Raw genomic sequence first — 54,960 nt, 5'->3', positions numbered from 1 at the left:
CCACAAACGCACAGACGTGAATCTATTTATACAGCGAGCTGTACTTCTGCTTAACCCCTGCGAGGAACTGTAACTTTATCTGCATATTTGATTTTTTTCCCTCAGTAAAACATAGTTCACTTAATCTGTTTTTGCTACTTTCTAACAGTTTCACTGGTGGGCTTCTTCCCTACGCCTTACATTTACCTTTGGTATCCGAGTGCTCTTTTGTTAAATTAAGGCAATTAATAAATGGAGACGTTAAGCAATCAGTTTTGCCTGCATATCTCCACAGCCTTACGTATGACTGGCTGTAATCACAAGATAAATGCAATGTGCTGATGTATGGTAATGTTCAATAATACATTCTCCACCAGGCTCAATTCATCAGGGAGTTTCTGGAGGGGAGGCATTCGTTATTGGCTGTCTCCGGACCTCAAGGATAACATTTCTGTCCTTTCCATTGGCCGCCCCGCTGCTGCAAGCCTCTTCCCGTCTTATTTTGATGATGAATATGAAGGCATGCTAAGCCGTGCCGGAGCGTAGCTCTCGCCGACTGCTCTCCCTCCCCGGGCTCAAGGACTTCAGGGTCTCCCTCGCTGCTTCCCCTGCCCACCGCCAGCAGCAGCAACGCCAAAAGTTGTGATGCTTTTCTTCACCCAGTGCTTTGGGGCTGTTTTAGATCTTATTCACCTGCGGTTTCAGCATTACAAGGCAAAGAGGGTTTTCTCAGCTGCCGGGCAACTTGTCTGCGTCGTCAACCCAACGCACAGCCTAAAGGTGAGTTAAAAATATTTTTCCTCTTCTGACATATTCTCGTCCTCTCCCCTCCAGCTGCCGGCATTTCTCTGCAGGGAATGAAATGATGCTCTGGCAGCAAGGGGAGAGTGCTGTTAACACATTGCAGCCCTGGCAAGAGAGGATGTTTGCATTGTCTGGCTGCACAATTCCCTCCGGAGCGAAGGGGAAGCAACTCGCTGCCCTAAGCAGTCATCATGGGAAGTCGCTGCTCACCCTCCCCAAAGTTTCCCCATCCCTTTCACCCATGTAATAAGCATGCATGTTGCAAGTGCCTGGGAAAAAATGATTGGAAAAGTTAGCTGGATGAATTAACGTCCCTTTTTGGTGGAAGGATGCTGGGCGGTCTCCCAGGCTGACACCCAAGCACAGCCAGCTGCTGCTCAGCGGTGGGGAGCAGGGAGGTGGGGAGCAGCAGCACAGGGGTCTCCGCCTGCTGGTCTTGTTTGCTTTTGGAGGGAAAAAGATTGTTTCTGTCTCCTGAGGGGAGTCTGAAGGCATTCCTTTGGCGCTGAAAGTGTCCTTAAGCCTTTTGCAAGGTGAATCTATTTTAGGCAGGAGAATACATTTGCCTTAATGCAAAACTATTTATAGTCCCCATAAAACATTTCTCTTACTCGCACAGTTCTGGATTTTCACTAACAAAGTGTCAACAGCTCCATCTATGCCAGAGCTCTAACATTTTCACGCAGAGAAGGAGCAGCAGGGGAAGAAAGCAACTGGGAGGTTTTAATTACTTTATCAGAGTGGTGAATGACCAACTTTAACGAAGTGACTCCTGTTTTGCAGGAAGTCTTTGCAGACCTGACTTGTGATGCTGCTCTGCTAGCCCGACACAAGCTCGGAAATGAAATTAATTTGGCACAACTTATCTTTGGCTCTGCTGGGGTTCCTGTGAGGAACTCGGAGGGGTTGGGGGAGCATCTTTCCCCGCCGTGAGCCCCTGGGATGTCTGTTGATGGGGTAAATCTCTCTTCAGAGCAGCACACCCTCCAAAAAAAAAAAGGCAGATCTCCCGGAGTGATATTTCCAGTCTCGGACAGTGTTTAGGCAGGAAGAGGTTGTTTCTAGCAGGGCACCAGCTCCAGGAGGATTTCCCTGCAAGGCTGCGTTCAGCTCTCCCAGGGGACGGACTACTTGGGTGCGGGCTGGCCTTTCCCGGCATCGCACTCCTCTGCTGACACAGGCTATTTAAAAAACCTGCAGCCCTGTCTGTATCTGAAAGGATCTGGCTGTCCGAATGGATAAAAGAAATAGCCATGTTCCTAAGTGCATGGGGAGATTTTGTAAGTGAATTCTTCTGTGCTTGACCCCTTTTATGTGACTGCCTTCTGCTACTTTCATCTATAATTTTAATTATTAAAAAAAAAACTGAGCAGAAAAATGGTTATTGAAGGTCACAATACAATTTCAGTGCCAATGGTGCTGTCTGATGAGGTCCCATAAGCACACAGAGAGGTGTCTACCGACTGTTCCACTGGTATCTAGGACTAGACCTGAATTCATCAGTTCAGGTCCTCTTGAGCTGTAGATTTGCTGTTGTAGGAGCTGCACCATTTTACCTTTGAGTATACCAAAAAACGTTGATGCTTCTCTTGCTCTCTGTTAAACACATAGGGCATTTTAGTGTATTAAAATCCCCCACAGCCAAGTTCTTTACTGATCAGAACCCAAAGTCTATCGGAGAGACAAGCAATCTCAGTACTGTCGTGGCAGCTCTTGAAAGTAGGCACTGAATGCAAAACTCTCTTGGAAACAAATGGGAGCCTCTAGGAAAAGGTCCGATGTGTCAGTGAAGCCCCAGTGAGAGTCCTCTTGACCTGGGTGGGAATTGCTCCCGCGATAGGATTGCAGTGGGAACCCAGGGACACGTGTTTCCCACACAGGCCTGTGGTGACACCAGGTAAATGGGACAAGCTGACAAGAAACCTCCCTGCTCTGAAAAAACCCCTCTGACTGTAAAGTGAAATATGCTTTGAAGGTGCTCCCAAGTTACCCAGCTCACACCCAGCTGGGTAACTACAGAGGGCTTTAGCACTGATCCACTCTCAAGGTGTTCAGTTTGGTTTCCCACCAGCTCTGTAAGGAATGCACCACCGCTTTGTGCCGGCACCCAGAAGAGATGGGTGGGTCAGACCCCTTTGTGCCTGGCACGGCACTACTGGCACCCACCTGCTGGCATCAGCGAGCGGTAGGAGCCAGTGGGCCAACACCAGCTGTCTCTGAGCAAGACATCTCACCCCACCTGCTCTTACCTGGTGATGGAGAGGTGGTCACCTCCAGCCAGCAAGGCACCTTGTCCAAAAACTGGTATCAATGACAAGTCAGATGAACCTGCTTCTCAGGGTGCCTTTTGTCCACTGGGGATGCACAGGGAGGTTGTGGTTGCTCCCCCCAGCAACCTGGCACAGAGACTTCTGAAGCTGGGACAGGGAAATTCCCCCCAAACTGTCCCATGCACCAAATGACACCTGAGGGCCCATTAAAAATGAAAGGACTGAACATATTCCTCTGTGGTGGTTTACAGTATTATGACTACTTTGATGTTTCATAGTCTATTATTTCTAGCTGGGTCATTTCAACTGTAACATTTTGTTGACAGCCCCCAAATCTATCTTAACAATTGACAAGTGAAGTGAAAACTATATTAAGGTTCGTGGTCAATGAATACAAGCCTGCCAGGAAACAAGGGTTAGGAGCAATGTCATTTGTCTCCCTTCCCTTCAAGGCTTAAATGTTTGTGCTTACTTCAAAATTGTAAGCTCTTTGCGAAGGGATTATTTTATTTTGTATCTCCACAGCACCCAGGCAAGGGGGCTCCTGGCTGACTCGTGCAAATGGTAAATGTCAGGCATCATATTCCAGTGTGATTCCGCATGTTGACATCCCTCACATGGGTCAGGTCCTCAATCAGTGCCAATGCACATAACTCCATTAAAGTAAAATCGCAGCAGGACCTCCATTCTCACCCCTTCCATCCAGGGGAGCGCTCAGGGATGGTGGCGGGATCCAGCACACCCTGAGGACCCATGGTTGGTGATCACGTATGTGTGTCAGAGACTTGGCATCACGTAAAGCACTCAGCGGGTGGCAAAGGGCAGGGGAGCCCTGGTACCCTCCAGGGAAAGGTTGTACCAGCTTCTTCTGTCACAGACCCGTAGCTAGACCAACGGGAGCCTCCAGTAAAGTTATATCAGCACACTGTCACTGCAGTCATAGCCCAGACCTTTGACCGTGACCAGAGCCCACCGCTTACCTCCTCCTTTAGGAGAGGTCTGGAGCTGGCAAAGAAACACATGCTTAGAATGAAGTCCGCGTCTTTCTTTCCACTGAAGGGCTCATTAACTGGGAAGGCTGATGAGAGATTCAGTGTATCTTAAAGGAGAAGACAGTAAGAGTATCAGCGCAGGCACCTCTATTGATCTGCTGCTATTTTCCCTGGGCATGACAGGCTGACACAGGCGGCTCTAAACAGGGAAAGACAATTTTGCAGCTGTCACTCTCCGTTTCACCTATTTGGCAGGGGAATAAATGGGGTTGGGGGCATTGTTTTGGAGCCTCTTTGTCCTTCTTGCTGCTTTCTGCTCTTTGTCCTCCCATGAGCTTTCCCAGCCATGGCAGCAGCACCTTACAACGCGGTGTTATGCTGGGATCAAAATTCACTTGCCAAGCAGAGAAAACCATGTATTTACCGCACTTCTATAGGTCACCTTCATTCTCGATCATATTATATGCATTACCTTGTAACCTGTCTTCCTTCAAGCCTACAGTCGCCCTGACGTCTCCCCTTGGAGAGGCATGGCCAGGAAACGGAGTTCCCCAGCTAAGTGGCTGCCCCCTCCAAGGCCATATTAATTAGACGAGCACCGCTCACTCTGCTGGCTACAGGCCCCAGCATGCAGGGAAAGTTTTACAGTGCTCTGTGTGCATGGAAGAAATGAGCAGGGTTTGCTCGTCCCTGCAGAGATGAATTCCTCTGCATTTTCCCCCTGTTAATAGCAATTCTCCCCAGCGCTGCTAATTGCACCCTGGGGAGAATGTGAAGGTGGGTGGCTGTGTCCTCGTTCCTTAGCTGACATCAGTCCCTGCCCCAAAAACCAGCCGTACATGCAGGGGACTGCTGTGCAGTCACAGCCCAGCTGGGTGCCAATGCCTTGCAATGTGCTATGTACGGATGGATAAAACAGAACTTCTTCATTCGAGGAGTTACTAGCTCTTTACACACAACTTTAACTCTTTGGAGAGTGTGAAAAATAATCTTGTAAAGAGTAAAAAAGCATATTTACGATGTTCCTGTAAAATCCACCCATCTCCATCTCTGTAGAACTTGAAGGAACTCGTTGAATTACAAAAAGAAGCATATTTAAAGGAGGGCATAAATAGTTCAATCATATTCAAAAAGGGTTGTAGAATGGTTTATGGGGTCAATCTGTCTTCTAGCTATTTTTTAAAGCAACAAGCAAATCTGCTCTGAGTTAGGGAAGGGATTTGAATCCTGTTATAACAGTTTGGTTCTGCATGCAGTGGCCAGCCAAATAACATTGTAATCCACTTTATTCCCAGCAGGATTAAAGTGCTACGGTGCATTATACCCCCATTAGATTTATTTATTTATTTGGTGCAAGGGAGGAGAGGGACTCTGAAACCTGCTGCTAACAACCCTCAAACATCCTCTGCCACTGTGTCAGCCCAGACACCCTCAAATCTCCTGAGCAGGGCTGTGATTTGGGAACCCCAAGTGGCGTTTAGCCCCAATGTCCAGCAGGTTCATGACAGCCATGGCAAGAGGGGCTGCAAAACCCCCTGCTGCCTGAAAACCCAGGCTCCTGGCAAGGCACCTGGGTCCTATCCCAGCTGTGGGCCAGGGCTGCGTGAGTAGGCACCACAGACTTTCAAATCCTTTTCACAGAATCACAGAATCAATCAGGTTGGAAGAGACCTCTGGGATCATCCCTTTTGTAGGGATGTGGATGACAGCAAGCAGCGCTGCTTTGACACCCCTCCTTCAGCCCTGCCTCTGTTTGAAGGGGCTTCGAAGGGCAAAACTGGAAACCAAGTTGACCACAAGCTCCCCAGGAGCCTCCATCCATGCATCCATAGCTGCCTGCAGACGTGACTGTGACATGGTTATGTGCTCTGCTCCATGGAAAGGAGGCAGAGCACACTCCTGCAGCTCTCACTGGGGGCTGTCCATCCACTGATGCTGCTGCCTCGTCCCAGGAGCTCCCCTCTCCTGTAACCCATTAACCTTGAGCCCACAGACCCACGCACATACACACCCTGTGGGACCACAGTGCAGGTGAGCAGGGCGGCACGGGCTTCACTCCAAGTGCACTGCAAAGCAGGGCAGCTCTGAGCTTCAGCGTGGCCTCCCAGAATAACAATTACAGCGTCTGCTTGGAGAAGGGAGCGGGAGGGAAAAAGCCGCCGTCTCAGAAGTTTCTGTGTTAATATGCTCCAGCTTCCTTCTCCCTGAGCTCTCCACTTGGGTCTGGCTGAACACAGCAGCAATTTCCCAGCCCACCTCTGTATACATGTGCTGTATTTGGAAAGGAAAAGCACAGATGTTGAGACATTAAACACCTTATCAGACTGCATGATTTTCCTTTCTTTCCGTATCTTGTCTCCTTTCACTATACCTTTTCTTCTGCACTATTGTTCCTCCTCATCGTGCCCATTCCCTGTTATACTGAAGTCTTAAAGCAAAAGATTCTCCTCGTCTGCCATTCAACAACCTAAGTTTGGCCTTTTTTTTTTTATTGTTCCTCCTCATCGTGCCCATTCCCTGTTATACAGAAGTCTTAAAGCAAAAGATTCTCCTCGTCTGCCATTCAACAACCTAAGTTTGGCGTTTTTTTTTTTTTACTCCTGCTGAAAGGAAAGCATCACTGATTTCACTGCAACTTTGGATCTCTTATTTTCCTCTAAGCTCCTTCAAAAGAAATCACAATCATTCAAACCTCAGGTTGTTTGGTGCCATCAATTTACCCGTTGACAGGTGAAGTCCCGCTTTAAAATGATCGTCAGCAAGATGAGGAGAGCTACAAAATGCAGTGAAATGTTGCTGTCACCACTTGCTGATGCAGGTGGCAAGGAAGTTAAGTGCCTTATGTGCCTGAAAAACCTTATTGCCATTGGACACTGGATAAGGGCTTGAGAAAGCAGGTCTGGCTGGAGGTGCTGTGTCTGCCTGCTGTCCACCCAGCAGAGTGAGCCGCGATCGTGAACCATTCACCAGCACGATCATGAACCATTCACCAACACTGGTGTTGGTTTAAAGCTGGGCCATCTGTTAAACATGTGGCAGACGCTCTATTAACCCTCCTCCCCCCGCCAGAAGAGGAAGAGAAAGAGAAAAGGGAGAGAAACTTACGGATTGGAAAGTTAAAACAGTTTTAATGAACTGTAATAATGAAAAAGAGTATAATAATAATATTGGAATAATCAAATATATACAAAACCGAGATCGAGCTCCCCCGACGTTGACCACGTCACCACCGGCACTCCAGGGCAGGCTCCGGGAAGGCCCAGGCTGGGCCCAGCGACGGATGGGAACTGGATTCAGGGATGCACGGATCGGGATCGGGGGCAGCAGGAAAATGGACAGAGTCCTCTTGGGACACCAGCCATAGCAGAAAGAGAGCAAGACCCTCGTGATCCCCCCGCTTTATACCGAGAATGACGTGTATGGGATGGAATACCTTTGTTGGTCCATTTTGGGTCACCTGCCCTGTCCGCTCCTCCCTGCAGGTGCGACCCCCCCTTCGGCTCTTCACTCGTAAGCAGTGAGGAATTTAGCAGTGACCTTGGTTTCTCTAACACTAAGTACAGCAAGAGCCTTTCTGCATAACATCCCTACCGGTGCCTCAGCGATAACTACAAACTTCGAGCATTATCAGTCCTGGAAGCAGACACTGTCTGCAAAACATGCAGTTAGTTTCAGAAAGTGCAGTTACTTAGAAGAGACTTAGCTGAAAGGAAAAATCACTGAAAGGAAAATTGCTTCTATTTTAGTCCAAACCAGGACAACTGGCAAAAGAGAATATCTTCCCTCTGCTTCAGTGTGGCAGTGCAAATCCACTTTCATCGGGGATTTAAGCTGGTGTGTGCACTGCCAAAGTAGGCACACATCCCTTCTGCTTCCATGCTGCAGGAGCAAGCAGCTGGATGAGACAGTGGCTTCAGCTGGTTTTCACAACCTCCCACGATGCTCTTTTCCCATGGGATTATTGAGGGCTGTGCTTAACAGCAAAATTTCAGTGGTGCATAGAGATCTCCCGAAAATTGATCTGGGTGACCTGCTGCTAATAGCCACCTGCAAGACTCTTGCTCGGCTCTCCCACAGTGTTCTTCTCCAAAGAGGAAAGAGCATCCTGGTGTTGCTGACGAATTGCCTGACACATACGCAGTGTACAATTTGAAGCACTTTTATTTATTTATAGGCATTTCTGAGCATCTTATATAACATTAATGGATTTATCTTTAGCTCTCCCCTTTAGTCTCAGCAGCAACATGAAAGTGTCACTGGGGCAGAATGGCAGAGACCTCCAAACACTTCGCATGTTTATTTTGTGTACTTTTTTTAAAAGGAAGAAGTGTTTGAAAAAACTTTGGAAAGGAATTAACCAGTTATTTCCATACCAGATGTAGTGCTTTCAGTTCTAGTCTTTTCTTCTAGAACAATTTTGTTCTTTGCTGATCCAAACTGAAATCCCTTTTCCTTCCAGATTGGCCTCCTCAGTAAAAAATAAATCATCTGCATAGCTTTAGTGATGTTGCTGGTATTTTACACATGGAAATATTAAGCTCCAGAGTGGCTGGTGAATTGCCTATCAACCCCTGGGAAATGTGTGGTGGAGAAGAGACATAGGGCCTTGTGAATATCTTAAACACAAGATCACATGCTCTCTCACATCAAATGCCAGGTGAAATGGAAAGAGAAACAGAGAAATGGAGCATAAATGAGACAGAAAAAGATGAAATCAGTAATGTCCCCTTGTGCAGAAAACAAACGCTATGGATGAGCAAGGAGGCAGCTGCTATGGAGCAGAAAACAACATCAGCAGAGGATGAAAGTGTTCTTCCACTCTTAAGGACTGCCATGTGGAAAATAAGCAAAAAATAATAAGTGTGAAAATGGAGTAAATAATAACCACCACACAAGGATTATGTAGGGCAGCTGGAGTAAGGGGACAGTTAAGGTCACCTTCAGGCTTTGCGGAAATAAGAGGCTGAAGGATCAGCACAGTTAACTGACACCACTGAAAAAGTATGGAGCTATACCAGTTACACAAGTGTCTGGTAATTTAAACTCATCAAAAAAAATACAAATCCTTATGGTAGTCCAAAGCCCAGGGCTGTTACTAGCTAATGAAATCAGTCTGGATTGAAAAAGAGGTCACTGTGGCAGATGAGGGATGGCAAAAGAGAGAAAGACATACTTCAAAATATGCTTGGGGATAAGCATTCTTATTGGTAATTACAAACAATGCAAAATAAACTCTGAAGAGGAGAGGACGGACTGTTCAACATCTATCTGCGAAGACTTTGCACCATGGCACAAGGGTAAACACATTCCTAAAGAGCAGATTGGAGCAAACAATGTGGAGCGAAGCACGTGGAGCAAAAAATCCGCTTGGACAAATGTGCCTTTCATTCTCCTTATAGGGTGGCTGCCAGCAGAACAAACTTTCCCTGGGTTTATTCAATTAACTGCTTCCTGATTACTTTCCCTCTGCGGCAGGATCCCTAATGCTTCAGACCCGCTTTTTGGCATGCGAGCTGTGTCAATTAGCTGTGCAAAGGGGTATAAAGCAGGGAGGCTACTTAGGTAGCGTCATTTCTGTTCCCTGCCTGGGTTCTAGGTCTGATCCCAGACTGGATGAAATTTGTTTCTATTTATCTTTGATCAGTGAAAGCCAGAGGTGCTATACAGATTTTGGTGACTTAGGATGAGATAGCATCACTAGAGGTGAGTAAATGCTGATTTACCCGGCCTCTTTACGCCAGCTCATGGTTTGCAGTATGGAAGTCTGCAGGTGACCTGTATTTTGTTGGAGCAGCTTAAAATATTGCCATCCCACATGACTTTGCTGGTCCCCTAAAAGCTGTCGTTGCCCCTAGTGCAGGGGCAACAGAGGTAGACATAAGCCTGCTCCTCAGGCCACCCCCAACCCATTTCACGGGCTGCTGTGGGTTTAGTAAAGGAGTTTGCATTGGTATGTCAGACTGAAGAGGCAGCTGAAATGCAGACACATGTTCCCTTTTGCTGCCTCGGCTGTGGGAACGTGACTCCCCGCAGTGGCCCTGCAAGCACTGGGATCAGGAATGTCCTGTAGCAAGCTTCACAAGAGGGTATGTGACAGGAGCCTGAGGCAATGGTCCTTGCTGTTGTTTAAGGTTTGCTGGCTTGGGGGGGATGTTTGCATTTCATTTTCTCTCCTCGCATTCCTACAAAATAGTTGTGATGTGGTCAGGGGCTTGTCTGGCTCATTTAGTTTCCTCTCTACCATCATTCTGGCAAATGGTTTTTGGGGACCCTTTAGCCCTGTTGAGTCAAGCAGTACCTCATACAAATATTTGCCTCAAGACATATATGCAGGTTTAGACCTCTCATTATCTGTGCTTTTGGGAGTGGGTGAAAAGACATGTTTTCCACAACCACATGCCAACCTCAGCAGAATGCAAACTCGAAGAAGGCAGCAATGCAGCAGGAGCACGTTCCTTACAAATAGCGGTGTATTTACTTGCAGACAATTAATGGTTATGCCCAGGTCAAGATATAAAGTGTGGCAAGAAAACAGACACAAATGCTTGCAGTAATGCACCGTCGCTTCTTCTGGTTTCCCCCTTACAGCCAAACTGGAATCTTTCATCCAATTATAATTCCTGCCTGGAATCTCAAGGGTCTAAATCATATGGGAAATAATACAGCTTTAAAACTGAAAAAAAACTTTTACTGGGTTTCTTCTGCCATAGAAAATATTTCAAAAAAGAGACTCAATAATATTAAGGTCATGCAAGGCTGCACAAACATAACCACTGTTTTGTAAATAACTGATTATAAAGACTGAATTTTCTTTCAGGCTGTTGGTAAAAGATGAAGGCATTATCAGAAAACAGATCTGAAGGCAGCTTAATCTCCGGGAGATTTACAAGGCAACTGGAGATAATTTAGTGTTGCAGCTAAACACGAGCTTACTGGTGAGGTATCTCTTAATAATTTTTAAGCTTTTAATGATTTTTTAATAATAAGTCAGTGATTAGAAAACAGCATCCCAGTTCACAGATAAATCCAGGCTGTGTCTGGATATTTTGCCTATTTGCTGTTCTAACTAAAGCAAGTTTAATTTGCCAGAGACCAATCAATAGCCTATAGCAAGAGAACTCAGTCTGATGAAGCAGATGTTGGGGAAGGGAAGACCTTTTCTTTACTCACTTATAGGGAAAATTAATTGATGCCGAAAGCAGCCTCTCAGCATTTTTTGTACTAGTAACTCTTGCTTCTTGACTTTTACAACATAGAAGAAACTTGCAAATCAAGTAGCTTCTGGGTTGTTTTTCATGGAAAAGGACTTTGATGCTCTCTATAGGCAAGTCACGCGGTGGGTTGCAGCCAGCTCGTCCTGGCTGACCTGTAATTACAGCTCAGGCACTCCAGTAAGACCCGTACCACCTGGTGTTTGCAAATGAGTTTTGAAAGATGAGCAAGAACCTAGTCCAGCTCTCTGCAGTCAAAAAGTCCTACAGCCTAAGTCCAGTTTTGTGGATAATTTGTTTCCCTGGTGGGGAACAACCGTGTCTCTTGGTGGGCATCTCCAGGCTTCCCAGAGACCCATCCAGTGAGCACCTGTTCCTGAGTTCATGGGCAAAATCAGGCTGAGCTCCCTAGAGAGCACTCAGTGATGACTGACCCAATTCTCTGAGTGGAGGCTACAGCTAACAGTGACAGAGAGTTTTCTGTGCTTACCTCTGTACTCAAAACTGCTTTTCCCCTCTGAGTACAACCACAGCCACTGAGCTCCCCAACAGCACCGGCAGGTTGCCCACCTCCTGCCCTGCTCGCCCCAGGAGCTGGGAAAGGATGAGAGCTGAGATTCTGGATGGAGCTGAGATGCAGCAGAGGCTGGATACGAGCCAGTCTGAACCTAGCAGCTAAATAGCTGCATTTGGAGGGTGCTGTGTCTGAACTAATAAGCCCTGCAGGAGACAGGATCTGTTCACTGCAGCATCCTGCAGAGGCGTCGGGGTTTATCTGCCTCCAAACCTGATGGGCACATCCACGTGCTGCAGCAGTCCATCGCACCGCCAGAGCCACGGGGGAGTTTAAGCTAGCTGGGATGCTCTTCAGGCACTTACGACCTTTGGTTTCTCTCTCTGTAAATGAGGTGGGGGACAATGTTCTCTGACATCAGTTAGGTGATTTGGGATGGAGGCCAAAATAGTCGTATCTCCTGCTGTAGGTTAAGCTGCTGTATGTGTATGAGGAACCCATCTGCAAAACTGGTCCTGTTGCCATAAACACTGTGAAGCTGCCGATCCTTTTTGTGTCAATGAGGCTGGGGGGTTATGCTCTTCCGATCTCATAGTTGGGCTGTAAATATCTAAGGCCAAAGCCAAGGATGCTGAAGCTTAATTGTAGCCACCTAAGTTTATTACTTTTTTGTCGTAATCCCTTAATGATGATTATACAGTAAGTAGAAAATATAAAGCATTTTAGGAGCGTTAAGTAATACTTAGAGGGCTCATTAATCCACAGTTAATATGCAGCCACCACTGAGAGGGAATGAAGCAATCATGCTGCTGCAGCATCGCGCAGCATGTTGTCCCTCCCTGCCTTCAGGAGGGAAGTGGAGCGTGCCTGCTCCACCTGGGACTGTGGGAGAAGGTGGAGGTGTACAGAAGACGATGGTCTGAGGTAGACACCACAAGGGCATGTGCAGCACCTCTAACCTCCCTTGTCATTGTACATTGGAGTTTTGGGGCAGTTCTGCACCAACTTCTTGTCTTTTTCCCTAACAAAGGCAGCAGAGTAGGCACCTTTTGCTTTCAGCTTCCAACCAAAGTAAAATTCAGCCACCTAGGTCAAGGTTGAAGGTGCTGCTTTGGAAAGGTGTGTGTCAGTGCAGCAAGCTCTGTGCTTTTCCCTAGCAAAGGCAAAACCCTTGGGAGGTCAATCATAAATCACCTAGCCTTCACCACATCAATGACCCGATAAAAAAAAAGAAATGTGTGGGAGTATTCACCAGCCTTATCTGCACTGATAAACAAAAATGCTCTTCATCACTCTGCATTTTCTTCGTGGTTCCCCAGGCACAACAGCAATTAGACTGTGCCTTGTTTGGTCCCAAGCATGATGAGTTCCCAGAGCTGAAGCAGAGGTACAAATCGCAGTGATTGCAGTATAGCCAGACAGTCTCAGGTATTTAATTCCAGGGGGGATTTAATTCTCATAGAAAATGTCCTAATTTCATGCAGCGAATAAAAAAACTTGTCAGCTCAGTGATCTTCAAGAGGTTCTTAACTGTCAGAAAATTCGAGGGGGTACTGTACACTGCCTGAGGACCGGGTAAATCAAGAATGGAGGGGTATGTCAGGCAATAGTAGATGTACAGGTACTATGTGGTAAAAGGCAAGGTGTTCCTTTGTCCTGACAGGGAACTTAATTTTCCACATACCTGTCAACACAGGAAATGAGTACTGAGGCTGTCACTGTCCCAAATGATTTTTTTGTGTGTGTGTATTATCTTCACTTCCAGTGTGCGAGATAAGGCTGAGGCCACTCGTGCTGGCCAGGCTATGGGATCCGCTGAAGTACATCTTGGATGCAATACAGCGTCATGGCCAAATCTCCAAAAAGGCACAAATCCCACCAATCCTGGGCAGCTGCCTTTGTTGCAAAGCAAAGAGAGGAGCAAGAGCAGGAAGCCTGCCTTTCTGGTGGGCTTGCTCCTTTCAAACCTAGTCCCAAAGCCAAAGAATGGAAGAAATGCATGTGCTCAGAGGGGTAAACCCTTCTCTGGACCAGAGCAGCAGGGGTGCAGGGTCCCCCCAGGTCCCAAGCCTGGACATGTGCCCTGCAGCTCACACGTGCGTGCTACCCTGGTGGGAAGTGACCTGTGATGAGCACGCAGCATTGGCAGCCACCCCAAACATCCTGGTCAGGAAAAAGGGGGTATGGACAGGTCATCCTCAAAATATAAGAGCTTGCTGCAAATCAGCCCCCTCCTTCCCACTCTGTGCCGCCCTCACCGCTGATGTGGACACATCCTCTGCACCTCCTCTAATCCAGAAGCTATGCCTGGGAAAGAAATAAATACCATACCACGATATGATGCTCCTGATTTTCCAGAATTTTTATCTAAGCATAACCCATTGATATTATTTAATTATCATAAAGCAGCTGCCTTATAGCATCCATAATACATCTATTTGCCTTAATTTTACAATATGCTAATTAAATAACAACAACTTATTTAAAATGTATTTACAGAGGGAAATGTCAGAGATGCATCACTTTTTCATGCTCAGTAAATGCACCCACAATAACCAATTTGGTATTTAATTAGCTTGCTCATGAGCTCACCTCTGAGAAAAATTATTTGAGATAATGTGTTAGCTATGGTGCTTAAGCAGGTTCTCAGAGAGAGGATGCACCAGCTGCAGGTCAGCAACAATTTTTTCCTTTATTATGTCAGGGAGTTTTGCTGTTCCTACAGGCTTAAAGTAGTTATGGCCTTCACATCATTTTTAAGTTAAACTATTAACCACACAGAAAATCAATATGCAATAGAACAATGTTAATTAAGCGAACCATAAATCAACCCTTCTGTAGACACAGCAGGTACCAAAGACTTTCATAAAACTGCTGGCCTGTCATGATCAAAGGAGAGGAGACTTGTTACCATGAACAACACATTTCTGTGCATCAGATCTGGGTTAAGCAATATATACACACTAACATATATTAATTGGGAAGGCAATTTGTGTCTGTCAAGACCTAATAACAGTGCAGTCCTTCAAGGGTTCCTTCTGCTGTATCTCCCTGGAAAAGATGGGAATCGCACAAGTTAAATGGCTCTTCCATTTCTGCATCGTGCTCATGGATATAGTCCTCCTGGGAAGTGCAGCACTGGTCCCTCAAATGAGGGTCATACCACCATCCCTTGGGATCACTGAGCTGTCTCTTAGCCACCAGTCCCAGGAACCACAGGGCATCACGTTTGTGTCTTCTTTGGCCTAAATGAAGGGCGAGTTGGAAGGCTGAGGATCTTCTACTGCTCATCACTGACTTTGTATACTCACAGCACATTCATCTGTCACTGAGGACAAGCACCTGGAGAGAGCCTGTGAAGCTGGCAACAGGGGCAGCAGAAAGGAGTGGTCCCGTTTGAAAGCTGACATAACACAGAGTGAAGCTCTGGTGAGGGTACAGTGAAATTTTTTTGCCTCCAAAACATAAATTCACATCCTTTAAAGCTAGAAGAGGCTCTTACGGTAACCTGACCAGGCCAGCTGCAGAAATACAAAGCAAAGATCCTTTCTCAGGAACTTAAGTCCATAACTTCAGCTCCCTGATGTCTTTTAGAAAGACCTCTAGTTTGGACACAATGACTTTCATTGATAGAGATCACATGTCTATGGGCAAAATGTGGTATTTTTAGAAATGGTACTGTCAGCAGAAAAAAAAGGCTACATTTGATTACCTCAGAAGGGCTTTGGGGAAGCTGGGAAGGGGCTGTTCAGTGTTTTCTTTTCCCTGAATGTTAATGAAATAGCAGCAATGTGAGATCCCACACAAAAGCCTGGAAATTAAGTATTCCCTCCCTCCTGCTGAGGAGAACTTTGATATCCCCACAGAAACACTGTCTGTTGTAAAAAACAGAGTAACTTTGCTGGGGGTTGGAGGGGAGGCGATGAAATAACCCAGAAAAATCAATTACAGCTGATTGACAATAGAGGTTTGTATCAATTGGGTGAGACTCCCCTTCCTCGGGATAGTTTTGCAATAGCCTTACATTCCCTCGGCGCTCACCGCATCAGCCTGGTCCCTCCACGACAGCTCTCCCCCATGCTCCTCTTTCTCCAAGCTTTTGCAGGTGCAGTTACAGCTCATCTCAACTGCTGGATCAGCATTTCTTGCCCTTTGAGGATTCGTGAAAGTCACCCCACCTTGCAAAACCACTGACTGGTGCTTCAGCACTCTGTAAAAGCCAGCGATGTCTGCACACACCATTTACCCCCTGCAGCAGTGTCCCAGCTGTCTACACTGCTTTCCCACAGTACCTGCAGCATCCTCCCCCTGCCCCATTTTGCCAAATTACTCCTTTACTTTTCCCCCAGTCACATCCTCACCCATCCAGCTGGTTTCCCCATCCAGAAGTGGGCAGAGAGCACTCTCCCTGCAAAGCATCTGCTCCTGTGAGCTCCTGAAGCAGCCCTGGCCGTCCCACATCAGGGAGATCAGCTGTGAGCTTTCTGCTCCCTCTGCTTTGGGGGGTACCAGCCTGGCAGTGTTATACTGCCTTAACGCCACACTTCTGTTCTAATTAAATATAGAAACTCCTGTTTCAGGGGACTGGATCTTCTTGCACTACTTTTTTTTTTCCTGCGGTAGAGAGTCCATGGGTCATTGGTCTGGAAAATATCATGCTTGTCTTTGGCAAATGGCCAGGCTTTCATAAAATGTTCCTCAAGTTGAAACTCCCGGACTGCTTATAAATACTGTCACCTACATTTTAGAACTGGAAAAAGCAAGGCCTTTCTGAGGTTAAAGCAAGCTCTGCGACGCAGAAAGGAGAAAGTCCCAGTCTCCTCTCTTTTTGTTAAGGAGGCATTCTCAGTAATTCCATGGAACGAGAGACGAAACCTCTTCTGAAGTCAGGGGAAGTCTCAAAGGCTCAGCACTTACAGGTTCACACTTCCCATGAGCAGCAAGAAGGGGCTTTTTTTGAAGTTGATCAAAATACATTTGATTTTGAAGTCACAGAAAGCCGTTAATTATGCTGTTTTCAGAGATAATCAGCCTAGGCACCTACCACATGCAGCAAACAGAACTACAGTGCTAAAAAAAAAAAAGTAAATGTAAGCTGATAGCATTTATAGTCCAGAAAAGGTGCCTGCTGAAGGACAGACACTATTCCCTACCTCACCTCAAATTACATGAACCAGGAGTTTTGTGAGGACATGTCAGCTCCTGATAGGGCTGTTGTGCCAGCCCTAACAGTCTAGAAAATAAATTCAGAAAGTTACTTTCAAGTCTGTGCTGCATCATCTCAAGATTACATTAAACTTGTTGTCCAAATTATAGAAAAAATGAAGGTGCTGTTGGGTCTCCAGGGCCAAAAGTGCAAATTTCATGCAAGATGCCTTCTGTTTGTCCCCAAGGGCAGCACCTGGGCATCACCCACAGGATGCTGCCTTCCAGCTATGCCTCTGCCGGTGATGGTCACAGAGGGGAGACCTACAGCAAATGCCTTCTGCTGATTATTTAAGAGGAAGAGTAAAGTTTTGATTGGATTAAATCTGTGGTAGAATTTACTTAGGACTAAATTACAGCTAAGTTTTATGTTCCTGTTTCATAATGGAGAGTGCATTGTGCTCATTTCCTTGAGATTTTATCCACCTTTGAACCAGAACTGGAGAATGGAGAGTGGAAGTGGGAGGTGGTTTCAATGCCAAAAAGGAGGACTGGGTTTTGATCCCTTCCCTTTGGATGGGTATGGTCATCTCCCCGCAGGGCAGATGACGACCCCAGGGCAGGAGAGGTGCACGACGGTGGTCTGGTGGCAGCAGCTCTGAAGCACAGCGTGGCTCTGTGGCCGTTCTGCAAACCAAGTTCCCCAAAGAGCAATGGGGTAATTTTCCCACGAGTGGTCGAGTCTGTATTTTTCTGATCACTCGAATTCACAGCAAAACTGATGATAGTGCAGGGCTTGTACTTTTCTCCTGTCTTTTTCTTCCTCTTAATATAGCAAAGTGGTTCACTGTTAATGGACATGCATTAAACCACTTGGCACAGCATGCTCAGCACTGAGAGCAGAAAACGATCATTTCAGGGCCACTGCTAAGAAAACCTGTTGAAGTGTCTTGGGGCAGAGTGAAAACCTAGAACCTGGGGATTAATTATCTGGAATTTAATGAGGCCAACAGTCAGGTAGCAATTGAATGTCTGTAGATGGAGAGTGTAGTTTCCTAATAGACCTCAGTGGTGAGGCTGACTTAAAAAGTTTCTGCTGCCTCATCTCAGTCTGTTACTAATATCGTCATTTTTGGGGCTGTGCTGTGAACTAGATTGCTGAAGTGATCTGCATTGCAAACTCTTTTAGGGGATTATATTTGAGCTGTGGCATTTCAAAATTAGGCTCAGGTTTCTGCCAAACTGGAGCAACAAAAAAGACGTATGTGTGTGAGCGCATGCATGTGTGCCTTTATGCACATTGATATAAACGCGTTGCAGAAGTGATGTTTGCATAAAGTACAGTATCAAAGTCCAAGACTGGCAGGTTATGTCTATACTGCTAAATGAAAGAGGGATGGGAAGCAATCTTTGCCTGAAGCTAAATGCCAATGACTTCTTCAACTGGTTATGGTTAGCTCTCGCTGTAGCAATTTCAACTGGGAGAGATGTAGCTGGAGTGCTGCAAACAGCCAGGGAGTGAACTGATAATTTGGGTATGTGGATGATCAGGGGTCCAGTGCTTGGGTTCACTACCTGCTCTTCTTTTGCTGGACATAGCCATATATCCCTCTGCACTGAACATACCCAGCTCCAGATATGTGCTTTGTGTTTCAGGCCCATCTGTCTGATGTAACCAAATTCAGAATATTTTGGTTTGATGTTTGACCTTCTTAGTTTCATTTATATATGTAAATGTATATATAAAAGGAGGGGGTTTTTGACAGTAAATTATACTTGGAATAAGTCAGCAGGAAGTCCTGTTTTTTCCTGATTTATGTTAAGAAATATATGAATTGTTCCTATTTAGTGCTTTTAAGAAAAACATGTTGCACAGTAAAACTCCTGACCACTATATCATCTGCTATATAGGTGTCTACTTTGCATAAGCCAAATCCAGTCCTATCCCCTATCTCATCCAGTCCAGTTTTTCTGCAGAGTTCATTTTTCTCTCTGAGTACAATAACCATATCACTTCAGTTATTGCTGTCATAGCAAGGAGATCAGACACGCTCCCTGGCTTCTTCATGCAATATATCAACTCTGGTTATGTAAAATATTACAATAAATTATTACATCGAACAAGATGCAGACAACAGGATTAAAACACTATGGCATGGCACATATAATATGAAATTATAGGCACGCTACCTGACCAGGTATGTGTGTATATATTAGTTTGCATATGGAGCCTAGGAAGTGATTTGAGGAATTGGATATAATTTTATTTGTTAAATCAAGAATCAGAATATAATCATTCTGGGCTTGAGCAGAGCCCTTTCTTGTCTCTTACAAAAAGACTGATGGTTTTCTTACAGCCATGGACCAGGTCTCCATCACATATTTTGTTTTTTAGAGCTATAATGAGATCATCTGTAGCTCAGCTTTCCTAACTCTCTGCAGGCTTGTATCAACGCAGATGTTCATGAAGAAGAGATAATGGTTTAAAAGCTCTAATTTTGTTACCCTCTCTGCCATCTAAGCTGATCCTAATGTGATTAGGAAAGTCCTTTCTTACTTAGGCAGGGTCAATTTGTCTCAGAGGAGGTAGGGAAAGGAGACGCTGAGGGTGCCAGCGCTGGTTCCATGCTCAGAAATGTTATTGTGGTAGCTAGGAGACTTGTTAATACTATGTCCTTCATCACACCCAAAGGCAAGGGAGAGCAACCCACTTTAGTCATTCCTTCTTTATTTGCATTTATTTGGAAGCAATGGGGTGCCATGTTTCCACAAGTGCACTTTATACAAAAAGATACTCCCAAACCTGGTTGCTGTGGTTGCACCAGATCAGGCTGGGTTCATCACACCTGATTTACAAGGGCAAGTAGTGACAGGACGAGGGGGAATGGTTTTAAACTGAAAGAGGGTAGATTTAGATTAGATAGTAGGAAGAAAGTCTTGACTGTGAGGGTGATGAGACACTGGAACAGGTTGCCCAGAGAAGTTGTGGCTGCCCCCTCCCTGGCAGTGTTCAAGGCCAGGTTGGATGAGGCTTTGAGCAACCTGGTCTAGAGGAAAGGTGTCCCTGCCTATGGCAGAGGGGTTGGAACTAGATGATCTTTAAGGTCCCTTCCAACCCAAACCATTCTATGATTCTATGATTTATCACACAGCTTCACCTCAGTGCGGTGGAGGACCACAAGAAACCTAGTGCATCAGGCAGCAAGCTGCCAAAGTGTTGACACAACACATTTGACTGCCAGACCTCCTAAGCATTTCATATCATACACAACCAGACAAGGAAAAATTAATGCAGTCATAAGGAAGCTTAGCTTAAGGTCAGAAAATACCAGGATGCTCCCAAACCATCAGGAGCTCTTGTGAAATTATAATAGTAACTGAGACAGGGAGGAAGCCCTAAAGACATATTGCTGCAGTGTTGGCCAGTGGGCCAAGATTTGCCTGTCAGCATGGGGAACATCATGGGCAGCAAGTTGCAGACCAGAGGTTTGGGGTGGGCTGCGGTGGTCACGCTGGTTTCAGAGCTATGTGCCACCAGAGTGAGGCAGGAGCAGCAGGGAAGGAAGGGATGAAGCTCATTGGGAGACACACTATACAAGTGACACTGAATGTGCCTGTGGTCAGGCCATGTCTGCACTGTGTTTTGGAACGGCCTCACACCAAGTAGGCGTATGGAAAGGTTAAAGAGAAGATCGCTTCTTTTCTGCATTCACCTAGAGCAGGCCTGGGCGGAGAGAAACACTGCTGAGCTTTCGTGTGGACGCTGTCATCTGGCCACAGGGTGTAAATCACCACTTCCCTCAGCTATAGTTCTCCATCAGAGGTCAAGAACGAATTAATTTTAAAAAGATGGTGTTACCCTACGCCTACAGCCCTCTTTCTCACCCCTGGCAGGACACAGCTGCTCCGCTGTTGCCTTCACCATCACACCTGAAACATGAGCAGGCTACCACAGCACGGGTTAGCCTTCATCTGCAGGGGCTGAAGACCGCACGTCCAGTCTTCACTACCAGCTCAGCCCATTGCTTTGGGGAACACCTCTGTCAAAGTTAGCATGCCAGTCTTGGCTTCATGCTGACGTGCTGCCCTGACCTCTCATTGCTTATGCCCTTATTTTCTGGTTGACCTGATGTAAATCACAAAACTACCCTGGCAATTCCAGCTGCTGGTGCTTCACGCTGCTTGCTCTCCACGTAGTTCCTCCACTGCAGACAACTGGTGTGTGGTATGCATCAGCTCTTCAAACTGCATGGGTGAATGTTCCCTATAGGTGATTCTAGTGCAGGTCTGAGGTAGCTGCTGTCATTTGGGCTGACTGCACACCCTGTGTTTTCTGTGTATTGTGGTAGTGGATGCCAGGGACCGGCTTGTTTGTTTGTCACTTCTACCTTGTCTCAGCATTGTATTGCAAGACCTTTCCCTGTTACTGGACTGTGGCTCAGTGCTGTGGACTATCTTTTCCATAAATGGCACAAACACAAGTTTGTTTCCAAATGTGTCATTCTCAGTATTCCAAACTTTTTCACTTCCTGCTTTTTCGGTCTTACCATTGGGTCATGTTTCAGTTTCGTTTGCCAAACTGCTCTTTCATTAAGTGCGGGTGTCCCTGCAGCTGGCATTGTTCAAACAGGATTTTCAGGATAACAATAGAATATTGCTGAGACCTTATGCAAAGTGGGAATGTTTTTTCATGTCCAATGCAACCAGGCGTTATAAACTTCAAGTAAAATGGCTACTTTCAGGCTGTGGCTCCTTGCCTGTTCTGTGGCACTGGAGCCCTGGAAGTGTCATTCCCATTTTCTTCACATTTCAGCAATGTTGCGAGGGAGCTAGAGAGTTTGGTTTATTTCATGCAAACATCCATTTTCTGGTTTCCTTTTGATCTTTGCTAACATTTCTTGCCCTGTTTGCCCTTTGTGGTGGGTTAATCTTGGCCAGCAACTAAACATGCACCAGCTGCTTGCTCACGACCCACCAGCAGGATGGGGGAGAGAATCTGAGGAGCAATAGCAAGAAAAACTCATGGGTCAAGGTAAAGACAGTTTAATAAATGAAGAAAAGAGAGAAAAATAGAACAAGTGATGCAAATGCAGTCACCTGCCACCTCCCACCAGCAGACTGATGTCCAGCAAGTCTCCAAGCAAAGACTACTTTGGAAAGACTACCCACTGGTTCAGTTGCTGAGCATGACATGGTATGGAATATCCCTTTGATCAGTTGGGGTCAACTGTCCTGGCTGTGTCCCCTCCAAACCTCTCACCCACCCCCAGCCAACTGGCTGACGGGGCAGTGAGAAACAGAGAAGATGCTGAGCAAGCACTGCTTAGCAATAACTAAAACATCTGTGTGTTATCAACACCGTTCTTGTCACAAATCCAAAGCTCAGCACCATAAGGGCTGCTGTGAAGAAAACTAGCTCCATCCCAGCCAGACCCAGGGCGCCTTATTTTTATTTTACTCCACACCCTCAGTGACTCCTCTCTTCTTGCTCACTGGTCTGTTCTGGTGCCAAATGCAGAAGATGCCTGACTAAATGCAGGGTCCCATTTAACCCGGTGGAGGAAAATAGGCATGCCTAGATTAGATGCAAAAGCAGATCAGGAGGCGAGGCCAGAGGTGAACTCAGAGGACTATGTTATTTATTTGACTGTTAGGAGAGCCTATATTGACTAGATCACATGCAGATGCCTGTGAACCTGTGATGTTAGGTGAGATGAATCATACTGTTTGAGTTGGTTTTGAGACCTTTCTGTGATCTCAAAACTTTGAAACACAGAGCATAAATCTTTAACCAGATTTCTCTTTTTGAGATCGTACATACTCTAGCCCAGCAGACTGTCACCTTCTACAACCTAAATGGTCCAGATCTCCAAAGGTATTTTGTTCTGTGACTCTTACTAAAATCTGAATTTTTGTCCTTAAAAAGTGTCAACACCATGACATGCTACATCCATCACTTCCCACTTGTGTACAAGTGGGAATACAACTTTGGCTGCATTTTTTACCCCTTTGCCTTTGTGGTAACCCCCCACACCAACAAATCACAAAGAAAGTGTTTTGTTTTCATTAGCTGGAGGAAGGATGAAGATTAAAAGGGAGAATGAGAACAAAGAAACCGGATTTTCTTCTATTGGTCGTGCTGGCTTTCTATACTGGAGAGAGGAAAGTGTAACCCTCCTTTTCTAGGTCACTTTGTTCAGGCACCTTTTGCTATGCACAAAGAGACTCTGTAAGCAGGATATACACAACTTTGAAGTATAACATGATTATTTATTGGTTGACACAGACAAGAGTTAGCTGGGTTTTAATGTGCTATCAGGCTAAGCATTAGTATACTCAGTGTCCCTGATAAGACACCTGAAGAGTCCTTGCTGGCCAGTCAGTCATCAGGTGGGGAAGGGTTGGTGTGGTGCAGTACTGTGACACTGCACTTGTGACAGGTCCTCCGTGTTGCTGAGTTTCCAGTTTCCATCTCACAGAATCACAGAATCACAGAATCACAGAATGTTAGGGATTGGAAGGGACCTCGAAAGATCATCTAGTCCAAATCCCCTGCCGGGGCAGGATTGCCTAGACCATATCACACAGGAACGCGTCCAGGCGGGTTTTGAATGTCTCCAGAGAAGGAGACTCCACAACCTCTCTGGGCAGCCTGTTCCAGTGTTCAGTCACCCTTACAGTAAAGAAGTTTTTCCTCAAATTTAAGTGGAACCTCCTGTGCTCCAGCTTGCACCCATTGCCCCTTGTCCTGTCAAGGGATGTCACTGAGAAGAGCCTGGCTCCATCCTCTTGACACTTGCCCTTTACATATTTATAAACATTAATGAGGTCACCCCTCAGTCTCCTCTTCTCCAAGCTAAAGAGACCCAGCTCCCTCAGCCTCTCCTCATAAGGGAGATGTTCCACTCCCTTAATCATCTTCGTGGCTCTGCGCTGGACTCTCTCTAGCAGTTCCCTGTCCTTCTTGAACTGAGGGGCCCAGAACTGGACACAATACTCCAGATGCGGCCTCACCAGGGCAGAGTAGAGGGGGAGGAGAACCTCTCGTGACCTGCTGACCACACCCCTTCTAATCCACCCCAGGATGCCATTGGCCTTCTTGGCCACAAGGGCACACTGCTGGCTCATGGTCATCCTGTTGTCCACTAGGACCCCCAGGTCCCTTTCCCCTACGCTGGTCTCCAACAGCTCTGTCCCCAACTTGTACTGGTACATGGGGTTGTTCTTGCCCAGATGCAGGACTCTACACTTGCCCTTGTTATATTTCATTAAATTTCTCCCCGCCCAACTCTCCAGCCTGTCCAGGTCTCTCTGAATGGCTGCGCAGCCTTCCGGCATCTCAGCCACTCCTCCCAGTTTTGTGTCATCAGCGAACTTGCTGACAGCGCACTCTAATCCCTCATCCAAGTCATTAATGAATATATTGAATAGAACTGGTCCCAGAACCGACCCTTGCGGAACTCCGCTAGACACAGACCTCCAACTGGACTCTGTCCCGCTGACCACTACTCTCTGGCTTCTTTCCTTCAGCCAGTTTACAATCCACCTCACTACCCGATCATCCAGACCACACTTCCTCAGTTTAGCTGCAAGGATGCTGTGGGAGACCGTGTCAAACGCTTTACTGAAATCGAGATAGACCACATCCACAGCTTTACCATCATCTATCCACCGTGTTCTCGCTGTGTTACTATCTAGGACTTTCTGTCTTTCCGTGCTGGTGTTTTTCTTCTGGAATCCTTGCGTTGTTACCTATTCCCATCTCAGCAATCCTACCTCTGTTTGTCTTTTCACCTTTTTCATCTCACGAGTCACTGCCTTACAGATTTTCTCCCAGATCTTGCTCAGTGGTCTGAGCCAAGACTATGTAGCTGGACTGAACAAGAGCCAGGTGCTGGATCCCTGGATTGAAGAGGGCTACATTTCTAGGAAGAAAGGAGGTTGCAAGTGTGTCAGGGCATAAGTGATTTATGGATGCACAGATCCGCAAGCAATGTTTTGCCGGACACCAAGATCAGCAGTGCTGGTGAGCATGCATAGTACAACTGATAGGTCCTGGTACCATGTCAGGCTTGCATGCCACTGGTATTGTGTGCCCCACATCTAGGGAACCCTCATACTAGCATTTCAGACTGAACTCCTAGTCTGGCTGGGCCTGGTTTCATTTTTCCACTCTCTTCTGCAGCCACAAGCACCACCAGGCTCAGCTCCCACTGGCAGAGCAGAGACCTCCAGTACCCAGCCCCTCCTTATGAATGCATTTTCCCAATATCTGCACTCAAGGTTTTCTTTTTTCTCTGCTGGCTCTATGAGACCCATTTAGTGCAAACTCTGGTGTGGTGTCACGGAGCTGAGTAACTCTTCTGCAGTTAATGGACTAAGATACCCAAGGTTTTCAGTGGTCCCCCAGTATATAGGGGATGGATAAGTTCCCATGATGGATGGTGCCTTAGCCAGTGTAGGGGCAAATTGTGATATTTCCTTTACCTGTCCAGGAACACGACCTGTTGGGGACTCAGGGTGAGATCCAGCTCCTAAAGTACAATTAGATGCTATTTGGTCTCTAACTCCAAAAGACTCACCTGATCACTTGGACACTGTAAGAGCCCCTGTACACCAAAGCTGGCACTGAAAATGTGCTAATGTGCCTAGTGTGCCTCCCTGTCCTCAAAAGGGCTGACATCTTACGAGACCATCTTGCTCAGCTCAGCATCTCCCACTTGTAGCTCTTTGGGTGCAAAATCAGGCAGTCTCATGCTCCCCAAGGGACTAGACCCTACATTTAATTTGTGAGTGTACCCAACACAGAGTGACAGCACAGAGGGCAGGAGAAGACACAACTCTCTGGCAGCAGCTTTCAGTCTACATTTCATTCACTGCTTGCAGAGCAACCTAGAAGCAAGAAGTCTCCCCCGTGGGGTGGGAGCCACATCTCCTACTTCCCACAGAAGAGCCGTAATGGTGGAAGGGATCAGGGCAAGGATTACCCTGCACCGTTTCTGTTGAGGCAAGGTCATCATGCAATAAAAACCACAAGCTTCTTGGGCTAGAAGAAATATGACTCCATACTCATGTCTCTTGTGGAAACACTGAACTGCAGCCTGGTTTCTTTTAGCTTCTGACTGTCTCCTGTAAAACACAATCCACAAAAACTAGGACTGGATCCTAAATTTATCTTCCCTCACATCAGCACACAAACTGTGAAAGCCTCTGCTGTCCCTGTGACTTCCCTGCTCCTAGAAGTGCAGCTTCGTAGCAGAGGTGCAATGGCTGCAGCGGAGCTGTGCTGGCTTTGTTCAGCTAAGAATTTGGGTTTACAGCGGTTCACCCTTTCTGTACAGTCTTTTTCAAGGTACCTGTTATGCTCAGTGCTAGAGAAATAATAATAGCAGAAATAATGAGGGTGGTAGTACAGTAAAGAAGCCAAGTGAGAAATGCACCACTCCAGCACAAGTGAGACCTGTTCTGGCCACTCAGCATCTGCTCTTGTCCCTGGAGCCATGGCTCCTCTACCAGCAACGTCTACAAAACCTTGAGGTGCCTCCACTGAAACATGATGTCACCTGCACACAGCTGAGCATGTTCAGCTGAATGTGACCCTTCTCCAGGTGTCTGTAGTTGTGCTGATGGGATTTGGATGTATAATGAGAAGCCAAATTTGCTTGAGATACCCTTGCTCCAGAGTGCCAGTATCAGGAAACAAATGACATAAAAGGGAAGTAATGCACTCCTATGCCTGTATTATACACTTCAGATTAATTCCCTGTAACTGAAACTGATTGTTCACATAAATCTCACCCTGCTTTTAAGCTAGGACATAACCTCAGCTTAATTGATATTCGTGCTTGAAGGCAAAGGAATCAATTTGGCACGTCAAGAGAGCCTTTAGGTTTTTCACAGAGAAAGACTTTCCCTGGTAAATGAGCTTGTCTTTTTATAGGCTCAGATGTGCAAACACGGAAGATATGCCTTTAATAGTTACATGAATAGACATAGCTCTCCTTGGTGGGCTTGGAAACAAAAACACCTTCTGGATGCATCCTTACCATGGTCTCCTTGGCTTTCAAATGCCTGAGCACATGAAAACTAGCACAGATAGTTCCCATTCTTTCCCTCGATGTCTCACTATTCCAGGATAAGTGCCTATTTATAATTATTTGTCAATGTGTACACAATCAAATCCTGTGGAGGCACCTACTGAAATGTGAGTATGTCACCTCCATTCTTGTTTTATTGTTCTTTAACTGCTGCCCACCCAGTAACATCCTCAGATTCAAGCAAATGTGCACAAATTAGGTGGGAAAGCTAATTTACCATCAAACCTGCCTTGTGGGCATATCAGCATAAAAAAAACCCATAATGTGTGAGAAAGCTCAGCCCCATTTCTGGCTGACTGGAGTTTGTATGGGGTTAGCTGCGTACACTCACAAGCACACCCTCCCTTAAAGCTCTGAAACAAGCAGGCGGGAAAGCGAAGTCTGTGCTTGAAACAAGCTTGTACAGCAGGTTCACTGCACGCTTATCATGCCTTGTAGCATGTGCTGCCTCCATGTCCTACAATTTATGTGCTAAGTATTTCTAATATAGCAACCACACTGATTTCAAGGGCAGTTTGCAGAGCAGTGTGACTCTTCAGCTGACAAGGTAAGTAAAGCCTGAATGCCCTCTTCTAGCTGTAGAAGAGCTGCAGTATGGCTGAGGAGTTGAAATCGCTCAAAAAGAGCTGCTGACACAATCTGCACTTGAAGGAAGAGATGTTTTTTACATAGTGCCTTATGAAAACAAACACGTACCTGACATGTACTGCATCTTGACATAAGATGCCAAAAGAAAAAGCCTTCCACGGGAAAGTGCTTATTATTATCCCTTCCAAATAACCGAGTGTTTAGGAAAGGTGCCATAAGATGTCCCTGAAGGCTGACAGTCTCTGTGCAACCATTAACCTTCAAGGGCTTGGGAAGTAGCACCTGAACTCCCCTGATGTGATTTCTGCCTCTTGTCTATGCAAGCTGAGCCACCTCTGGGAGTGGGAAATTCAGGTATGGCTGAATCCATCAAGCCGCAGCAGGCCAAGGCCACAGCACCAACTTGCAATCATCCATGCTGTGTGATGTCCAGCACTGTCCCTGGATTTGCCCCATGCCAGCAAGTGCTCTCCTTGATGGGCTTGGAGAGACCCGGGACTGTTCCCACCAGGCACAACACAGAGGTCACCCTGTGTGAGAGGCGAGTTGAACCACACAGACACAAGCTGTGCCACTTGCCTTCAGGGCCAGGGAATGGCTCTTGGCCTGTTTTATTGACCTGTGTAAAGGCTGACAAATTAGAGATGAGGTCTGAGTTTGAGGTCTAGACCTTGACCACCTGCACGACTTGTTACTTGGCATGGGTTCATGCTTCCCTGTCTCCCTTCAACGAAGTTCTGTCTCTAAGCCAGGTTGTGTCACCTCAGCTTGGGACCAGAGATCTCTCCCTAGACCTCCTTTATTTGGCAGTTTAGGCCTTGCACATAAGACCTGTGCATCATTTTCCTTTAAAGGCTGCAAGCCATAGTGAAAACAGGGATGCTTGCTTTGCCACGTGGAGTCTTTCACATGAGAGACCAGGTGCTATAGAGTTTTTCAGCTAGAGGGTCAGTATCAAGGTACATCTTCACAAGGCAAAGAAAGGGCATGGAGGTACTCCAGCTGGCTACCTGAGATCCTGAAAGCAGTCTAGGGTTAGAGAGGGGTGTTGATGATCCTGTCTCATGGCTCAGTTAGGGCAGAGTTCAGGGAAGAGCAGAGATGTTATTAGAAGAACCTAAATTTGTAAAAACACTAATCTGAAGAAGGACATGGGGACACAAGAGGGCCGTGTTTGGGAACACACGAGGACAAGCTAGTGCAGGGCCAGGAAGATGGGTCAGGAAGAGACAAAGGGCTGAGGGTGACCAGGAAGCTCAGGAGCCAAGGCAGGAGCTGGGTGGGATTTGTCTCATCTGAGCGTAGGAGCTGAAAACCAGATGGCTGCATCTGACCTCGGCTTATTCACCCTCAACTCCCCTTAGAGGCAGTGGAGAGAGAAATAGCCAAGTGATGCCAGAATCAGGACAACAACAGACTGAACTGGGAAGGAAGTTTAGCTACAACTCTGCCGCTCTAAGTGGTTTAACTTAATCGTGATGTTATTTCATATACAGGCTTCTCTAATTTTTCAGCCTGTATTCCTTTAACTACAGTCACCTGTGTAAGGCCAGTAGCAAGGAACTCCAGTAAAAGGGCATTTGCAAGTCAGTTTAGGTTAATACTGGTGTCACCAATGCTCATTTTCACATCTGACTGTTAAGAAAGAGTTGTCGTTTACCTTGCTCCGTATCTTAGTGTAAATTTGCTGGTTAAAACTCTTTTTTACCTCAATTTCTCATCCTGAAATATTCCCTTTCCTCTCATCTTCTGCTAGTGTCACCTTGAAGTCCATCACCTGGAGTTGTGACTGTGTTTCCCCTTTCCTGTTCTCTTACTGTCCCTTCTACTTCACTGCCTGAGTTGCGTGGTTTGAAAAATACTAGCCAGCCATCACTGTCACCAGTGCTCGGCACCTTTGTAAGTACAGAAGGAAATAAAATATTAAGCAATAAGAAGTGAAAATGAAACAAAGAGCAGTATGGCAGACCGCCACAATGTTGAGGTTCTTGAATCACAAGGTTTTTTTCCTTGAACAATTCTCATTTCACAAGATCATCCATGTAACTACTGTGCAACCACGGGCAGTACCAGGCCCACAGCTATTTAACACACCACCAAGTCTTCTCCATAACCTATTAATTTGGATGATCTCTGACCAGTTTAAGCCATGGGTTATTCAGATCCTGTACACCTCTGCTGCTGCTGATTGCCATTCTGATAAACAGCAACAGAGTGAAAGGAAGAAAGAAGCATGGGCCTGCTCCTCCATTTACTTAATGTACCCTCAATAGCATTGCCCCTGTAATATATCTGTTACCAGTCAATACTTGATATAATTTTAGCAAATGGTGCTGGAGCAAGCACAAAAGCTAAAGCAGATCTTTGTGTAAAACAGGCAGCAGGAATAAATGAGCAGAAAGCTCACACAGGGTGCAAAATGGAGATGTGACTTGCAAGTCCAACTTTGCAATGCTGACCTTGCAACCTCAGGTCCACCAGAGAGACAAAGCAGCTCTGGGAAAAGAGCATTTGTGATGAATGAGTTGGGACTGAAACAATGGAAAGGGAGTAGGAGGTTTCCCACTGTAACTGCATCAGCACTTTGTGTGGAAAATGGTTCTCCCCTGAAATTAGTGGCTCTCACCAGTGCTGACAAGAACCCAAGCAGGGATGAGGTTAACGATCTGCATCCGATGCTGGTGAGTACTGGGTCTGCTCTGGCTTGCAGTGGAGGAGAAGCTCTGTTCATACAGCCCTGTTCTGTGCTGGAGTGCACTGGCCTGAGTGGCTGTGGATGGAGGAAAGCAGTGAAGGTATTAAGTCCTTTGTTCATCATTTAACATCTGGGCTATGGTATAAATCTGAAGCAGGTCTTGCCATATAGCTTTGCACCACAACCTTGCAGAGCCTCCTGTTTGTGCTTCCCTGAGCCGATGAAAACAGGACAGTCAGCTCTGCTCCTCTGCTGTAGAAGAAAGAGTTATAGATCTGATTTCCTTCCTTCTGAAGCTGAAACCTCAATGTGGAGAGAAAACATAGAATCCAACTCCACAAAGTAAGGGTAGGATACTGCTCTGAGTACTTTCTCTGCTTGTGGATGCGCTTAACAGACCTCTATGAACTACGAGCAATGGGACAGTCTTCCATCTTACGTTGGACTGGAAAAAGGAACGAGTCAACTAATGACTAGCTAGCAGTTAAGTGGCAGTCAATTTTTAGAATTTTCTTTCCTTCAATACATGAGACAATGCCAGGGCACTGTGTCGCACGATGGGAAATGCCTGGTGTGTCAGTGTAGGTTGCAGGGACGAGCAATGCTGCTAGATCAGAGATGGTTGGCCAGGGTGCAGCTGGAGCACAGTCTTGGACTGGGACAGGTGCTGTGGTGCTGACCTACACGTGCAGGACATACAGCCCCCACACTCTAGGGGCAGGAGGGTCTGAGCAGAAACCAAATATGTATGTCTTGAACTTAAGACTCTGCAGGACTGCTAGGGTCTAATTTTGCCTTCACACAGCTCAGAGTCAGGTTATCCATTATGTTCTTCAGTGTTTCCCCTAAAACTGGAAAGCTATTTGTTTCCCAGCACCCAGGATGTTTTTGAAGGAGACCAGCTTTGTTACCTGGCAGCAGGGACTGGTCTGCAATCAGCATCAGGCTAAGAGCGCAGGAGTCTGCCACAGCAGCTGTTGTTGGGAGCAAACTGCCCTGTCCACTGACACTCTTTTGATTCAAAACCTCTTTGGTGGGCAATTTAGCTGCACACAGCAATGTTGGGAAAGGAGCCAAGCAAGTACATGGCTAACTGCTCCTTTGTCTGTATGAAGTCTGACGTGAAGCAGCTAGATTGCACTTCCAGGTAGCAATGGGAGGAAGCCACTGCAAGCTGAAAGTCCTGCTGAACTCCACGATTCAGGCCCATGGCTCAAGGTCCTCTAGTCGCTGAGATTTTCCCACATGTAGTTCTAGAAAGAGCCTCTGGTAAAGGCAGTGTTCATCTCATTATCAATTCAATTTTTGTGACAGCCCTGCTAGGGCTCTTAATTTCTTGTGTTAAAAAAACAAATGAGATGACCAAACTGCAATCTCTAATAGGTATCATGAGTCAGTAATCATTCATTTGTTATAGTGCCTCTCACCTGAATGATGGAGATGAAAACTTGTCCTCCTAATGGCAAGAGCTGTAAATTAGTTTTATTTCACTGTTAAATCTAGAGGCCTGAAAATTAGGATGACCAGCTCTTAGCTGGGAAGAAAATGTGTCAGTTCAAGGGATTTTCTGCATTAGGCAAATAGACAGCTCATAATCACCTATTAAACAGTCACGGCAGTTGTGTCCTGACACCCTTGGCTACTCCAAGTTGTGACTCTCCTGCTGCACTGAACATGGAGAAACTTTTCAAGTCTGACATCCAGTTCTGGGCCAGTGACCCCAGCTCCACTTCTAGCCATGGAAGAGAAGTGAACATCTTTAAGGTCCCTTCCAACTCAAACCATTCTATGATTCTATGATTCTATCTCCTGTAGGTGCTGAAAGGTAATTTCATCTTTCCCTGAAGACAGGCATGAGACACATCCCACCCAATATTTATCTGGTTGTTTGCCACAGGTGTTTCTTCTGCTAAGTTACACTATCCTTCTTGAAGGCTTTGCAAGTCCCGAGTGTCTAAAAGATGTTATTCTGAGATAGTATGGACTTGCTGTGGATTTGGAAATTGCAGGGCGAGCCATCACTGCATGTTCATAGGGTGGAAAGGAGGGAAATGAAGGGTTTTAAAGACAGATGGAAGCTATGTTGAGAGGGGCATGAAGGCACTTTAACAGCCTTCACTGAGCAAGTAGCTGCTGGTGAAGTCTCAGAAACACTTGAGTGGCTCCGCCTGGGATTGTGGGTGTCCCTCTTGCCATAACTATACACGATTCATGCCTTTGGCCTGACAGGCTGCACAGAACACGACACAGCTATTCCTGCTTGTTAAGCCTGGTCGCAGAGGTTTGCCCAGATCTCTCCTAGCCCTATACAAAACCAAAAGTGGATGTAACGCCCATCCCAACTGACTTGGGTTATTACAGGGGCGTGCAGTTCCTTGCAGCAAAGCTATGCTCTTCACCCCAGGTGACACCCCAACAGGGAGCAGGGACTGCAGCTGGGAGCTCAGTGGCCTCAGCCCTGGGCGGTGCAACCATACCCTCTCTTGCATGCGTGTACCCTGGCCCAGGGAGAAGGTAGGCAGCACTGCAGTGTGAGAGACAGGGAGCAGATCTTCCCTTGGTGTCCTATCCCTGAACCATCACGCTTCCTCCCTCCAGCCCTGGCAGCCCTTTGGGAAGAAGGAGAGAGGTTTTTCCTTGGAAAGAAAGGCTGAAGCACCTTTGATGTGATGAAATGAGTGACCTGTCATCTTGTTCAATAACATGTCATACAGAAAGCTCTATAAAAAGCTCTCTACAGAAAGCTGAAAATACAAAAAAACAAAAATCCACTCCACTCTCTTTTGAGGAAACCGTAAGTGTATCAGAATAGTTGTACAATTATTCAGTTTTATAATGTACAAGGTATGGAGCATTGTACAGACAGACAAGTTTCTAAGAAAATGTATTGAGCTGCCTGCATTGAGAGGACCTGGCTGAAGTTAAAACATAAAACCTACCCACAAGACCAGTGAGGGTGTGAAGGAGGACATTAAACTGCAAGAATGTCTTTGAATAAGAAATGTGGCACTTCTGCCCTCTTTCTCCAATGCTATACTTGCACTGAAATAGGAAATTTTACGATGGAGAGCCAGAGGGATCAGAGCCAATAGAAAGAGCCTGTGGTGCTGCTGACAGAGCTGCACAGCCTACGCCAATGGATTTCCAGCAAGAGCCTCTCCAACTTTAAAAATAATTAGACTCTAGGAACTACAGCTCCACTGGGTGACAGCTCTCTTGCCTCTGGATTGTTCATGGTTTCCCCACAAACAACATCATTGTCATCCTCTGCTGATGTCTGACCAGTCAGCCTCACCTCAATGCCTCGTAGGATCATGGAGCAGATCCTCCTGGAAGACTTTCAAATATACAGAAGACAGGGATGTGATCAGAGACAGTGAACATAGCTTCACCAAGGACAAATCATGCTGGACTAATCTAGTGGCCTTCTACAATGGAGTGACTGTATCAAAGGACAAGGGAAGAGCTATGGATGTCATGTACCTGGACTTCTGTACGGCCTTTGATATGGTCCCCCACGACATTCTTACCTCTAAACTGGAGAGTGATGGGCTTGGTGAATGGACTGTTAGATGGATAAGGAATTGACTGGATAGTAGAGTCCAAAGAGTTACAGTCAATGGCTCAATATCCAAGTGGAAACCAGTAACGAGTGGGTTACCTCCATGGTCCATACTGGGACTAATACTATTTAATATCTTCATCAATGACATAGACAGTGGGATTGAGTGCATGCTCAGCAAGTTTGTGGATGACACCAAACTGAGCAGTACAGTTGATTCGCTTGAGGGAAGGGATGATATCCAGAGGGACCTTGGCAGGCTTGAGGAGAGGGCCAACATGAACCTCATGAAGTTCAACAAGGTTGCGCGCAAGGTCCTGCGCCTCGGCCGGGGCAACCCCTGGTATCAATACAGACTGGGGGACAAAGGGATTAGGAGCAGCCCCGAGGAGAAGGACTTTGGGGTACTGGTGGATAAAAAATCGGATATGACTCAGCAATATGCACTTGCAGCCAGGAAAGCCAGCCATATCCTGGACTGCATCAAAAGAAGCGTGGCCAGCAGGTCAAGGGAAGTGATTCTGCCCCTCTACTCCACTCTGGTAAGACCCCACCTGGAGTACTGCGTCCAGCTCTGGAGTCCCCAGCACAAAACAGACACAGACCTGTTGGAGCAAGTCTAGAGGAGGGACACAAAAATGATCAGAGGGCTGGAGCACCTCTCCTAAAAAGAAAGGCTGAGAAAGTTGGGATTGTTCAGCCTGGAGAAGAGAAGGACCTGGGGAGACCTTATAGTGGCCTTTCAACATATAAGGGGGGCTGATAAGAAAGATGGAGAGAGATTTTTTTTGCCAGGGCCTGTAGTGACAGGACAAGGGGCAATGGTTTTAAACTGAAAGAAATTAGATTTAGATTGGAAAAATGGAAGAAATTTTTCATGATGAGGGTGGTGAGACACTGGCACAGGTTGCCCAGAGAAGTTGTGAATGCCCCATCATGGGAAGTGTTCACGGTCAGGTTGGATGGGGCTTTGAGAAACCTGATCTAGTGACAGATGCTTCTGCCCATGGCAGAGTGGTTGGAACTAGATGACCTTTAAAGGTCCCTTCCAACCCAAAGCATTCTGTGATTCTGTGATTCTATGATCCCTCTTGCTGGTAGCAGCAAGGTCAGAGTGGAGGTGCTGGCAGGCTAGGGGATGCCAGAGGATTCACTCCCCGAAAGGGCAATGCTGCAGGAGGGGCAGCATGGAGACTTACTTGGCCTCTCCTAGCTAGAGGAGACCATTTTATCTCAGATCTGAGGCATTTTGACAGGACAGGCTGGGGAAAAAATGAACATGTTCGTTCTCTGTGCTCTGCTCCTTCTGCGGGCAGAGCTCGGCAAACTTGGGGGCTGTAAATACAATACCTTTCCATAAGAATGAATGTTAACTTAGAAGGTTGTTGGGGGTTTTTTTCTTCAACAAAAATATTTTAAACTTTCAGTCTATTAATAGAGATAATTTTCTTGCTGTAGGTGGAACATTGTCTGTTCTGGCTAAGCTGAACCTCCCTTTCTGTTCTTTCTTTCCACCTGCATCCTCCTCATGTGAAGAAAACTTCTAGAACTATTCTTTGAGAATTTGAGGGTGAGGAAGAAGATGGAACAGTCTATGATTTGCACAAAGTTAAAAGAAGTTTTTGTGACACAAGGCAAATGTTCCCACAGAAATGTCCCTTTCCTTACTGCAAAGAATATATCAATGAAGCATGAGCATACATTACACAAACTAAAAAAATTTCCCCAGACTTGCAGTTTGGTTTTGATGCCCAAAGCTAATGTTTCACTTTAGTTTTCTGGACTGTTTTGAATTTTTTCCCCTTTCTTAAGACTAATTGCACAAACTCAAGCCACACTTTCAGCTGACAGTGGAGTAATGATGATTTTTGTGATGTCTTGTAACAGGGAGACTTTTTTCATTCAAGGCCACACTCACGTTGCAGGTACCCAGAGCAAGGGCAAACTGAAAGCTCAGGGCTAGGTCACTAGTGGAGAAGAGGCAGGGACATGTAGGGGAAAGGAGAGTTACTCTGAGCTCGGCACAATTTATTTTCCCCTCTTCGCTTCCTAATGCTCCTGAAAACTGAGCATGACCTCTGCCACACCAGGCCATTGTGGATGGGTTTGAGATGCTCATCGCTCACCGGTACCAGCAGTGCCTCAGCAGGAGGGAGACAGGTGTGATTTTTAAGCCACTCTTACATTCCCCCAGACACAGCTCTCAGGGAAAGGTCTAAGTAAAAATGGGAGTTGTCTTATGGCTCATACATTGCTCAGTGACTGCTACAGAGATGCAGGCACAGGCACAGCCTATGAGACAGGACAGGGAGCCAGTGTCAGCAGCATTGCATGCCCTGTGCTCTCTCCCTGCTCCACCTACATGGCCCCAGCCCAGGGTCTGAACTCCACTGTGACCTGTGTGGCGTAGGCTTAATTGCATGTTACCCTGTGACAGTTACAAGAGCAATGTGACACAGACCATAGAGCAAATCCTTGGCCAGGAGGTGTGTGTGGATGGGATCGGAGATATCATTTCCATCAAGAGATGCTGCAGGCTTGCTCAACAATCACCACCTCATCTCTTCTCTCCTTCCAGCAGACCAGTAATGTTTGTGCTGTCCTTTGGCGCTCCTGGGGTGCGTTCCTGAAAGAGCAGTTAGTGAATTTAAATGTCATATAATTATGATAGCTGGAGGTTGCCTGATGGAAGGGAAGCATTTTGATTGTCTCAGGGTAGATTTGGTCTAATTGTCTCAGATGACACCAGCAAATCGGCTCCTGTTGGAGACATGCTGTTACTGTAGTAACTTGTAAATGAATATTGGATGATGAGTTATTAGAGCCAGTCTGAACTGGTAAGTTTATGAGCACAGTGGGTAATGATTTCTTCATGTTTTTTTAATTCTCTTCCATATTAATTTATTTTTCAGTGTGAATGTAAAACACAAAATCAACAGGTCAGATATAGGGCTCTTGTGAACCCTGCCTCCCCTATCAGACAGAGCAGATGCAGCTTGGAACTTCTTTATCACTGTGCTTTTAATTAAAGCCTATAATGGTTTTGCACTTTTTTAATAGGCTTTACCCAAAATTCAAAGTGGGTAAAGGATGAAGCGAATCTTCAGATAATTCTACATTTTGGATTATCTCTTTTTACATATGCAGGCCATTCACTACATCACCCAGAGCCACAATCAGCATTGCCTCATGAGTGATTGGATGATAAACAGTGGCTACACCCTGTGCTTCTAGAGCAAGAGCTGAGAGCGTGTGCCTTGGCTTCCATTACTGTCTCTGTGTGGCCAAAGGGGATGGTGTTCAGAGGCATTACTCTTGCTTAGAACAAGGTATAAAGTCTTCTTCTAGTTGAAAGAGAAGAGGGTAAATGTCTGCATGCCCCAGTGATCAGTAGTTGAAATGCAACATCAAATACTGTGTGCTATGGTTTGTTGTCGCTGCATTGTGCCCAGTCCTAAAATGCAGCGAAGAGAATTCAAGTTGCAAATCAGGTCCCAAGGGCACGTCCCACCCTCCAGTCTGGCTTCTTCCTAACCCATAATGGCTCCAGCCCTTCTGTGAGGCAGGGCAGTCTTCCAGGAGGAAGTTCAGGATCTCCCAGAACCAAATCAGAGAGATAAATGGTCAGATTATCTCTAAACTACCAGCAGGGGAGGAAGACCATGTTTCTGACCAGCAGCTGCCCACCCTTTCCACCTCCTTTGCTAATGGTAGCTGTAGCTCAGGATCCAGGATCTGGATTCATCCGCAGTAGCCATCTGCACGCCAGGGAAGCTCTTCATGACAGAGGCAGAGGCTGTCTCCCCTCCCTCCACAGTCACAGCAGGGATGCTGTCTCCTGCTCTACCAAAATAGCCTCAGTTCAGCTCCTCTCTTGGGTGCCTCTGCAAAGGTCTTAAACGGTACTGGCAGGAGCACCATTGTGGGCTTTTTCTTGAGGAACAGGAGCAGTTTGTTGTCTTCTTCTATTGTTGCCCTTCATTTTAAAAGCCCTTCAAAATTTCCAGGAAGCCACTGTTTCTGTCGAGAGGGTCCCAAACACAAGTAACAGAGAGTGAGGGTAGTGAGCATGGGTGCAGGATAAACCTGCACTGAGCAAGGGTGGTCTGGGCACTATGAGCATGTCTAGTCCTATTTGTTCCCAAAGTCATGGTCTCGTACTGTGCTTATTCAAAGCCAGGATGCCTTTTTTCTGTTGCTACAGATCTTAAATCTAAGATTCTTCCTTGGTTCAGCCCTTGGAGCATGCACAGGGCAATTACCCCAGAGCAGGTGATGTCTATCAACTTGCCAGCCTCTCAGACTTCCATAGGTCCAGATCCTTCCGTTTCATCCATTTCATCCTTTTCATCTCCATGCTTTTGATTTATTTTGGCTAGCAAATAACTGTGTCAGATTCTCCACAGGAATTGTCTGTGCGCATGGTTTTGCTTGTGTCTACTCAACATGTTTTATTCCTCAAAGAAAGCACCGAAAGTGATCTCAGGTGAGATCCAGCAAACACAGCAGCTAAAACAGGATCATTTGTCTGGGCGTCCCTGACCCATGGGCAGCTTTGGCTGAGGGTCAGAGAGATGGTGCATCTCCCTTCAGCCTGAAACACATGAAGTTTCAGTGTCCTCCCACCTGGGCTGGGAATGGTCCCATCAACCTTGGTTTTAAAAGAGGAGAGTTGGAGAGCATGACCTTGCTTCACCCTGCCAGTGTCTATGCCTGAGTGTCTCTCAGAGAGCATCTAAGAGACTGAAACACTTTAGTATGGCTCCTGTTTATATTTCATTATAATTACATTGTTTTCAATACATTGAAGAATGTCAAGTTTCTTGATATTTTTTCCTTGCACTTCAAGACTGCATGACAGTTTATGCTGAAAACTCTGATTTTTGAAAAGCAAGCAAGGGATTTTAATTTGAGAATAATGTCTTTCTTTCCATCTGGGATACATTTAAAATGCTGTAACATATTTTTCTACATCTATAACTACCACAAAAAACAATTTTCTTTTTTTCCAAAATACCTCTAAAATACGTGGCCTCATGTAAAATCCAGGGTCCTCTGATACAGAGAAGTGTGGTGCTACAGTGCGCACATGTACTAAAGCAGCGTTTTCTCTGCATACTCAGAGGTGTGTAATTAGCACGAGGACAGCCATTAACACATCCCGTGCGCCGTGTCACCAAGTCGTGCCTGATTATGTGGCAAAGTGAGATTAGCAAAAAGAGTTTGAAGTTGTCCTCTAGCTGTCATTTGATAGTAGGGAAAACAAATCCTTCCACTGCCAAAGCTGCAACTAATATTCAGTACTTAAGAAATTCAACTGATGCATTTATAATGAATAAGATTTTGTGTAATTAAAATTTTAAATAAATCCCCAACATGAGCCCTGGCTTGGAGTTCTTAATTTCAGATATGGAAGTACAGCTTTTGACAAAATAGGTTGAGGGTTTGTTTTAGTTTTTCCTTCCTTCTCTTTTCTTTCATCTGAGAGATTTACAAAATCTCATTAGCATACTAAAAAATAGCAGAAGAGAAATTAAATGAAGACCAGGATTAAAAGACTCACTAGTTTCTTTATGTCACCTTTATAGTTCTTTTGAGCATCTGTCCCTGCATGGTGGGTGTAAGTAATGTGGAGGTGGATGTTAGTGGGTGGCAAAGCTTTTATGAGGCAGAAAGAAGCTGAGAATTAGAAAATTATTGGAGGCAGTTTCCACACAGATGAGAAGAAGCAATCAGACCCTGAGAAGCCAGGGAAGAGGAGGAAGTCAGTAAGAAAACTGAATAAACAGCACATTTCACTGGCAAAGAAAATGCCGATTTGCTTTAACAGAAGCCCTGAAAGTCACCATGGAGCTCACCCAAAGCATCCCAAAGCTGCAAGCTTGGGTCCTTCCTTGCCTACAGAAATCTTTAGGTCAAAGCCAAAAACCCACCAAGTTCTCGTGGCACGTTTCCAGGTTGCTCACCTACCTACAGCGTGACTGCATCCCTTATCCCTTGTCACACGTAAGGTGACAGAAGAGATAAGTGATGGCAGGTTATCAAGGAGGTCCTGTAGCTGGGAGGAAGACTATGTTGCCCTGGAGAGCTGGACTTCAGTCATGCCTCTGCCTGGAAAGCCTTATGTGATACTGGAAAGTCATTTACAGCAAGCTGTTCATGGATGGCTTCTAGTCAGTTGATCTCTGCTCCCAAGTTGCTCAACCTAAGGTCTTAAACCTCATTTGCGGATAGTTTACATCACTTGTAGCTGCATCTGAGGCTGGACTTTGGAAATATCAAGTGCTCTAGGAGGCAATTCTACTATGAAAAATCAGGGACTGTGTGATATAAGCTGGGCAACAAAATATGGTCAATACATTTAGATCTTTAATCTCTCCATTTCTAAATTCCTTGACCCTAAACTAGGAAATAATACTGTCAGTGTACTTCAGCTCAGCATCATAGGTATCAGCTGACAGATGCCTATGATGCACAGAGACAGCCACAGCAATGAGTCTCATAGAAGAAAAAATACATGACAAAATGAACTCTTCTCAGAGGCAATTTTCAAAAAAAATGCAGTCTCAAATTTGGGACTATTTTCACAAGGACAAAAAAAATAGGCTCATCATCAAAATGCATGGGCTTCTGCCCCCCCAGGTCCCATCATTTTTTAAGTAAAGAAGGTACCAGAATGGTTTAACCTGGACAAAACAATGTGTTTTTCCCCACTGCATTATTCTCAGAAACATTTGAAACAGACCTGTAAGTGTTATGAATCTATATATAAACAAGTGTATGTGTGCTTACATAAGTGCATATATAATTTAATATATATTTTAAAGTCAGCCTGAATCAGGTGTTTCCCAGACAAAGAGTTTAGAAGTTTTAGAAAGTTGTACTCAGTAGGAAACTGGATCTTGGAGTGGGGTCAGCCACAGTGGGAGGCAGCGTTAGCACAGGTGGTGGATGAGTAACAGGGGGTGTGAGCACAGCCCCTCTCAACCCCTGGCTCCCAACGAAGGTCACAGCTGCTGTGAACTTGCATGGGTCCTACCAAGTCTCCCGTAATCCAGCCAAGAAAGTTGTGGCTGAGGAGGAAAGAGTTTGGATCCATGGAAGGAGCAGATGTGAGTGCATTATGTGCATTACTGTAAGTAAAAATATGAATGAGGCATCTAGGCTCCCAGCATAACACTGGGGAACACTGGAAAGTGCAGAAAGGCAGCATTTAACCTTCACTCTGAAGAAATGAGCAGCGTTTGTTCTTCTACTATGTGGCATTGCCACTCACCCTCCTTTTACTCTAGATCCTCAGGGTCTGGGTCGCCTCCCATGAAGTGGGAGGACAGGTTTCAAACCTTCCTCACCCTGAGGGGCTTGTGTTGAGCAAATTCACCATTTGCAAGTCAGGACTTTAATTGCAAGGCATTTTCTGCTCAGGGCAGCAGCCACCTTTACTCTCCTGTTTGAAGCTGTGCCAACGTGTAGCAGAGAAGCAGGGCTTGAGGGATCGCGGTGTAGCTGGTGCCTGCACTCCCCAGGGCCGGGAGCTCAGCCAGCAGGGGTGCAGTGTGGGTTGCTGCCTCTGTTTCCATTATTTTTACCATAGCTGACCTAAAGCCTTTGCTATTTAAAATACAAAAGTTCCTCCAGAGCATGAGGAGCAATACCAAAGCCCTCTCTCCTGGGTGGGTGCCTCAGCTTTGCAACTGCAGACTCAGAGATATGTTTGTGTCTTCTCTACCTCTTGGAGATCTTGGAGTTCTCTACCTCTTGGATTCTACCTTCCCCTGGATTTTCTATCAAGTCACTGGTGACTGGAGGCATAATGGTGGTAGGGAGTCATGGATTTACACCCTCGTGTGAGCAGGCATCCATTTCTCTCTCCATGGACTGCGTTGCCTCCAGTACGGCAGAAGCCGCCCATGGTGGTACAACTCCCTCCTGTCTGAAACCAGTAAAACCAGCAGCCCTTCTGCTCCTTGTCTAGAAACCAGTAAAACTTCTGCGGGTCTGCCCCAAGGATGTTTCTGACTACATGTAGTGCATGGTGTCAAGGGGGATGTTCCTTTGGCATCTCTTAGGATGAAGTCTTAGGATGAAGTGAATTGCACTGTGGGGTCTGCATGGGCTGTAAAAGGAGCTGATGTTCTTCAGAGTTTGCCACCTACACCTCAGACATCAAAGTTAGAACAGATAAGTCACACCTAGAGCGGTTTGTTGCATTTTTAGCAGAAAGTCTGTAAAAAGGCTGGGGCAGGACCCAGAAGCCCTGTGTCCCAGGTCCAAATATAACCTTTTTTTTTTTTTTTGTAAGAAAAATACCATGTGTTTATAAATTTCTCTTTGCCAAATGAATTGTTCTTAAAGAGAATTACACTGTAATAAGCCGCATCACTAAAAATAAATTTTTCTATGAGGGTCAGAGCCTGGTTTCTGTGGTTTGGTGTCTCATGATGGGATTACCTCCTGTCTAATGAGGAGCACTCTGGTTGAAGCCTTTTCTTCTGTTCCTAAAGACACTGTCTCATGTGGGTTCTCTGGTGTCTATAATATATTTGGGATCAAACTGCTTTGTTTAGATTCTCATATACAACAACGTAATAATGCCCACGTGGCAAGCTGTTCCTCCCTGGAGACATGAAAGGGTCATACTTCTCTACCCTGCTGCCTCTCTCACAAAAACAGTTGAAAATTAAAGTCTTTAAGGCTTCTATCACACAGTTAAAATTGACTGAAATTGGCCAACATGCTAAATGATAATTGAGAGTAATACTGGACTGACGCAACAATATAATAAACCTGATTTTATTAGTTAATAGGGCAATAAATGATGGAAAGTAAACACTGGAGCAGATTAAATATGGAAAAAACGTTCATAAATATTTATTCAAGCATTTAAATGCTTGAATTTTTTTTGCATTTCAATTTTAGAGGTTCGATTCACAGCCGTATGAAAGACCAGCAGGGCACAGGCACCCAATAGTTACACTCATACCTCAAAAGTAAAAGTAAAATAATCGTTTTCTGTGAGACTTTTTTCACAGAGACAGGGAATTTGCAAACATTTCTTTCAGAATATTTCAAGATCTAGAATTTAGAAATAGGAATGTTGAATAATTCAGAAACCAGATTTTGAAGATGATTCTCACCTAGTCAGAGAATAAAAATAAATCATGTGGTTTGTGCTGGATTTCCAGAATTTTCAATAAACCTGGACTGAACAAAGTCAGACCAAAAATCCTTTGCTTAAATGATTCATGGAAAAGTTTCAAAAATGTGAGATGTGAAAGAGAATTCTCAATTATTTGCACGTGCACAAAAAAAAATCACAAATGAAGGAAAAAGAAAAATACATTGAAGAAATTTCTCATCGTAATTTATTTTTCCAGTTCCTGAGCCATAGAAATGTGCTTATCATAAAGTGATTTTTGGAGATACTTGTATTTTCTTACCTTGGATACAGTTTAGATGGATGAGCTACCGTTGCTCTCCATGCTTATCAAATTAGGAGAATGCATTTCTAAATTCAATTACATAGTCAGTGGAAATGGTTTCTCTGACTCTGGCAATCTTTGGAGAGGAATTATACACAGTCTATAAAGCTTCGCATTTCAAAACTTAATTTTGAATGTTATTCAAGAGGTTAATTTAAGATTCATAGTCTTAAAGAGAAGTTAAATAAAACTGATAGAAGGCTGGTACTTGTCGAGTGGTTGAGAGGTTTATCAGCATGTGAGTATGAGTTCATTAGTTTTAATTAGTATAATCACTAATGTTGCATTAACAGTTTGGTGAGAAAAAGTAATTGCTCACACCCACTGTATTAGATTGGAAGATTAGAATTCATTTTATGAGGCAATTAGCATTTCAGGGATTTTTTAAAAGGCTTTTACGATCTGCCATTGCAATAGCCTCCTTCACCAAAAAGAGTTTAAATTAACTATAACTTTCATACTAATGGAATGCAAAAATTGATGTAGAATTAAGTGTGAACCAGAAATCCCACCGCGATAATCAGGCAGCTAAAGCCACAAACCTCAATTAGTTTATAATGACCTGTTTTATTTCCCAGACAATGATGGTCATTTATCTGTCCTCAATTCATTATCTCCTTGGAAAGTTTATATTCTGGAATTTTATACAGCAAAACAAATAAAATATGAGGAAGGGTAAAGTAGAACAGTACTATCAAAGTAAAAATTCTCTAAAGAAAAAGCTGCAAGGTTCAATAATAGGGCTTAAATAGTCAATTATTCTTCATACCAAATGTCAGAGGAAGAAGAAACAGCTCACATTGCCATCCAGAGCCTTGGGAAGATCCATGAATTTCACAGAAGCAGCAATCACAGCCCTGTTCTGCCCATCACGTCCCTTGGCAGCTACTGACAAAATAAGAATTGGGATCCAGGACTTTGTCATCCTGGTTGGCAAGGAAGCCTGCTCATCTGAGAGTTGGGACGGCTGACCCAAGAGGTTGCCCTCCAAGGCATCCTGGAAAGCTAAAATGCAAGTTCAGGTGAGAAAAACTGCTTGCAGTAAGAACACTTACTCTCACATCAGGGCTGTAATGAAAGGCATCCCAGTATCCATAAAGAGATGAGACAATGCATCATTTGCAACATATCTGGCACCTATTATAGGGGATTATGCTTGCCCCTGGTTAAAACAAATCTCTGCTCAAAAACAGCTGAATAAAGCCCAAATCTGTGGTGACTTGGATGTGGCATGGAGGAGAACAACTGTTAGATGTTAGAACTGTACTGTTGTTCCTGTAATTTTGGGTACATATGTTAGAATGAGCAGACGTGGGGCAGTATCTGGGGAATTACATGAATCTTCCTAAAACATATGTTAAAACAAAATGTACATGTATATATATATGTACTCTTAATTCTCATACTCCTTATAAGCATCTCCAAAAGAGTTCAGAGGGAGACAATGTCCTCCTACGTTTAAGCATCTAAAATGTAGGTACGGCTAGACAGACTGGATCTCAACTTTAATCACTCGGGCAGCAGCTGGTGCCACCTTTAGGAGGTGAATTACTCCAGCTAAGATCTGAATCCGACACTGGGAAGGGCTGCCTCCCTTTATTGACTGCAGAGGCAGTCCAAAGTAACCAGGTTTCCGTCTTAGGTGGCTGAAGTAAATGCTTAAAATTGGGTAGGATGAATCACGACCAACATGCCTGTGCCTTAGGGTTTACCTATGCACAGAGTTATTGTGGAGAGCCATTACTCTTCCTGAATAGCATTACATGTGGAAACACTTTTGGTTGAATAACTTACTTACTTCTCTTCAACAGCATCCGCCTGACAGAGGCAGAGCGGTTTGCTTCCTAGTCCTCAAGCAGAATTATTCTGCAAAAGCTGCTGCCTTTTCAGCTAGCTGCCCTAGCTTAATACAAATTTATTTAAGTATAAAAATGCCATTAATTTGCCATCCATTCACCTTTGAGAGCTATTGAAGATTTGTGGAGGTAAGCGCATCAATTGAGCACAAATACATGGACAAAAAAAAAAATGAAGGCATCATATACAATAAAAACTGACTTTTATTTCACAAATTATGGGTGTTATAAACATATTGTTTCTGGAGAAACGCCTGTATTTGCCAGTGTGTTTCATTAAAGAATAATAAAGCCATACATATTTCATTTCCTTGTTCTGAGCTGCAAGAGCCTTAACTATATAAAATGCCCCATGCTGTCCTTGATTTGTTGGGCTTTTTTTACTTTTTAATCTGATTTTTCCCCCCAAACTAATGAAATTGCTCTTTAAACACATACATCACTTTCAGTTGAAGTGACTTGTCATGGCTCAAATGGTTTCTCTCTTCTCCTGGAGAACAAGGCAACGGTCAGCTTCTTTTGCTGTGAAGATCCAGGCCTGGATTGCCCCTGATCTCAGCCGGATTTCAGCAGTGCTGAGTTCCTTGTGTTCTCACCAGTGCTGTTTTAGGTGGAGTATTAGGTGGCTGGTGTCTGTGGGGTCTGAACCTTGCGTATCTGCACCGGTTCCTGGTCCACCTTTGTCATGTGTAATTTCTCTCTTCTTGTAGTATGCACCGACCCGCTGTGCAGCTGCGCAGACATCTGCGGAGCAAGGCGTCCTTTCTCCCTGCCATCACCACGAAGCAGTGCATGACCCCCAGCTGGTCCCCTGCACGTGCCCGCTCTTCTCCTGCCCATGGGAAGGGCACCTGGAGGTGGTGGTGTCCCACCTGAGGCAGACCCACCACATCAACATCCTTCAAGGGGCAGAGATTGTCTTCCTGGCCACGGACATGCACCTGCCTGCACCCACAGACTGGATCATCATGCACTCTTGCCTCGGCCATCAGTTTTTGCTGGTCCTCAGGAAGCAGGAGAAGTATGAAGGCCACCCCCAGTTCTTCGCTACGATGATGCTGATTGGCACGCCGACCCAAGCCGACAACTTCACCTACCGGCTTGAGCTCAACAGGAACCAGAGGCGCCTTAAGTGGGAGGCGACCCCCAGGTCGGTACTGGAGTGTGTTGACTCTGTCATTTCGGATGGGGATTGCCTTGTGCTGAACACTTCCCTGGCTCAGCTCTTTTCTGACAATGGAAGCCTAGCAATAGGAATTGCAATAACCACCAGCAAAGTTCACAATGCTGAAGTTGAAATGTGAGGGGGGAGAGGAAGAGAACAAGGAACAATGGTGCTCTAGCTGCCTTGTGAGAGCCAGAACTTGCGGACTTTTTTGGGGGGGTCTCAGGTCTTTTATGGCATTTAGTACTCGTCCACAGTTGGCATTATGTAAACATCCTGTGGTTACAGTCTCTGTGTAATGTATTTACCGTTTTGTTAATACAATTTTATGAGAAATTTTAAAGAGGCTAATCAATTTATTGTCGCCCTCCAGCAACACTGGAAACAACACTTTCTCCTGGAAATTGCACCCAGGGTGACTCATAGAAACCTTTGGTCTGATCATGCTATGCAAATATGTTTCCTTCATTGTCTGCCTAATTGCCTGGTGCTAAGGACACCCCTGTGCCTGGTAAAAGGTAAAGTATTCCACTAAGGGACAAAAGCATCTGGTTTCTATACTAGGAATGGTGGTTTAACTCTTACACTGTGGTCACAACCAAGCCCTGGGGAGCTTGCAGTTTCAGACCTCTCTTCAGCTTCTGAGGAAGCAACCTTCACCACCCAGACAGTGAAAGCTTCAGAAGAAAAAGTCACCATCTCCCTGAGCTGGGGCCTGGGAAGCCTCATCCTGCATTAAATCGGGTATGACAGCTAGTGGGTGGTCACTGTGAGCATGGTTAAATCTCACTCTTGTATCATGATGGGCAGCAAGAGGCTTCCTAGATGCTCTGGCTCCAGGTTGGGTATAACCATAGCCAGCCATCGGGGCATTCACCTTTTTAGCTGCTATTTCCTTAAGCATTCAAAAAGAGATTCTCAGAAAATAAAATATCAGGACAGTCTTAAGTTGTGTACTGATCTTGCTATTGAGTTCTGTGCCCCTTAGACCCACAGTGTGTGCTGCTAAATATTGATTTAAAACAATGCAGCCAGAATATCTGCTTGAAAATTGGCTATGAGATTTGAAATGCCCTCCTTTAAAAATAACCTTAATTTCTTTTCTTCCATACACTTGGGGGCGGTGATGGTCCCTTTCTTCTGATGAGGGTGTTTCACAGATGGCGATGGTCACAAGAAGTCATTGGCTTCTCGAAGAGCTTCTCCCTTGGATGGCTCCTTGGGGAGAGTCAGAGGCAGGTGCTGGCCATCTCCTGACACTCAGTCCCATCTGCAGTCAGGTACGTTTCCTCCAGAGCCAACAAAAGCAGTGAAAACCCACCACAGTAGGTGACATGTTGAAAGAGGGGGCTCAACAGTGAGTGTGACACACAAGAAGCATGGGAAATTGTCTTTTCCTGTTTTCTCTTCTGCCCATGTGTAGCTGTGGCCTGGCTGTTCCTGAATGCTTTTTTGAGAAACATCTGGTGGGCTGGGTCACTAAGTAGCTAAAGAGACTGAGGCTCATTGCTTGAGTCCCTTGGAAAACTAAGGCAGGGGGGAAGCGAGCTAAGAACAGTCCTTCAATGTTTCAAATGGCACCTCTCTGTAGCTAGCTTTGGGTAGGCAAAAACACTGATGCTAATCTCTCCCATCTGCTGCTCTCCTGGGAATTATTACAAATGATGGTGAAGTAAAAAGAATTGCAATTTTCCTGAGATGAATGCTATGAAGGTGATGTTTTCTGAGTTGCAGGTGCACCTCGCCTCCTTACCTGGGCTTTCATAACAGGTCACTGCTCAGAGAGCAGCTAGGGTCTCTTCAACAGGCTGTTCATGACCACATAGCTGAGGTCTGAAGAAGTCTCAGTCCCTATAAGAGTGTGCTGGGGCATACCTTCACAGCTCTCCCACCTCTGAGTTTGGGGGACCTGGGGGGCATGCCGGTTTGCAGTGCTTCACTGGAACATGCAGGCTTCAGAGTGGCTTGCTTTTTCCCTGCTGTGTTAAATATTCAGAACAAGTAACTGCTGCCCTTTCCCTAAATGATAGCAATAAATAAATCATTGATGTTTTTGTGGACTGAAACTGTCTTCTCTGGCTCCTCCAGCAAATATTCTGCTGCTGAATTAAAACAAAGCAAAAGCAATAAAACCCCAATAAAAACAGTTCCTCTAGCTTAAACTTCCTGAGCTCTTTGTACACTGTAGTAGAGACCTAACATAATGCTGCTTTTGTTGCCTGATCACAACCAGTTCTAGGAAGAGGGATATTCCTTGGGTATTCACTCGTTCCAGACTATTTACTTCTTGCTAGTTGGCACCTTTTGCTCTTAAAGTATCTACTGAAATGAAGAATGTGCTGTTGGTATTTTTGGGCATGCCCCTTGCCAAAGGACCAGTGCGTTTCTGGCAGGATGAGTGTGACAGCAACTGTTCTCTGGGACGGGCATGTCCACCCCTTGCCAGCATCCTGGTTTTCTGGTTTTGATGGGGCAGGAGGCACAGTGGAAACATGACCTCCCTGACATGGACTTCCTCACATCCCACATGTCCTTCTCCCAGAGCTTTCTCATGACCACACCAACAGTTCAACCTTTCCATTTCCTTCCCAGTCCTCCCCCTCATCTGGTGGCCATCCTTCTCAGCCGATTCTCAAGCTCACAACCTGGGTTTCACCCTTCGGCTTACAGAGCCTGTGGCGCTTCTTGCCTCCTCCTGCTTTTGCCTCTTGGGTGCTGTTGCTTAAATTGTTCTTGCTGTTCTTTGCAGCCAAGCAAGTAACCTCCTTGCTCGGCTGTCTCCACAGCTGCAAAGTCCCAGCTCTGGCAGGGATTTCAGAAATCCAGGTACGTTGGAGTACTGATGAAAATCTGCCCAGCAAGACTCCCAGCAAATACAGAAAAGGAGAACACATTTTGGGGAGAAAGGAGACATGGGTGCCTAAATCCAGCCTTCATAAGCATCTCAACATAAAACTCAAATGTTTGTGGGTGTATTTAAGGACTTTCTAGCATGGAAGACATTCTAAATCTGTCATAATTCAAAGCCTATGAGCAACCCTTCACTGCCATAAAGCAAAGGTGAAGCAAATATTCTGCATGGTGGGATATAAATCCTAAAATGATGGCAAGTAGGATCAACAATGAAATTCAGCTTACATTCACTCTTTCAGTGCCCATAATAGAACACTTTTTACAGCTCTCTACTCATGGTTGAAAGGCAGCTGTAACTTGGCTTCCCAAATTTGGGCTGAAATTGGCACTTCTAGAATTCATTCCATACTCTAATACTTTGCATCTTTATAATGTATTATACCCAGTCACTCTAAATTCCTTCAAAAACATGAAGAATACAGTCTCACATCTCTTTGAAGTAAGGAAGTACCCTTCATTTGGTGCAGGAGAAAATGAGGTCTTGTGGAATTGCTCTGCAGGTGTTGCAGAATTGCTCTGCAGGTGTTGCAAAATTCTGTTTTCCTACCTGAGAGCAGTGTTCCCTCTTTATTTTTTTATTTTTTTTTACATAGACAAAGTGGTGTTTTTTTTCTTCTTTTTAGAGTTTTTACATATCTGTGTTCATGGCTGGATTTTCTTGTGCCTAGATTAGTAAATTGCAACAATAATTTCATCAGGGTGAGCCAAATGGATTGCTACCAGACCCACTAGAAAACCTACTTTTGTTCTTCTGCACTATCCATCAGACACAGTGTGAATGTTAATGTCAGATCTGCAGTAAAACAGCATTAGTGTTTTCAGCTCAATCCCATTATGAATTAAGCTCACATCTCATATCCCTGACTCCTTATAAATCAGCTGAAGCATCCCAAGTCTCATCATCTTGAAGATGACAAAGGATCTTGCTGTGCCAGTGCCAGCTGGAGGGCTTGCACAGAAGTAGGGCTGTAGTCCTCTTCCCACTGGACTCTGATACCACATCCTCCGTTTCATACCATCCTTTATGAATACAGGCCAGTAAACTACTGAAGAAACAAGAGGTGGTAAATTCTGGACAATGAAGGGGTTATAACAAAATGAATGGTTTACAATAAATTGCCGGATACTGCTGCACGACTCTCTCTTTTGGGCATCAGAGGAATGAAACACGATTGACAGTACTGTAATATAGGTGATTCATCTGCTTTTCTAGCCCATAACACACCTGAAAAACACTTTGGTCAGAGAAGAGTCTGTAAGAACAGACTCAGAGATGTACATCTGCTCCAAATGGATCAGAAACACCTCACATGGAGGAGCTGCAACTTCCGAACTGTTCAGACACAAGCATAAGATTTTAATCCTCTTTTTTTTAAAAATCCAATTAACTCTGCGTGCTCACACTGAGTGAAGGGTGGAAAACAAAGATTACCACATGTATCTTCACCAGAACTATTCACACAAAAAATATGATTCATCTTCTGCAGAGATGACCTTGCAGAAAACGAGGGGGTTTCACAGCAGGGTAGCACAGGGCAGTGCCTGCAGACTCCGGAGGCATACACGTACAACTGAGGGCAGAGCTCAACCTCCAGACAGAAACACTACTCAACAGAAACTACTCAGAGTGAGGTCACAGCGGGGGCTTCAGCAAAATGATCAGACCTCCCGAGAGTAGCAAACCAGTGGGGAGCTGAGACTCTGTGCAGAGATGTGTCTCTTCACATCAGGACCTTCCACCCAGCGAAAGGGTCTCTCATCTGTTGGGACCCTTGTCTTGGCAGCTGTGCAGATGAGAGGATCAGCCCTTGGCACTGTGGGTCTGTGTGTGGATGGCCCTGATGCTGCATAGTGAGTGCAGACACCCAGCCCCAATCCTGCCCCACAGCTCCTCTGGTTTTGGTGGGTACCTAGCTACCTGCAGCTGCTAGGGGTTCCTCCAAGCCCCATCATCCAACAGTTTTGTTGTCTTTCACCTGCATAGCTCCCACCAAGGTAGTAAAGTATTTGCTGAAAACCATCCAAAAAATCTTTGGCAAAACATCAAATTAAACCTACACCTCCTACCCTGAGTTTGGACTATGATCACTCATTCTTTTTTTCTCCACAAAGGCAATGGACTAAAGCATAGCTTTTTTATCCCCCTTTGGGCTCTGCCCCTCCAGAACATGCATGTGAAGGATTAGCAGGCAGTGATAATTTTCAAGAGAAAGATGAGGAAAGACGATGCAACATTCATTGCAAAGATGGCTGTTCTCGCAGTACTTTCACAAAGGGACATCAGGCTCCAAAAAAAGAGCCTAATAAACCTTAGTGGGAGGTAAATGGGAAACACCAATTGCAGAGCCTGCTGTCCTTTGACTAGAATGAGCTTTGTATCTTCCAGGTACCGAAAATCCTCCTGACACATTGCCTATCTGAATACATCACTTAATCTTGTAGGAAGCCCCAGGACTGAGTGGTTCTTGCTGTTAGAAATTGCATCAAGTAACCTTATTGAAGATAAATGGCTTTGAACTTTCATGGCAACAGTGATGAACTGCTTCGACGTCCATGTGGTGCACGCTGAAAAATCAGAGCTTTTAGACAAAGAAATAAGCTTATTCAAATGCAAACGCAAGATTTGGGGCAGAGTTTTCAGGTGATCTTAAGAGCACTTTCCTTGTTGTCACAGACTGGATGTCTGCATAGCAAGAATCACTTCACTGCTGGTCAGGTCCTATTGGCTTGAGTTCAAGAGAAACTCAGATGTTCTTCCTTTGTCTACTAAGGGACACAACTTTAAAAAGTAAAGCAAACACCGTCATGTATGAAACAAGTCTGGAAAGGATCTTTCTTTTCACATGAGACTGCCTGGCCAGCAGATTGGTGAGAGCGCTACATCTCCTACCTGTTCAGGGTGAATCCAGAGTCACAAGCACAACCTAAGTAGACACTTTTTTCATGTTACAATCCCTGCTTCAACTATGGAAGATAACAGCTATCAAACAGCTGGCTTGAAGCCTTTGGTGACTGTCACGGTTTAAAGCTGGGCCGGCTATTAAACCTGCGGCAGATGCTCTCTGTTATCCCCCCCCTCCCCCCAGAGGGAAAGGGAAAGGGAAAAGGGAGAGAGACTTCTGGGTTGGAAAGTTAAAACAGTTTTAATAAACTATAATAATGAAAAAAAAGAATATAATAACAATAATAGAAATAATCAAATATATACAAATATATATACAAAACCAAGATTGAGCTCCCCTGAAGTCAGCCACGTCACCACCGGCACTGCAGGGCAGGCTCCGGGAAGGCCCAGGCTGGGCCTAGCGACGGTCGAGAGCTGGATTCAGGAATGCACGGATCGGGATCGGGGGCAGCAGGAAAACAGACGGCGTCCTCCTTGGACACCAGCCATAGCAGAAAGAGAGCGAGACCCTCGTGATCCCCCCGCTTTATACTGAGAATGACGTGTATGGGATGGAATACCCTCATTGGTCAATTTTGGGTCACCTGCCCTGTCCGCTCCCCCCTGCAGCTGCGACCCCCCTTCGGCTCTTCACTCGTAAGCAGTGAGGAATTCAGCAGTGACCTTGGTTTCTCTCAAGAACAAGTACAGCAAGAGCCTTTCTGCACAACATCCCTACCGGTGCCTCAGTGATAACTACAAACTTCGAGCGTTATCAGTCCTGGAAGCAGACACTGTCTGCGAAAACATGCAGTTAGTTTCAGAAAGTGCAGTTACTTAGACGAGACTAAGCTGAAAGTAAAAATCACTGAAAGGAAAATCGGCCTGGTTTAGACCTCTCTCAAAATCTACTAATACCGACTTTTAGGCTGAGGTGGTTTTAGGGCACAAGACAGCAAGGCTCAGCTGAGGCTCTGCTAGGCTCATCAGTGTGTGTGCATGGGAGGGATGCAGGCAAGTCCTGCTTCTTTGCCTCTGCCTTTCACAGCAGGAGCACTAGATACACGTGCAGCGATTAGTTTGGATCTCTCCTAGTAAGCTGTGGCAAATGGCTGGACTACAGAACTGGATACCAGCAGTTCTAGAGGTGTTCAGTCCAACAGCAGCCAAAATCGATGTGAGTCCCTTCCTTAGCTTTGGGAATTAAAACAGGATCTTGCACAGGAACATTAGGCTCATTCATATCTCCATCAGATGGCTCCTAGTTTGGGTTACAGATTCCTCTCTGGCTTCTCACAATGACACTAGGCTACAAAACATGGCTAGGTGCTACTGCACCTTCCACAGTAGGGTCCTGACCCACAGAAAGGTCTCTGGGAACTACAGTAATATAAATGAATAATACTATAAAATACTAACATAAAATAGCAATGCGGTGAGGCCTTTTAGGGCTGATAACATCTTTAAAAGTAGCAGCTGACAGTGAAAGGGATCATTACTCAAAATGAGCTTTGGGTGATGCTTGTGCTTTTGCCTTATTGAGATGTGGAAGAGATATCCAGAAGAGTGACAGTCTCAGGGCTACCCTGATAACTCAAAGAAGTTCTGAACTAAAAAAAAATTGCTAAGAGAGTCCTAAGTGAAGCATAAGTATATTGCTGTCGCCTCTGGGCAGGGGTTTCTTGTGACATGTGTCCTTGGAAAAGGATTTCCAGTAGGCAGAGAGGGTTGAACTTTGGCACGTCACAGCCCCTGCTCTGTCATTTCCATAGTTTTTGCAAAGAAATACTTAACCAGGATCGCAAAAAAAGAGTATAAATATCCACTGAAAGGTGTGACCAGTGTGGGAGCTGCCAAGGAGATTTATCCAGCCTCCTCTGGGTAAGCCTCCACGTGGCTCCTCTGCCAGATTGGCAGAAGGCAGGAACAGCCCCAGGTCTGAGGAGGACTGGCTGCACTCCTGACAGCCTGTAAATTGTTGTTGCTGTTTTGTGATAACTCCTGCGTTGAAAAACAGTGGAGAATAAACCTGGGCCCTCTAGCAGTGTATGCCTGTCCCAGATGATGTTGACAGGACAGTTTGTGGGTTATGGCGAACTCACCAGCCCTATAGTCTGTCATGCAGGACTGACACATGTTGAATGGTGGTTATGTATGCCCTGGGAAGCCATGTTAAAAAAACATTTCTGCATGTGATGTGTATTGAGGGTGAGCACTTAATTAATCATACTGTCTGTTCTGGGTCACATCTCACTCCTGATTGCTCTTCTTCTCTCATCTGGTAACCTGGAGGAACCGAGCTGAGTCACCAGCCATGCAGGTGTCCAGCCACTGGGGCCAGCACAGATGCACCTCAGGGGGTGTCCGTCCTAGAGGGCTCATCACTGTGCGTAGAGAGAAACTCCAAATAGCACAGATACAAATGCTGAGAAGTCCTTGAACAGAAGCTTTAACTTTAGAGATCCTCCCATCCAGAGAGAAACAGGATTTCTTTCTGCAAAATGCACTCATCTCCACTGCTGAGTGCACTTAAGCTGCAACCTAAATGAAGGCCTTACCATGCCTCATGAAGTTTCCCCATGCAGTGATGGTTGCATTTCCCATTCAGACTCGATGGCTATCAGGTCAAATGGGCCAGACTTGGGCCTCTCAGTTCCTCAGTGACTGACATTACTCCTTTGCAGTGTAGGCACAAAGTAGCTCTTCTCCAGACCTGATGATGCCCTCCAGGATCAGGCTCGCTGCAGAAACTCCATCTACACCATCCAGCCACAAGATCAGAATGATCCTTTCCAGCCCTAGA

The 54,960-nt window shown here is 45.5% G+C and overlaps 1 protein-coding gene across 1 annotated transcript; it reads left to right on the top strand.

Annotated features, from left to right (window-relative positions):
- The first annotated feature begins 624 nt into the window (after positions 1–624).
- SIAH3 (siah E3 ubiquitin protein ligase family member 3) lies at positions 625–46,499 on the top strand. The gene is made up of 2 exons (XM_068395595.1): positions 625–759; positions 45,906–46,499. Exons 1-2 carry the CDS (start codon positions 625–627, stop codon positions 46,497–46,499), a joined length of 729 nt encoding a protein of 242 aa, XP_068251696.1.
- Positions 46,500–54,960: the final 8,461 nt, after the last annotated feature.

The sequence above is a fragment of the Nyctibius grandis genome, chromosome 2, assembly GCF_013368605.1.
Source record: "Nyctibius grandis isolate bNycGra1 chromosome 2, bNycGra1.pri, whole genome shotgun sequence".
In the NCBI taxonomy this organism is placed as follows: domain Eukaryota; kingdom Metazoa; phylum Chordata; class Aves; order Nyctibiiformes; family Nyctibiidae; genus Nyctibius; species Nyctibius grandis.
Note: the sequence above shows the minus strand (reverse complement) of the source record. Positions and strands in the feature narration are given on the sequence as shown.

Excerpts from the sequence above, each read along its gene's own strand:
- SIAH3 (XM_068395595.1), top strand. The coding sequence starts at position 625 with ATGCTTTTCTTCACCCAGTGCTTTGGGGCTGTTTTAGATCTTATTCAC. Across the intron at positions 760-45,905 it reads ACCCAACGCACAGCCTAAAG|TATGCACCGACCCGCTGTGC; the intron begins GTGAGTTAAAAA and ends CTCTTCTTGTAG.